Source organism: Eretmochelys imbricata, chromosome 3, assembly GCF_965152235.1.
Source record: "Eretmochelys imbricata isolate rEreImb1 chromosome 3, rEreImb1.hap1, whole genome shotgun sequence".
Classification (NCBI taxonomy): domain Eukaryota; kingdom Metazoa; phylum Chordata; order Testudines; family Cheloniidae; genus Eretmochelys; species Eretmochelys imbricata.
Window position 1 is genome coordinate 82,717,784 of NC_135574.1, and position 72,089 is coordinate 82,789,872.

At 44.3% G+C, this 72,089-nt stretch overlaps 1 protein-coding gene across 1 annotated transcript; it reads right to left on the reverse strand.

Moving 5' to 3' along the window:
* Window positions 1-13,038: 13,038 nt before the first annotated feature.
* On the reverse strand, window positions 13,039-30,364 carry OSTM1 (osteoclastogenesis associated transmembrane protein 1). Its single transcript, XM_077812899.1, has 6 exons — window positions 29,980-30,364; window positions 23,294-23,405; window positions 21,304-21,401; window positions 17,497-17,661; window positions 16,270-16,435; window positions 13,039-15,919 (listed from the first exon to the last, which is right to left on the reverse strand). The coding sequence occupies exons 1-6, from the start codon at window positions 30,349-30,351 to the stop codon at window positions 15,864-15,866; spliced, it is 969 nt and encodes a 322-aa protein (XP_077669025.1). The 5' UTR covers window positions 30,352-30,364; the 3' UTR covers window positions 13,039-15,863.
* Between the last annotated feature and the right edge of the window lie 41,725 nt (window positions 30,365-72,089).

Below are 72,089 nucleotides of genomic sequence, written 5' to 3' on the forward strand. Positions count from 1 at the left end.
ATAACTTTGTGCTCTAAAATGTCTATAGGTTGTGAAATGATTCGGCTGTAATATCATCATTGCTTGCCCTTTTGGCTAAGATGTTGCATAGTGTCATTTTAATTTCCAATATTCTCTCTTTCAGGTGAGTCCCTCCTGCCCTTGCAGGGGGATAGACTTCCTGATCACCTAGGTGCTTTCCATCCCAAACTACTGTGAACCTCTCCTATCCCGTTCAGGGCAGTTGAACTTAAACTCTCAGAAACTTAGTGCAATACTATAGAAACTCTTCTTCCACTGATGAAACAGTACAAAGCTGTTTCCTCCAATGACAGACCTAACAAGAAGATAGATGAGGCACCTGAAGCCAAGAGGTAAGAGCACAGTGGATCTGATAAATGTCTTTCATAGATTTTAAGGCCAGAAGGGATCATTATGATCATCCAGTCTGACCTCCTTTGTAACACAGGTCATAGAATTTAACCCCCGATTCCAGCACCATGCAGCATAGCTTGTGGTTGAGCTAGAGCATCTCTTGGATGACACTGTCAAACACACCTAAGTGATTTTGGCACCTAACTCGCACTTCAAAAGTGACATAGGCCCAGATCCTCAAAGGTATATAGTCGCCTAACTCCCACTGAAATAAATTTAGGCACATAAATACCTTTGAAGATCTGGGCCTTATGCACTGAAGTCTCAATGAAAGTCAATGGGATTTAGGCTCCCAAGTGCCTAAGCCACTTTTGAAAATGGTATTTGGGTTCATAAGACAGTTAGATCCAAATTCACAAAGGTATTTAGGCACCTAGACCCAAGACTTAAGTATCTAAGCCTGTAGTTTAGGAGCCTAAGCCCCAGTTTTATGCTCCACTGTGATCTACACACTGAACATTGTAGGTGCCTAAACTCACTTGGTACCTACATTTTCACTGTAAAAGTTCCCTCAGTGCCTAAGTTTCTGTCTCTGGCCATGCAAACTGCTGCCTTCCTCTAGGCATCTGGATAACTATCTCCCACCTAAGCTCCAGAACAATCCACAAACTCGGGGAAGACAGGCATTTACCTTCAGGGCCTATTTCAGAGGTCACCTCTTACAACTTTTAGTCCAGTGGTTAGAGCATTTACAAGGGACGTGTGAAACCCAGACTCAAGTTCCCCCTCTGCTTGAGGAGTACAAAGGATTTGAATAGGGGCTCACCCACCTCTCAGCAGTGCACTCTAACCTCAGACCTCCCAGAAATTTTCCTGTGGGCGCAGAGGACACAGGGACAGATCATCCTCTGAAGACAATTTTCTCCAAACAGATCTTCAAAAACCAGGTTGTAGGTTTAAGCCCAGCTGCTAGCATTTGCCTGGCACTCTGAGTCACTTTCCAACATCAAATAAACCATTTAAAAGCTGCACTGCCATAAAAGAGATTCTTAGCAAGAAGGAAAATGTCTGACATGGGGGACAAGCGAAAATGTTGCCACTTTAAAGCTGTGGTTGAAAAGCAGTTGATTTTTCCCCTCAGTTTAACTTTAGGAACAGATATAAAGTTCTCATCTCCTTATCGGCTTGTGAACAGCAGTGCATCATTGAATCAGTGATATTCACAAGCAGAAGTGGGTATTTCTGTAAGTAAACGAATGTCGTGAGTATCATTATTGAACCCCAAACCTCTGCTGGAGCCCAACTGGTGTCTTAGCCTAATTTTAGAATGAATTTAAATCATTGGGGGCTGAGTTTGCTTTGGTTGATGCTGCTGCTCCAGTTTTTGGTTTCTTTGCAACTTGTGCCCTCCCCCTTCTGCCCAAAAAGCTTGTGCTGACTAATACCGATGTGACAGATAATGCCACCTCTACTTGCTCAACTAATCATTATTATTATTTGTATTGTGGTAGTGCCTAGAACTACAGTTTTTGTTGCATTTTAACATCCTCGGAGCAGCTGCAGGTTAGGCTGAGGACACTGGATTCTTTTGGGGGTTTTTTTAAGAGTGAACAAGAATAGATTGGTTGCACTGCATATGGGGCCTCAGCGTGTTCCCACTGAGGAAAATGGAAGTTTTGCTATTGACTGTAGAGGAACAAGGATCAGCTGCGTGACGGGAGCATAATGTTATCATAGTTCTTGTGCCAATGCTAATTCCTGTGATGCAGGAAAAATTGTTCCCTTGACATTTGATGCTGTCAGGCCTATAGCAGGAGAACAAAGAGCATGAGCTAGTTTTTCATATGCTAAGGGGGAGGGGGAATGGTGTCCCTGTCATAGGGTTTATCTAGCTTAAGTTTTATATCACCTCCGATCAGTAGAGTTTCTGAAAACCATATAAAATCAATAGTGCTAGTGAAGGCTGCAGTGGACGCTGTAGTCTCTCGGGCACGTCTCCCTTTTTAGGGTAAAAACTTCACTTGGGGTATTTTGTTTTGATTGATTTGGTTCAGGTTTAATTTTATATGGGAGGGGTGCATAGAAGGCAGTGTTGTGAACATCCTTCATGCCTCTGCAGCATGAGGCACAGGTCATTTGCCGGGATTATCTGGGTATAGCTCGATCAATTCTCTGCCACTGCTAGGGCCTCAGGCATTGGTGCATTTTGGTTGCTTCTTTTCTGTGCCTGTGGCAGACAATAGTCTAGGTGCCTGGGGGGCTCTAATACTTCAGGTCTAATTTTGATTGTTGGGTTTAGTGGGTGGGTGGGGGTGGTGGTGGAAGCGGCGGTGGCCTGGCATGTACAGGAGATCAGACTGTGATGGGGTGGTCCCCTCTGGCCTTAATCTCTTCTCTATGACTGGAAATGATGGCGAATCATTAACACTATCAGTTATTCCTTTGGCATTAGACACACATGTACTCGAGCCCTCTCCTCCTATTACTCTTGGACTCTGTCAACCTAGGGAACTCAGACTTCAGTAGGCAGCACGCTTAGCACTGAACCAGTGTCCCATGTTCGTGCTAGGAGGCGATGTCCCAGAGTACTGGTGGCTATTAGATCCCATGAACTTCTTGTGAATTTATCCCAGCAGGCTGGTCAGATTTCCCTTGGGTTGATTACAGTTGCCTCCCTGAATTCCCCCTAAAGTGACGGATATTTTTGCTTCCTCTCTTGAGGAAACAGAATGGCTGTGGCCTAGAGAGGACTGTGTTTCAGCTCCAAGGGAGGTGATTTTTCTAGGTACTGAAGCACCCAGCTACTCCTGTGTTATTTGTATTACAGGAGCACCTAAGGACCTTGTTCAAGGATGAAATTGCACTCGGTGCTGCACAAACACTTAAATAAGACACATAGGGACTGCTCATGCTTCATGTCGACAGGCACTGCAGAAAGGTATCCAACAGCAGGGGACAACCGTAACTGAACTGATCACAATAGACTGTAAGGGACATGTGCTGAAAGCTAGATTGTACTAAGTACTTTGGAGAAACTGTTTAAGAAAAAAAAAAGTTAATCTTAGTAAAAATATAGCTCCACAAACACTGGCAGGGGCAGATGGGGTTATGTGTTGTGTAAGACCCAGTTGCACAAGCTAAAGCGGACCAAAGGCATTTCTAACTTTCACAGCCAAATTTTGGGGGTGGAAGAGGCGCTCAGTCCTGCAGCAGCATTGCCCTTGCTCAGTTTTGGTGCTGCTGTTGCTCCTTTATCCACATCCATTTGTATCCACACTCTGTGCTCACTGCTTACCAATAAACCTGTGCTCTACCTTCATTTAAGAGAAAGTGAACACACTTCCTGATCTTTACACAAAATGTGAACTCCAGCATTCACAAACAGGGCTACAATAATTCAACTGAATGACTAGTAACGTTGCCTTTTCTGATTTTGCATATCTATTTATCTAACATTCTAAGAAATGTGTGGTAGTTAACCAGCAATTCTTTTGCAGTGAGAAGCAGTTAAAATAGATATCTGGGTCATAATCTGTTGTCAGATACACCAATGCAAACCCATGAAAAAAAACCGAGACTCTGTATGTTCAATGGAACGTACTGTAACCGAGAAAAAGATTCCTTTGTTCATATTAACAATTCAATGTTATGATATCATAGAAGTTATTCATACACTGGATACAACTTTAGACTACTTGCTGAGGAATCTGTTTTCTCTTTATAGCAAAGAAATTGCATAAACACACATTCAATTTAATTTTTTTTTATTTTATATTGAGCAAGTGCTACATCACATCACTTTCTTGATAACATGTGGTACCCAACACCATGTCCTATCCCCTTCTACCACCAGAATGCTCATCTCTCACCGCAGACATCTTGCTCTAGACTGGTCCATTTAAAAAGAAGCAGTGTTCCTTCTTGCAACTCCTTAAAGTGGATCTTTTCCTTTACCCTTCAGCAATGGCTGATTTGAATCCCTCTATACTTCCTTTTGCTAAGAATGCTCCTATTTGGAGTTTTTGATACATTGCACGGGGAGCGGGGTGGGGGGCAGAAAGAGAAGGAAAAAAATAGATGTTGCTAGAAAGCATAATGCAAGTTCCTAAGGCAGAACCACCTTGAGCTTGTCATATTACATAGATGCATCTAAAGTATTGATTAAGGCAGAATGTAAGGGCCTTCAAGCCCAAGGCCTGTAAAACAATTAGTTTAACCAGACTAATCAAGGCCAAGGCCTACTTAGCTTGACATGAGTAGCTATCCTGTCAGTGACCCTAGCAAATAAGATAAAGTGCTACAGTAAAGTGCTGAGGCATGTGCAAATAGCAATCGCAAAACAGGAGTAATTGATATTTCAGGCAATTCTCGAGAAATGGGTCTGAGCAAGCTTTGCAGATGTTAATCCACAGAACGTGATGGTAACTAGCCGAAGTACATGCTAATGAACCTATTGGAGACAGGAACCATCATACCAGAAGGGTACAGAACTACAGATAAGGAAAAGGGGATGAACCCATCATGAATATGCAAAGACTACTGTGGGTGTCAGTGTAACCTATTATTATGTGTGGCCCTGCCTATAAACAGGGGGACACATCCAGATATGCAGGACTGATGACCAGGAGACATGAGTGATGCAAGTACTAGTGCTGGACATTTTGTTCTCTCTCTATTTTGTTATATTGCAGGGTTTGTTGGATTGTTTCTCAATTTAGCAAGATTGTTAATAAAGGAAAACGTTATTAGCTTAAGCTGATACTCATGTGCTCATCGGATCTTTCACTCTAATAATAATCAGGACAGTCTAGCTGATTAACAGGCCAAACCCTCTGAGACCACAACTATCTAAACAGTCAACCAGTTGATAATTCCCAAATTCCATTTAGGCTACACATCTCAGGCAAACCTGAAATGACACTCAACAGATCAAAGTGTCCGTTTCACCCAGTTCTCCATCTTTAAGAGAGTATCTACTCCTCAGCAGGATAAGTTAGAGCTCTCATTTAAGTGTTCTTAATATGCTAAGTTTGACTCCAGCATCTATAAATGCTACTGAAATAACATATGGAGCTAATTATGGTCTTTTGAAGCAAGGGAAATATAAATTGTACTGCAGACAGTTTCTCTGGAAAATTCACAGCAATTTTTAGAATTATGGAGACTGTACTGGTGTTTTAACCAAATGCGATTTGGCTTTTTAAATCAGCAAGCAGGGAATACAGCCTTGTAAAACAGTAATGTTGTGACTGATGAGGGAAGTATTAAAATATCCTAACTTACAGCTATTAAGTTTGGAGGGTCCCATGGAATTTGTCAACTTTCTATTCAGCAAAGTGCAGTTTTACACATTCACTAGATTGCCCACAGCCTTATGACCTCAGGCTTTGATGCAAATTAAGCAGGGTCAGGTATGCTCTGTACATGCATAGAAGATCAAGGAAAATTCACGTGCTGCAGGAAGTTGTAGAGATGGTTCAGTGGGTGGCATTCTGTCCTCCAAGCTCACTACTGAACTAAAGCTCCAGTGACGCAGTAGGAGAAACTGTACTGCTAGAGGTCCATAGGTCAGGTGAGATCCAAGCCCTTTGACCCGGCCATGTTTGGGGGTGGTGGGTTTTTTTGAAAGCACTTTTTGCAAAACTAGATATTAGCTCCACCATTCTGGACAAATTCCAGTTTGAAAAGTTACACTAATTTTACTGTCCTAAATCATTCCCTCTGTAAACTGTTGTGTCATTTTACTGTGTACATGGCAGCAGCTGCTCTCCACCACTCTAGAGGTAGGTGTAGCACAGGGGTGTCTCTCAGTTAAATAGTTTGAGAGCCCTCAGATTAAAAGGAACAGCTATATATTAAAATTTAAGATAAACTTAGAGCACCTATAAGGGTGTTAAATATAATGATCTTTTTTTAAAATTATTCTCCTAGAAACAAACTATTAAGTAAGATGCAACTTTAAAAAAAATTAAAACTGGATTAGGTGGTGGCAGCTAAAGTTTGCTTGGCGATGCTTCTGTTTCTCATATCTAGTAGACATTTTGATATGAGGTCAAGCTCTGCTGGCATTACTCACTTCAAATATAGTACACTGACTTCTGTGGATTTGGGCCACTCTATTGTGTTTTGTGAAATGAAGTCATTCTTCAGTTGATGGCATCATGGCATTGCAAAACATAACTTCACTGCATGTACAGTGCACAGTAATATTACATCTTGAAGGCATGTGTATCTGAAATGATCATTGTACCACTCTCTGAATAGATATATCTGCTCTGATTGTATCGCACACTTCCTGAAGCACAATAAATTGCAGACATTTTTAAATGACAGTTTCTCAATTTCTAAACAAAAGATTGTATAAAATCCAGGATAATATTCTGTGCACTATTAGCTGCCCCTTAGTGTTACCAGAGATCAGTTTGATGTAAACCATTTACATCACTGTTAACTCTTGAAAATTCTGCAGAGAATATAATAAATTGTATGCCAATTCTTCTCAGCAATTCAGTTCAACTAGGTTTGGATGGAGGGTTGCCTCATTTGAATGTATACGCAAATTTACTGCTTCATATGATCTAAAAAAATAACACGCTGGAGCAATTTGTAATCCTCAAACAAACTCTTTTTATTACAGAGGAAGGAAAGAGACAACACTCGTATAGTTTAACTGCTGAGCATTACAATGAAACATAAAGCAGCATTAAAGTTGCTCTGTGCTTAATACTGTGGTTTAAGAAGCTAATCTTGTTTCAGTTGAATGGCATGTTCATTATGGCAAATAAATCAGTAATGCGTGGGATTACTGGAGAGGAAAGACATATTAAAGCAGTTTAGGGAATCATATTGATTTTTTTCATGTCCGATTTAGCTTGGCGTTTTTCAACAGTCAGTTCTAATAAACGCCTGTATAGTGAAGATTAAGCAGGTGGGAATGCTGCCCAGAAAGAGTATTATGAATAACTTAAGGCCCTGGTTTTAATTGCAGCAATCCATGATACTTACTGTGCTGGCACCAGAGTGGAATTTTCAATATTTAAGGTAAAGCTTTACTGAGTTATTAGCAAGTGTGGTCTTTTCTTAAATAATTGAAATAACTTTCCGATATTTGCACTTCACACAAGGATAGGTGAAGATTTCAGAACACTCACTGAATCTGAAAAGACTTTTCCAGTCTGACTCATTAACTCAAAATTATTTAGGATTTTTTTAAACACGGATACTTGATGCAAATTTCTGTCACAGTCTGAATCAGCAAAGTTTACTCTGAAAACTGTGTGTGTTTGCCACTTTATGATTCAGATTTTGTTCATGCACATTTTCTAGGAAGCTGCATATTAGGAAAAAGCCCAAACCCAACTAATGGCAGGCCATTTCCACTGTGTTGTATTCTTAAATTCCTAAGGTTAATCCCCATTGCATATTGTTTAGAACACAGCAAGCCAAACTCAAAGGTTACTTTCTAAAAGACCATTTGCCAATTAAAACAAAAAAACTAAACAAAATTACCATTTGTTGTTACAAGCCAACTCCCCTCACCTTGCCCAACAGTATTAGAAAGTTAGGAAATTCATACTTAAGCTTCCACAAAGCCACCTTAACTCTGACCCCACTTAGTTCACATCTTCTGCCTATAGTTATATCTATATAGATCATACCCTTGCCACTTCAGAATACTGTTAGATACAGTTAAGAAACTAAGAGCAGCTTCCACTTAGACCATTTCTAGAGTGGAGTTACATAATTTCTGGTTCATACTGTGACACTACACCCCCATATTCTTCATAAGATATTGTTATGATGTGACTATGGTATATCTGAAATGTATTCTATGCAAATGGGTCATGAGAGATATCACTGGAAAGGTTATATTTACTGAATATGATTATCCTATTTGTATTCATGTATCATTTTTGTATCTGAAGTTGGGAATATTGTCTGTGCAGCGATTACAGATGTGTTTACACCTGGGGAACACCCACTAGACAGAATGCAATCAGTCTAGATTGCTGGCTGGAAAGGGCCTTTAGAAAGAATAGCTCTTTGGAGATGCTAATCTCCCACCTTTCTGGAAAGCCTTCCTGTAGACCCTGCAAATAGACTTTGAGTTATAGCTGCAGGATCACGTCACCTGATACTGGACTCCATGATAAAATTAGTACTTTTCCACTGACCGAGGGTGAGAATCACACTGGAAGGCAAAGGATTCCCACCGCATGTAAAAGCTATTTAAGGCAGGGGAGTGACATAATCGTGGTTCGTTCTTCACTGTCTCCCCACCCAAGATGACTGCTTTAAACACCTAAGACTGAACTGGGGAAGAAATGACTGAACTCAAGCTAGAGGGTGTCTGACCTGTGAAAGAAATACCTGGAGTTTTAAGCTGCAAGCAAGAGCAGCTTGTCTTCAAGAACCTCTCCAATCTGCCTAAAAACAATATTTAGGGTGAGAATTTACTAGTTAAAACCAGTTTCTTTAGTATATTAAGCTTAGCTTGCCTCTTTGTTTCATTTGGTAGGTAATCTGCTTTGATCTGTTTGCTATCCCTTACAATCACTTAAAATGTACCTTTCGTAGTTAATAAATTTGTTTTGTTTGGTCTTAACCCAGGGTGTAGCATTCATAACTGGTGGGCAAAAAGCTGTTACATATCGCTCACATTGAGGGAGGGAACGAATTGCATAAGCTTATGCTGTACAGCACAAAGCGGTGTAATTTTGGGTTTGCACTCGGGGGGGATTGTACTTGAGTATCTAGGCAGTTCCTTAACTGAAGCCTTCCCATGCAGGGGCTAGTCAGAAAGCCTGTTTGCATGTTACAACAGCTGGGTGTCCCCCTACCTGTATGTATGCTGGTGAAAGTGTGAGACCAGGAACGGGTCTGCAGCTTGTCATAGCAGAACAGTTAAAGGGAGCCCAAGCTGGTGAGTCAGGCAGGCTCAGTGGTACCCCAGTTTCAAGTGGCACCCTTGGGAAAATCTATCACACATACTAAAAATACCACAATTTCTGTCTTAATTTCCTCCCCAGGAAGTATATAAAGTGTAAAGTGTGCTATGTACTTTACGAATACAGAAACAAGGATCTCATCCCAATGATCTTTGAGACTAAAGAGACAAAACAGACAGGAGATGGAGGACTGGGATCTAGTAAGTGATGATGTTCACCATGTCATGTTTTTCCCCTCCCCACTACATCACTATATGGGTGGGGGGAAGCGAGGTATGTAGTTAATAGGCCTTGTAAGATGAAGCAAGGCAGCAATAGGGAAAAGCTTTGGCATATTTTGTGCTAGTAACAACAACAACAAAGTATGCAAGCAAAAGCTTGATTTACATATAAGCATACAATTCAATTCGTGAGATATTTGTAACTCACCTGAGACATGTATCTGCTTACTCAGGTGATAGTTAAGTGACTCTCCAAGCCCCCAGAGGAAGTCAGCTAGGATTAGATCACAGAAGGGGCTGACACTCAGGCCTGTGCATAGATCATGCCAGAAACTATGCTGAAGCTATAGGTTGGTCAGATGGCCTGTAAAGACTGCTGATGTCTACTTTACTAATAACCTGTACTCTGAAGAGAAACTAAAAACATTTGATTACCCAGGAAAGAATTTTCTGTAGTATCTGGCTGGTGAATCCTGCCCATATGCTCAGGGTTTAGCCGATCGCCACATTTGGGGTCGGGAAGGAATTTTCCTCCAGGGCAGACTGGAAGAGGCCCTGGAGGTTTTTCGCCTTCCTCTGTAGCCTGGGGAACAGGTCACTTGCTGGAGGATTCTCTGCACCTTGAAGTCTTTAAACCATGATTCGAGGACTTCAATAGCTCAGACATAGGTGAGGTTTTTCAGGAGTGGGTGGGTGAGATTCTGTGGCCTGCGTTGTGCAGGAGGTCAGACTAGATGATCATAATGGTCCCTTCTGACCTTAGTATCTATGAAAAGTTATGCCTTTACACAGTCTATATTCGCATACTCCTGTCACCATTATCCTCTTCATAGCACTATCATACCCTCCTGTCCGTTTCTTCCTCTTGTAGCACCTTGCCTTATATTAGACTAAACTGTCAGGCTACAGCCTGAGTCCCTATCCTGATCGGGTGTTGCAGTAATAAATTATTTTGGTTGTTGCTGCCAAAGAAAGTAGTTATAGGCACAGCTACAGAATGCTAGGAAAATTCAATGGCTCAACTCACATAATATCTGAACCCTTTACACAGGGCAGCGTGAAGCTAGGATACACTAAAATATATTACACAAATTGTTTTATACTTTGAGTTACCTGGTTACGGTTGCTGGAAATATCTAAGTGAGAAAGGGAAATTCACCATAAAAAGATGGGAGGGAAGTTATCCACAGATTCCGATTAGAAGTATCATAGCTTTGCTGATCATTCAGATCCCTTTTCCCAATGAACTTTGTATTCTTGGCATGATGCCTAATATACAGATTAGTAAAAGCACAAACAGGTTTGACAATGGCCAAGAAAATACCAGCTCAAAACCGGAAAAGACTCAATTATCACAAATTGGTTGACTCCGTACTTGAGCAACACGAACGATGAGGAATATTGGTCAAGATATTGAGAATAACGTTTGTCAAGTAACTCAAGCTAACAAATCCCTAACCAATAACAGAATACATGTCTAGACTGAACATTGGAAGCAATTATATTGAAAAAAGTGTTAAACGTAAAGCTTGTAACTTGTTAGAACTAGAATTCTGGCACCCAGGCTTGTGTGTGTCTCAGGCTATCACCAATGCCTCCACAACCTGGATCCCTTACATTGTCCTTGGTGCTGATAACACCATCAAGTTTTCTAAGCAGGAAGGCAGAACTCTGAATTTAGATCCTGGTAGCTAGCTAGGAGGAAACTGTTTTCTTTGGTCATTTTTAAGTATATATTCTGTTAAGGATTTGAGACCTTAAACAGTTCAGAGAGCATTTCTGTTCCCCTCTAAATACATAAAACAGGAATTGAAAAATTCACTTGCTGTATATACAACTTCTGCACATCTGTATGCACCACACCTGCTTATGAGGGTTAACCCTACCCCTGCTTGTCTTCACATACCTGCTGCATCTCATCCTTAATGGGACTACTCACATGACTCAAGTTAGCAGGTGCTTAAGCTTTTGCAGAAACAGGCATTGATTGTTAAGCTCTTTGGATAGGGACTATCCATTATAAACAGGCTCTTGCACAACAGGGCCCTGACTTGGCCAAGGCCTCTATTATTACCCAATATAAATAATGAGGGTAGAGAAAAAACGAGCTCTGAGAATACACACATTTTATTCCTGCTTAAATCCATAACAGCAAGATTTTGCCTTATCTAGCAATACTGTTATCCAGACCTTAGTATAGACACAATGTGGTTTTATGCCATTTACTTTAACCTTTATTTAGGAATCTGAGTACATCTAAAGATTTTGGAATTTGACACCTTACTGGGACAGCCAGGGAGATCAGTTCTCAGTGCAAAAAGAGAACAAAAAACTGATTGGTGGCAAGAGGCAGAAACAGTCTAAGATGATTCTTGGCCTGGGGCACTCTGTCAAAGACGCAAGGGCAGGCAGGTGCCCATTCCCAGGAGGTGATGCCAGGTGACTGTGATCACTTGAGGGCAAAGGGAACATAGTGATTAAAAAAAGTGGCAGGATCAAAGAATCTAAGACAATAAACTCCAATTTATATATACACACCTATAACATGATTATAAGATTACAGGCAAATGACTTCAAATTTCTTCTGAAACTACACGGAGGTACAACAGTCCCCTTGAAATACTGCTCCACTTAAAGTACATCATTGCTATGAAGTAAGAGCTACATTGTTTTTCAAAGACAGATCAGAGCACTTGATTCACTGGACAGTGAGTTCCAGACATAAAACGGCACCGTTCTAAAGTCATTTTGTAATAAAATAGGTGCCTAGTGACAATGTTAAAGAGTTCTGACCACACAAAAAGTTAGAAAAAAATTTTAAAAAAATTGTTTTTTTAATGAACTTGGAACCTCAGTACTAAATGGTTGCTCTGAAATCCCTGTTGTGCTGGAGGTTTCAGGGCTCTTGATCCAAAACAGGAATGCCAATTATAAACCTTTTTAAACAGGAGTAGCTTGACTGCTGCATTACTGGCCTATGGTACCAAAAGAAATCCTGACAAAATAAAACAATCACGGTTCATGTTCACTCCCACTCTCCTTGTCTCCACCAGCAGCAAGAACCTACATTTGTAAACCTATTCTCCAATAACAAATAGATCAATTTTTCCCAGTATCCCCTTTTTCCTCATGCAACAAGGGCCTGATTCAAAGCCCTTTGCAGCCAACAGAGCCGTCCTACAGACTTCACCCAAACTCTAAGGAAGTCCACCCTCTTGGTCAGAGTAGAACTAGGCACAGTCCTAAGTTATATAACTAAGTATAATAACTGGCTGCAGGTCTAGAACAAAGTACTAACAATAAATGTCAACATTGTGAAGTTGCATTTACTATCTATTTACCTGTATTCGGTTTCTATAGTAACCAAGTGCTTCAAACACAAGTCCATAATAGGAAAGTGTAGTAAATTGAGAATTTTATTACTTGGGCCATCCTGTCCCATCCTTTCCCCACCACTCATTAAAAACAGCATTGGCGAAGCATCTCAATACTGAAAATGGGACAATCAAGCGCAATCAATTCTATACATGTTTATTCAATACAATATTTGTTCATTTTCAGTGTATACAGGTTTTCTAATCCAAAAATAGATAATGCTACCCAAGAATAAAAACATTCACTTGTACCAAAAATACAAACTGGTATTTCAAAGAAAGATTTTAAGTATATCTTATACAGTCATAAAAATGGCAAACGAAGGTTAAAAATTACCAGCCAAATAAAGTTAAGATTTTTTCTGCATGTTTTCTGCACCACCACCATTTCCTTTAGGGACAGGAGGCTGTAAGCATTTACATAAACATCAGAATATGAACAAGACCCAATGCATTTTATATGAAAAATACTGTACTTTTAAAAACATGTAAGGAAAGCTAGCATTACAAGGGAACAAAAAGGAAAAACTGACATTTGAGAAGACGTAGGATATAAATTATTTCTAGAGTGTAAACTTTGCTGCTGCTTGAAAAAAAAAATCACGAGTACTTTCATTTGGCTTAGCAGCCAGGAAAAAACAAAAGCTGCTTTTTTTTTTTTATAAAGTGCTTAACCACCATATCCAAGTGTAATGACTTTCAGACCTACTTAATTTGAATGTGCTCAAAAAGCCACTGCTTACGGTATGAAAGCTATCATTCTATAACTCTGCACATACAAACTGGTTTTATCTGCATGAATGGAAGACTGAGGGCTGTTCAAAGCAATCATATGATGCCTCAAAATCAAAGGAATGCTATTAGGACAGCAGTTGAATAAGGCCCAGTAAGCTGAAATTTGAGCACAATAGATGTAAAAATAGCCATTTAAAAACAAAGGCAATTTTCCCCTCTGCCCTATGAAGATAACTTCATCTGATAAGCAACATAAATATATTCTTCTACTATTTTGACACCTTATCTATAGCAGACCAAAGTGTCAAAAATATATTTCCTCAGACAGGAAATCCAACCCTATTTAGGCTTTCAACACAAACCAAAACCAATCATTCAAGGCGATTCATGTGATTAATAGAGGGAGATACTTCCTACTCACAAAATACCAGGAAGCAGTTGTATGGATATCCAAATGTTAACACATTATGTTACTTAATATTGAGACACTATCAACTTGGTTCTCTTTTTAAACTGACAGTATGCCTTAATTTAAAATAAAAAAAAACAAAACAAAAAAAACCACACACACACAATTTAAAGTGCTTTAAGATTATTTTGCTCCCCTGCTGATGTTTGTTTGGGCAAGGGAAAAAAGTGATTAATTGGCTATGGAGGCAAAACAGTGAAACTAACTAAACACAAAAGTGCTGTCAAAAGACAAGCTAAATTAAAGAAACAAATTGCTAACTTATCAGTTGTTGAATAATCATAGGCATAACATTTTCAAAAAGAAATGTGATTTCCCAGTTGATGTGTCCCTTTAGTCTTAAAGTTGTAGTATTGGATGGGTTTAATATCAGAGTGAAGCCTCCAACCTCATTACAACCACACTGAAATTTTTCATTTTACTGTAGTAGAAAATTCAGAAAAATATAAGCCTAAGATTTATCAGCCTGGATATCCTGTATTAACGCATCTTTAGAATGGTGTCCTTTCGACAGTCCCATCAACTTTAGTAACAATGCTGTGACCTTTTGCTTCAGCTCTACAACTTCCTACAGAGGTTGAGTTTATTTTAATCTACTAAATGGACCTCATCTCCAGTAAATTTCTAGGAAGTACCGATTGCAAATTTGGATAGAGTAAGTCAAAGATCCAGGCACAGCACATTCACTTTATGCCAGTTCTGAAGTTATAGAACACCTGTGCCCTAGTCACTACTAAAATATATCTTTTTCATGTAAACCCATTTGTATCTTAAACCAGAGGAAGTTCTAATCCAAGCACAATTCAGCATCTCCAGTGACTTTTACCTCAGGTTACCATTTTAAAATATTTTTTATATATAAATAAAAGAAATTAAACACGTAAGTGAAGTAAGGGACATACACAAAGACATCTGCATACACATACAGATATGCATCATACCTAAAAATAAGCCTCTAACCATTTGAAAAGCAATGACTTAGTGGTTTAAGCGTGCAAGTGCCCAAATATGTGCTAATATGGTACATTTTCTGAAATTACTATTAATGTCTAGCACTGGCAGATCTTCTGTATTCATTGCCAGAAATTTATCATTTTCCTTGCATCTCTCACGTTTTTTTTTTTTTTAAATAATAAAGACACCACTAAAATGAACTAAGCAGCATGACTGTGTCTATCAAGAGATGCTATGTAAGGGGGCTAGTTTTTGAAACCTGTAGTACAAGTCTACCCAAAGGTGGTAAGATGGCATTTTTACTTTGAAATGTTCTAATTCTGATACTGAATTAAACCAAAACAAATTATATTAAGCTTTGCTAGTTCATAAGAACCACATCGGAAAGATGATCACATCTCAGACTGTACTAACATGCCTGGAAATAAACACAACTGTCATACTAGATTTTTATGAGTCAATATAGAAAATTAAATATAAAGGGAAAAACATACAGGAGAAGTACATATTCTGTTGATAAAAGGTACAAAAACCTGCAATCAAAGAATCAGAAAATAACCAGCTTCAGCACTAGTCTGGAAAGAATTAACTTATTTTTCAAATCAGAAGTCCATACTGCGTCTCATAGCCCTGCCTTGTCATGTTTGTTAATATACCCGTTTAGGAGTCAGACAGCATTTTGTTTAACTTGTATAATGATACAGAGCAACACTAAACCGTAATTAACTCCTCTTTTGTGCGGTCCTCTTTCCACCACAATTGTACCCAATATATACCCAGTTGTGGTTTTCTGGTTTTGTGTTGCAGCTCAGCTGTATTTTTCTTGGATGTTCACAAGACTGGCATTTGATTGGATACGCTTGGCTAGAAGGAAAAATAAAAATAAAAATAAAAAAAGACTCCCACCATCAGTTTCCCCACTCACTCAGTTTAACTGAGCACGTACTATTGAACAGTGTTCCGTTAACATCATGGTTTTCCTTTTCAATAGAGAAGCATGGCTAAGGACCTACTTTTCCCACCCTCTACGGCTCTTCAAGTGATAAAGGCAGTCCCCAAGAGGGCAAGTAGTCAACACCAGCTCCCACCCACTGCTGCAGGCTCAGTGACAGAATTGCCTGACCCCATACCAAGTACGTTGATCAAGTAGAGTGCCCAAGATGATTCCTTGTGCTCCCGCATTCTGTAAGTAAAGTTCTGACAACATTACTTACGCAGAATGAGTATACGTTTCTTCTGCTTTGAGTGAAGGAAGCTACTAAGGTAAAAAATGACTGGTAAAAAGAGAATGAATGAAGAAACTGCAATCACTGGGACCGTATCACTGCATGGGACAGAACAGTTGAAAGTTCTACTCCAAAGCCTTCGTGTAATGTTCATCTAAAAGGAAAACGACCATGGTGAGCAACACATTCCTTGGCTTGCATCACTGTTTTACTGAACATCGCAAAGTTCAGTATAGCAAGACCGCCTAATCCCTTAACCCATAATATCTACTTGAATAAGAGCCATTTAAAATATCTCCCCTCAAAAAATTAGACAGAGGTAAAATCCTAGCCCCACTGAAATCAACGGCAAACCTCCCATTGACTCCCACCCAATACATTTATTAGAGCAGTGATTCCCACACTGTGATTCTTAGAGCACTTACTGGTGGTTCATGGAAAGCTGGCTGATCACATGCTACTAACCCTCCTTCTTCCCAGTTGCTAAAAATCACATTGAGAGACAGCTAAATACATGAAAAACTTGCTAATATTCCCTGGCCCAATAATCAACTGCTGTAGTTAGGAAGCAACTAACTGGAAACATTAACTGGAATTTAGCAAGAAGTGTCAGATAAAAGCCAAAGATTAAAGGGATTTCCCAGCCCCCAAACCCCCATTTGAGATAGGGAGTGGAATATTCCCTTCACAAAATCTCTTAGACAAAAATAAAGTCCCAACTGCCCAAGCTGAAATATGTCAGGACATCAAGGTTAGACCCCTTCCTCTTCAGGAGTGGCACAAGGTCTTTAATGACCCGCAGCAGTCAGGACCTCTATTTTAGATCTCATCCAAATGAACAGCAACATCATGGAGTACCCTGGGGGCCCTGGTTCAGTATTAACTCAGAGTGCAACCTACTGGGTCACCAACACTGTTTCCTGAAGTATTTAAGTGTTCTTTAACCGTTTTCTCTCCACGTACTGACCAGAACCCAGCCTGACCCCTCCTTAGCTTGAGAGATGTGAGGAAGTCACAGCACAAAGCGGTAGGTGCAGTGTGACAATAGCTCACTAAAGAAATTGCTCATGAAAGCAGCTTCCACCGCTGAAAGGACAAGAGTGGTGCCAAGAGAAAACAGTTAAGGGACCACTGAAGATTGCTCTTCAGATTTATCTACCCACCCATTGGGTATTAGCTAGGCAAGAAGATCCAGAAGCAAATACGAATACTCACTGCATCTTCCACATCAATACACAAGTGTGTTCTGTGTTCTGAGTGGCTGCCCAGTCCAGTCATTTTCTGCATTTTGTTATACATGGTATTCAGGTTTCTGTAAGTTCCATTGCAGTTTCTGCATACTTCTGTGTGGTTGCTTGATACAAGACTGATGGATTGCCCCTAAAATTATAAGCAGCACGTATTTAGATTTTCAAACAATATAAAATTAACTTTAAAAAACTAGAGCTGAACTTGAACCAAAATCTACAATATTAACATCCTAAAGTGTTACACTGAAATTTAGGGATTTAGGTCCATTTTATATAAATAAAGCTCACAGTGAATTGAAAGTTGATCTTATTTTTCCCCGAAAAGATGTATTTTGAAACTATTGACTGTCTATAACAGGGGTGGGCAAACTACCGCCCGCGGGCCGGATCCGGCCCCTCGGGACTTTGGATCCGGCCTGCGGGATTGCCACCCCCGTGGTGCTGCGCCACTCTGGGAAGCGGCCACACCACATCCCTGGGGCCCATAGGGGTGAGGAGGGGTAGAGAGCTCCGCACACCACTCTTGCCTGTGGGTACCTCCCCCAAAGCTCCCACTGGCCAGGAACAAGTTACTGCAGCCAATGGGAGCCTCGGGGGAGGTACCCACAGGCGAGGGAAACACATGGAGCCCTGTGTCCGCCCCAGGGGCGGCGCAGGGCCATGGTGCCAGCCTCTTCCCAGAATGGCGCAGCACTGGGCCAGGCCAGGCCGGGGCAGGCAGGGAACCTGTCCTGGCCCCGGTGTGCACTGCTGCCACCCTGGAGCCGCTCTAGGTAAGCGGTGCCAGGCCGGAGCCTGAACCCCTCCTGCACCCCAACCCCCTGCCCTGAGCCCCCTCCCGCACCCCACACCCCAACCCCCTGCCCTGCAAGCAATTTCCCCACCCAGATGTGGCCCTCGGGCCAAAAAGTTTGCCCACCCCGGTCTAGAATAAAAACAAAACAAGGATTGTTAATACCAAGTTTGCCTTGGAAACACAGGTGTGCTTCTCCCGCACAGCTGGCTATTTTTCATTGGTCTATATGAATATGCCACACAGGAAGGAGGAGTGAATAGGTATTTTAATTTGGCCTAATTATTTTGAGTTTCAATAGCCACTGCTCCTGTCCTGCATTTACAATCTATGTAGTAAATAATAGCAAGAATCCGGATCATATTTTAAAACACAGTCCCTTAAAAACACTATTGGGATTTTCAAAAGAGGCTAAAGGAGTTGGGCACCCAAATACAATGGAACTGTATATCCCAGCCTATGCTGAGAGAATACAAGATCATCTCTCCTCCTACTAGGAAACCCAATGGAAGTTTGCTTCACTGTGAATTTCATCCTTTATGGATTTCAGATAAAAAACACAGGAAAGTCACGTAGTTTTACTGTAGTAGCGGTTTCACCTCCCTGAAAATTCTGATGACCTGGGTGGGTTGTGGGGGAGGATGGGGGAAGATAATTATAAGATCTCTAGATTCTTCTGTATTTTTTTAAGCCTCGTCACGGAGGCATAATGACAGAACCCACAATAGCCAGAGTTTACAGAAGAGACCTGGCTACTATCCACCTTAAAACATCACTTTTCATCCAGCACTCAAAAAGCAAACTCTTGTATGATCAACTTCACAGGCTACCTCCAATTTCCCATTTCTGAGCCAGGGAGCTGGGAAGCTAGTGAAGGACCATCACCAACTACACCCAACCTTTGTCAGCATCCTAGATCCTTCCCAACTGGGCTTTACTCCCAGCTCTGGCTCAGCAATGGTCATGGTCACAACAGTAGATTATCTCCTCTTAGCCACAGAAAATAGGCAACCTCCACACATTTGTCTCGATCACTTCAGCCCTTGACAGTGTGGAGGGCTCACCACAGAGACCTACGAGGAACAAACAGTAATGTGCAGAGATAGCTGTGAGGAAGCACTGGGACAAATTCCACACAGCTTCAGTTTCTCCCACATCCTATTCAATTATTTACAACAAGCTGTTGGGAGAGACTATAAGACACCTTGACCTTAAACATCAGCAGGATGCAAATTACACCCAGCTGTTCGTCTCCTTTTCATCTACCATGAAAGCCCCATATGCAGCTGTACTATTGGCAAATCAGATCAACACCTGGACGAAAGGCAACTCTCTGAAGCTAAACCTAGGCAAGATAATGGTGAGGTTGGAGGGCAGAAGGCAACATTTCCATGATTTAGACAACTCCTTAAGATCACCCCATGGTGAAGATTGTAAAGGGGCCTTCTAGTTTTGGTCCTCCTCAATGTCTCAGCAATATTCAATACTCAAACAGCAACAGTTTTTAGGAACACCGTCAGCTAGCCAGGAGATGATGCCCCATCCTAACAGATACAGACTTGACCACGGTAATCCTTGAAATTACGATCTCCATAAAGTAGGAATGAAATTGCAGGCACTGAAGAAACTCCAGGCTACCTGCGGACCAGCACAGATCATTAAGAACACATCAATGCTGCAATCACTCCACTGGCTACCCAAGTATTACTAGATTAAGTTCATGGTCCAGGTCTTGCCTTTAAAGTGCTCTGTTGACCAGGCCCAAGCTCTCTCCCCTTGCCAAGACCTACTATAAAGGCTGCACATCTCAGGAACCATCAACAGCAAGAACAACAGGAGACCAGTCTCTCTCAGCAACTGTTCCTTCCACAACAGTTAAGCATGAGCATAGACCATACACCCCACCCCCCAGACTGAAATGCTAAAAACATCTTTGGCGCAGCTTCCCCACCTGTCTGTGAAGCGGGGCTAGAGGACAGAACCAAAGTGAATCTTTACTACCTGCTTGGATTTATACAAAATTGTAAGACACTCAGAAACAACATAGGAGAGTGTGTTATGCTGGTGTACAACCAACTACCTTATTAAAGGAGCACAAGTCTTATTTCTAGAAGTCTATGGATTTGATCATGGCACTACATAAGTTTAAAAAATGCCCTATAAATCACTACAGTGGGGGGCAAGATCTGCCTGGCAAGCAAAAAAGCAGGGAAAGCTAGCCCACCAGTAAGGGGGGCTGCAAAGCATATTGTAACCACAGATCCTCTTCTAGATCCACATGTTTATTCTGCACCAAGAACTTTAGTTTGAATGTTATCCTTTTGGACAGTTTTTATTGATTAACTGCTTTAATCAAATTTATGAATATTTTTGCATAATCTGATTTAGTTATAGGATTAAATTTAGCATAATTTACAAAATTTTGATGCATAATTATTTGGATACACTTTTCTTGGGAGATAATTACCACATTTATTTTACAAAGAGGGATATTTAATTGCAAAAGTTTTAATTGTTCATAACCTTAATGGACAGGAGTCTTAAGAAGTGTTTTCAGGTAGCTGGCCCTTTTGGACTAATCTACAATACAACCAAATAATGATATAAGGAGCCACATTGTTAAGTCACGCAATGATAACTCCAGAAGGAACTAGGAAAAGTGACTTACTGTATGCAGAGACTACGTGACTCTTACTATATAATTATCAGCTATTGTGAATCCAGAAATCCCAATATGAAATGGCACTGTAATTGCATACAAGACAGAGTCAAGGTGAGCATCAATTAAAATACATTTTGTGCTCTCAATTGTGAACATCTGCATTTTATAGATAATTGTTCTATCTGCCTAAACTGCTTCAGAATTTGTCAATTGCAGTTGCTCAATATGTATCCACTGCAGTTTGTTCTGTGAAAAGAAGATATTTTACTATACAAGAAGAAGGCTCAGTGCTGCCCTCAGATACACAGCAAAGATACCTGGAAGTTATGTTCGAAGCACATCAGTGTTGTATTGAATAAGTCCAGGAACTCTGCTGTACTATTTGATAGCCCTTCACTGTTGTTCTTCAAACAATCTGTCAAAAAGAAAAAAAAAAATACGTGAATCAAGATATCCTTATTTCTAACCTATATCTACAGCCAACAAGTCCCTTGGTGGCCCTACAGCTTTACAGCAAGAGCTCTCAATTATAAAAACCAATTCAGTCAGCTTTGCATTTCCTATTTGGTTGCTGTTATGCAGATGTCTCAGATTTGCTATCCTAACTCACTCGGGCTTCTCTCTTCATTTAGGATACATTTCAGAATTAATTGGCCTTGATTAAATAAAAAATAAAGACCATTATCAAGAGCATTTTGAAGAAAGGATTTGAGCTCTCACTGGGCTTTCAGATAACACAAGACGCTGCTTTTACTTTTCACCCTGCAAGTCTGACTTTGCCCATCAGAACTAGTGTGCACTGTTTGAAAGTATAAGCGTCAGACATGTAGCTGAAACAAGGGACAGCTAGGAAATAGAGGGAATCTTTATGCTTATGAAAAAAAAGGAAATGCTTTTGAAAAATGCACTAAGCAGTGTCACAGAACGTGCACCAATTTTGTCAGGAAGTGGAAGCCAATTTTACCTGCCTTGCAGGGCGCTCCTGAAACACTCCTTGTCAGATACTGCTCTAGTCCCTGCAGGTATTTCTTTCCTTCCATCTACTCCACTTTTTCTATTCTGATCCATTAGACCCTTGGAAACTAGGACTGCTAGTTTTACGTAGCATTCCATTAAAAAGGACACTGTGAAGGTTGGCAGACTCCAAACGTGACCTTCCCTGAAGGATGGAAGTGAGAGAACATCTTAAGCATTACGGGATAGAGTCTATGCTCCCCTCCTGGGAGACATACCACAGAAGGCAGAGCCTGAGGATGGGAGGACAGTTGGAGGTTGTTTTACCTCTCCTTCACACACTTTGGTGGCAACCAGTAACATATGTTGGGGACTACTGGCCTCTGGAGCTAGCCCGAACCCAATCTCCCTGGGGCTACCTATGGGCTCTGTAGCAGCCCAACATCCTTTGCAGCACTCAGCTCTACATTACCACCCCTCCAACCTCTGGCGCCCTCCCATGCAAGGGTGCTGGAACAATTTGTATAGTGGGGGTGCTGGTCATTGAACCAAACTGTAAACCCTGGATATGATAGAAACCATTTCAAGCCAGAGGCCAGCACCCCCCACACCCTTAGTTCAAGTACCTATGTTCCCCTGGTCGGGGTACAGCTCCTGTGCCAAGGGAATTTTTCCTGTTTCCTGTGGTGGCGTTTAAGGGCCATAAAGAAGCCGCATGCAACATATTACAGCCAGAACCAGTCCATAGAATTTCAGAGCCAGAGTCTGATACCCCACCTCACAATGAGTGACTACTTGTGGAGTACAATGCTATTCAACATGAGTAAGGGTATCAGAATCTGACCCTTACTGATTTTTATTAAACAGTTCAAGTTACATTTTCTACTTAAGTAGGAAAAAGGGGGCATGGGGAAAATAAGAGATCTATAAATACAGCAGAGCTGTAGCAGATCTCCAGCATGGTTTATTCAGAGTAAGTAAAAACCATCAGTTTTTACAGCTCTGCTGTATTTATAGATCTCTTATTTTCCCCATGCCCCCTTGAGTAAAGCAGCTGTCATTTTGGCAGGGGCTTTAGTGCAAGGTGAATATTAGTATGGGGACTCTAGTGTGTTTAGATAAGCAAGGGAAGAAGAAATTGATTTTTTGAATCTGTCAACTTTGAACAGTATCCCCTGTACAATAAAAGTACCCAGGATGTATCAATAAAGAGCTCTTTGTTTCTGTCAATTTAAATAACTTAATCTTATCAATGCTGTTCAGTTCTGATCAACTGAGAAATTTTAAAGGCAAGGCTAAATCTGTCGTCTGAATCATAATGGTAGCATGAAAAGGACAGAACAAATCACGTACTTGCACAGTTGGCCTTCTCCCAAGTACTGTTAAAGAACTGCGAAAGGATCACAACTAGTTGTACCCTATCAGACATCAAGAGGCTTTTTGCACAGTTGCTCTCAGAAGAATTCTGGAAGAAAAAAACCCCACAGTATTATGAATTCATATGGCAACAATTTTGGAACTATTTCAGATAACGGGTGACATGGAGGCCAAGTCTGCCATTTTAAGCGTGTTAGTTTCACCCATCAGGAGTAGTGTGGCCAGTTTTACATCCCTTGTCAGAATTCCGAGAATTTCAGAGACGAGAAAGGCCGAGAACTAGTCCGACAGAGCAAAGCCAGTGTCTTTCCAAACAACGGACTAAGAAAAAACGTTAAATATGATGAGAGGTATAACCACGTTGGGGATTTAGGTAAGTTCTTAAAAGGTTTAATACGAGAACAGCAGGAGCTTCAGTCAAGATAGAAAAGGAGTACTTGTGGCACCGATAGCACCATGCACACCAACAGCTTTCCAGAGCAGGGGCACTTTTCAGTACGCATGTGTACGACTAGCATAATAGACCCTGATCCCACAATGGGCCCTCTGAGTGTTCCCATAATACAGCTACAGAGTTAGATTCCATCCTGGGTTATACTGATGGAAGCTGGCATAACCCAGCATTCAGAGCTCCACAAATCCGATTGGTGCAAGGAGCCTACAACTCCTGCTTGGCTGATTTAGCACACCTGCAAGCACGACTCCTCTGGAGTCCTAAAGTTGCTCTCCCCTGGCCCTGTGTCACCCCAACCTGCCTTCTGCCAGGAGTCAATCCCTCCTAGCATGCATCTGAGCCTTCTGATACAGAGGTTGCTAACTGCAAACCCAGAGGAGCGTCAAGCCTCCAAATAGTATTTTAAAGTGTGCAAATATCTGGTTTCATGCCATTTAAAAGGAGACTCAAAATAGTGACTGGGAACATCATTTCTTGTCTCCAGCCCCCACCCCCAAACCACAGACTGACAGAATCAGCCAGGCACCCCCAGGCTGATTTTCCAGCCGCAACAGAACAGATCTCACCCCGAGCGGCTTTTGTCCAAAACCAGATTAAGCACAAAGACTGGTCTGGCATATAGAGTACAAGCTCTGGTGAGGGTCAGTAAGACTACCAAACATTTGCTGATGAAAATAAGGTTTTTAATTAGCTATACTGAGGTTGGGGTAGAAGATCAATAATTTATCACTCACCCAACCCTAGCCAAGACACCATTTCCATGTAACTAACAGCTGGATACACAGAGATACAGGTTGATTAAAGTACTAAAACACACTGACAATGGAAGATCCATGTTTAACGAGTGAAACACGTTCTTTTGTTCTGAGTGACAACTACCCTCCCCACTAGCCTCCGTACCCCATAGACCTTGGGCTGTGCGTACATCTACACAGCATTCTGGAGCCTGTGTCAACAGACCTGGGCTTGTGCTAGTGCTCTAAAAACAGCTGCGGAGACAGCACTTTGAAGTCACGGCTCAGGCTGGAGCTTGGGCTCTGAAGCCCACCCCCATCCCGAGGCTTCAAAGCCAGAGTTGCAACTTCAAAGTGCTGTCAACACAGCTATGATCTCAGCACCAGCCCCTCTAGCTGAAGTCTGTCAATCTAGACTGGGAGGCTTGGTCCCGCAGGCTCCAAAAGGCTGGGTAGACATACCCAGAGAGACGGATTGCTTCTCTCGGCCCTAGAGGATATTCTGTGGCGCTAGGAGTTCCCAAGCAACTCCAGCTAAGAATTATGGAACTTCTCAGCCCTGGTTCAGCACAGCCAGCTAGCAGCGGGAGCATGGACATGTCTGCTACCCTGTTTTGGGGGTAGGGAGCCTTGCAGAATTTGGGATGTAAAAGCCTCTACCAAGCAGGCCCCTGAAGAGGGAGGGAGAAGAGGAGCAGCCACCTGGGACCCTCTAGTAGCCTAGGAGAAAGAGGGGAGCACCTTCCCCAACCCCACCAGGAGATGTTTAAGGATTAGAGACCCTGCAGTTTCCCTTGCTGTGCTATCAAACTATGTCCACAAAAGCTCAAACAAAGCCCTGTTTAAGAGAGTCTGAGGTTCAGTGGGACTATTTCACTCAGCTCTAGCAGGTACAATGTCAGCCACAAGAGCACAAGTTACTGTCTCATCACAGCCTGTCTGCCTCAACCCTGAACTGGATAAGCCACCTGCAGGAGAGGTTAGCTCACCTGCAGCCCAGCAAGAGACGAAACATCCCTACACGAACTAGCTTTCATGCAGGCCAAACAGACATCTGATGGCAGTTGCTTTCACACACTACTAACCTGAAACTGAGACGAACCCATAACCAAGGAATCCTCTCTTTGCCTTTCCCATCAAATTCTCCCAAACACATACAAGCTAGTTAGCTACGAATGCCATGAGAAGACAGCCCCTGGAAGGACAACCTCATGATATCTGCAATAAGAGATGCCAATCCTATTATTATTTGTTTAAGGCCCACCACCTGCTTAGGTCTGTGCAAGTCACAAAGACTGCCCCTGCCCAGGTATTTACACTCAAGCTTTTCTGGGTAGCTGGTTCACGAATCAGTTCAGAGCCACACACAACCATATAGATACATGGTGTGGAAAGGTTATTTGGGAAAAGTTAGAACAGGGATAATCAATTATTTTTTGTCAAGGTCCAAATTTCGTGGTCAGGGTATAGTCAAGGTCCAGGCTCTAGGGAAGAAAATAAAATGGAAAAAAAAATTGATACTAAATAAGAAAATAAAGATTTTGGGGTCTGTTCCAAAGCATCTGGCGGTCCAGAGTCCCCTTATTGACTGCCCCCTGAGCTAGAACAACATAAACAGTATCAGGAAAAGGCTTTAGCCTTAAATTGACTAACTCTGAGAGAAAAAGGCAAAGCTCTACACAGCTGAGCACAGAGCGATGAGGTATCCCTTGTAATCCGACACTAAGTTTAAACATAGTTAGTCACTGGCCTTTGGCTAATGAGTTGGGTTTTTTTTCCACCCTTTCATACAAGAACAGATTTTCCACCTGAAAAAAAACATGTACACTACGTACTTCCTCTTCTCTTTTCCTCGTTGTTTTATTTCCAGAATATGAACAAGAGTTGACTTTTTGGCCTAGAAAAGCTACAACGTGCCTCTTGTGATATAGTGGATCCATCTACCACCCAGGCTCATATCACAGACAGCTGACGTCCTTTTTGTGAGTCATGACAAACTATCTATGGCTACAGCAAGCAAAGATTTTATTGCTATTAATAGCAAATTCCTTTTCTTCCTCTCTACCATGATTTGATACCTAAGTATCCAATATATTCAGGGATCACAGTGGAAAGAGATAGTGGCGGAATTCCTGTGACAATGCAGTCTGGGTGTGAGCTTAGTACCAAAGAAGTAGGGTGAAGTGAATGGGAAAGAAGTGTAGGAATAACTGTTAAGTTAGGAGTCTTTACTGCAAAAGAAGTCTAGTCAGATTCTTTAGTATTTTTTCCCTTTTTCAAAACCAGTTTTCTTTCAACCCCATGGTTCTCAAACTGTGATCTCTGGAGAGCTAACTGGACACATGGCTCTGGCTCCTGCTTCCCAGCTGTTAAGTTGATTTAGATACTGCCATAAAGTTGTTGTTCATGGCAAGCAATTGTTGTAGTTGACAGAGACATGTCAAGTGGTCATGAATGGAATGGGACATGTAACACAAGAGTCTCTATTGAAATGAGGTGTTCCATACAAAAGTTTGGGAGAGATCTATTTCCCTATGTATTCTATTTTTTTCCCTGTTAAAATGGAAGATTTGTTAAATGGTTAAGGATCATCAGAACTTCCATTACTGCTACTTCTGGTAACTTCTACGGGGAACTGTCATATGCACACACACACACAAACCTACCAAGCTAGTGGCTCTCAACCTTTCCAGATTACTGTACCCCTTTCAGCCTGATTTGTCTTGTGTACCCCAAGTTTCACCTCACTTAAAAACTATCTGCTTACAAAATCAGACATAAAAAACACAAGTGTGTCAAAGCACACTATTACTGAAAAACAAGTCACCATCCCTATGAAATTTTAGTTTGTACTGACTTCACTAGTGCTTTTTATGTAGCCTGTTGTAAAAGTAGGCAAATATCTAAACGAGTTGATGTACCCCCAGCAGAACTCAGAGATAAGTGTACGCCTGGTTGAGAACCACTGTACTAGGTGATGTACATACCTGGACGAAAGCAGAAAAGACCTAGCAAATGCTGAGGAAGTGTAAACAGCAGGGGCCTACTACCTTCCGGGAGGGTTCCTTAAAAGTTGAACTTCCAAATCCATGGGAGACTTAGCTTTGGGGAAAAGGTTTAAAATCACTGATACTAACAAAAATTAAGTTACCTAGATTCACAGAATTAAACTGGGCTTCTTTTTCCCCCTGACTTCTCACATCAGTTGATGACAACTGATTGAAGGGATGACAAAGTTCTAAACATCAGATTTAAAATATTTTGAATTTCTGCAGCCACTGGTTCAAATTTCAGCAGGATCATCTCACTCCTTTAATTCTTCTTAAAGAGCGAAACTGAGTACCATGCAGTTCGTTACATTTGGATCTTTCAGAGGACACTCAATTAGCCCCAAATAGTCTGCAGATAGATAAAAACATGATCCTAGCTGGTGTACCTGTACTGTCGGAGTTAGGGCTTATCCTGGCACCCCACCTTTACCCAGAAGAGTTGTGCAGCTGGTTGACTGACTAATGGCTAGGGAGCAGTGACTTAGTGGAGTTGCATGTATAGAATCTGTAAGGCATTTGAGGCCCTCCACTATCAGCATTCCCATATAAAAATGATAGTATTGGTCATTAGATTTCCCATCTTTAAACTCCACATTTTCAGAGATGTGTCAAATTTGTACAAGTTGATACACTATCGGAGTTAAAGAACGCTTTGCAAGATGCAGGACTATTAACATCCTTTGGTTGTGAACAAATGTCCAGCTTTAAGAAACCAGACACACAACATTAGTAAGATGGCGAATGCAACTGGAAGAACTGGCCTAAGTTACATCAACACCACGGATGGTGTGCAGCCATTATTGACAAGTGAGGTTTGCTATTGGATATTTTTCCATTGGCAAGCAAGATCTTTTGCTTCAGATGCAGACCATGCTACATGCCTTCACACCCTGAGATAAGACTCCTGCACTTTACTTGGGCTACACCACAAGATGACTATTTTAGAAGCTGAAGCCAATCCACAATATGGCAGCTTGCTTATTAAGAGGAGCCTTACAGTGCTCCACCAAGCTGCAGTTGCGTATGCACTTCTTGGTGGAATTAAAGGTGTAGGTAATGACTTTGAGAGCCAAAGAAGTGGTTTGAGTCCAGGTTACCGGAGACCCACTGCTTTGTTCATGCCATATTGCCACTAGTGGCAACATTCAGAGCCCAGATCGGTTAACTTCCAAACATACCGCAATACACATCTTTTTTCTTGCCCTTCTGTAAGGGGAAGACAGGAGAGTTTAGTAGAATTATTGAGTTTGGGAGCTAGATCAGATTGTAAATTTTACGTATAGTAAGGGAAAGGGAGGGCACATACTATCTCTTGTACAAAATCAAAATAAGTAAGCTTTAATACACAACCTAATATTGAAAGCAAAAGTATTCACAGTCAGGAAAGACACACAAACAAGCAATACAACCCCACAATATGATGCACAGAGAAGAAACAGGCATCTCCTTTCAGACACGAGAACTCAGTCCTACATAGAAGGAGAGCAATGGGCATAAAGCTTACAAGAGCAAAACACTTTAAGCAGCAATGACTTATGTCTAAGAGAACTCCTAGGCATTTGTGAGAAGCCGATGGCCCAGCTAGTTATGAATCCCTAAATTCTAGAACACCCTGATCTTTAAGGATCAAATATTTTCTAAATATGTGACAGGGCAAATAAGTAGTGGATGTTGTTTTGCTATTTTATTGTGTGCATGTGGCCTGAAGTCATTAATCATATACAGCAGATTGGGCATTTCCCGAGAACGGTCAATATCAATGAGTAATCAGGCAGTGCAAGTTAGTGCTCCAAGTGCTATTTCCCTGCATAGAATACAAGTCTGATAACACTAAAAGGTCTGGTTTCAGAGTAACAGCCGTGTTAGTCTGTATTCGCAAAAAGAAAAGGAGTACTTGTGGCACCTTAGAGACTAACCAATTTATTTGAGCATGAGCTTTCGTGAGCTACAGCTCACTTCATCAGATTATTCATCAGATTATTATCATCAAATTGGTTAGTCTCTAAGGTGCCACAAGTACTCCTTTTCTTTTTACTAAAAGGTCTGTGCCTCCATTTTGCTCGACACCACGAGTTCCTCTTTTCAGTCACACGCGATTCCATTAATAAGTCTGCCAGGAACACTCACTCCGATGGGAAGGAGCATCCACTCGACACCTCTTCTGCTGGGGAGTCATTTGCAAAGGGATACCCAGGAAGCCCCTTTATCCTCCCTCCCTTATTTCCACACAGCCACAGGCCGGCCGGTCTCCCAGCTGGCCTGGCGAAGGCGGCAAGGGACTGCCTCACCCTGCCTCTCTCCAACAGCTTGGGGGAGGCCACCTCCAGCTGGGGCTTGGCTAAGCCGCACCCCAAGGCGGCTTGTGGGTCAGACCCCCCCCCACGCGCACGCGCGCCCTCCTGCGAGACCCTTCCCCGCACGCACCCCCACGGCCCGGGTGATGTTCTCCAGCTGCTCCGTGACGCTCTGGAAGTGGCGGTAGCAGCTCTGGCAGAGGCGCACGGGCCGGGCGCTCCGCACCAGGCAGCCGGCGAGCCGCACGCTGCTGTTGGCGAAGCCCACCAGGAGCTCCCGGCACTCGGGCGGCAGCTGCCCGGGGAGCCCCGTCTCTAGCAGGGCCAGCGACAGGTCCTCGGCCTCCTCCAGCAGCTCCAGGGACAGCAGCCGGCGCCCGCCCCCGCGCGCCCACCCCTTCGGGCCGCTCTGCGGCGGGGGGCGGCGGCCGGACCCCAGGCTCTGCCCCGCGCTCAGGCCGGGCACCAGCAGCAGACACAGCAGGCGCGCGGCCGGGCCCATGGCTGCCGACAGCCGCGGCGCCTGGGAGCGATTTGGCGAACCAGGGTCACGTGGAGCCCGGAGAGATGTCAACGTTCGGAGCTGGCTCAGACGAGCCACCTTATTGGCTGGTGGGGGTTCGACTCCGGGTGGAGGGGCGGGGCTGCCGGGCCGGGGGTGTGGCCTGGCGGGGTGGGACGCGCTGTGTTCAGGCCAGGCCCGGGCGGGCACTTACGCTGGCTGGTGGGGAAGCGGGCCGGGCTTCCCGTCCTGGAGAGCGGGGCCTTGCCTGCTAATGCACAGCACAGAGGAAAAGGGTCTCCAGGGAAAGGTGCCTGGCACTCTGTCCCGGAGCTAATTATCACAGACCTCTGGCCAATTTCAGAACTAATGTGAATCTCACTTCTTCAGCATAACTTTCCATCAATAAGTATTAAGTACCACATATCAACCAGTCCAACTCTCCCCTCTAGGCCAGGCAGGACGAGAGAGAGATATCGTCATTTCTCTTTTTGTTAAAACATGGTGGGAGGCATTCGCCGACCATGGTGCTAGGGACCAGAGAAAAACACTTGGGCCTTGCCCACATTAGGATTTTGCTGTTTTTCCTGTAATCAATGGCCAGGCGCTGATTAGCTAAAGCATTGCAAAGCCATGTCTACACTACAAACTTTGGTCCACACAAGTTATGGCAGCATAAAGCTGCCAAAGTTAGTCTATTACTCGTGCACATGCATACTTTGCAGCTTGCATGCACACAGCCTTTTGGCAAATTTTCACAATGTGTGCATTGTGGGATAAAAACAAAAAGAACAGGAGTACTTGTGGCACCTTAGAGACTAGGTAACAAGTGGTCACAAGGCCATCATACACCTTTCTCCATTGCATAATGCCATCCATATCCTATCATTTTCCTGTTTTTTTTGAATCACACAAACCCACATGGCACTTGTCGCTTCCCACCATCTCCCACAGAAGCACAGAGCCTGCACAGCTCTCTACTAGTGTCATAAACGTTGCAAACACAAGATGAACTATCCTTCAGCATTTGCGGAGCCACAGGAAGAAACACAACAATGGGGGACCTGATGAGTTCTTCTAAGACAGATTGCTAAAGGACATAGCCCAGGGGCGGGCAAACTTTTTGGCCTAAGGGCCGTATCAGGTTTCCAAAATTGTATGGAGGGCCGGTTAGGGGAGGTTGTGTCTCCCCAAACAGCCAGGCATGGCCCGGCCCCCGCCTCCTATCTGACCCCCCCCCCGCTTCTTGCTCCCTGACAGCCCCCCGGGGAGTCCTGCCCTATCCAACCCCCCCGTTCCCTGACGGCCCCCTTGGGACTCCTGCCCCATCCACTACCCCCTGCTCCCTGCCCCCTGACCACCCCCAGACCCCACACCCCTGACTGCCCCCTGCTGCCCCATCCAACCCCCCCCCATTTCTGGCTGCCCCCCCAGACTCCTGCACCATCAAACCCCTCTGTTCCCTGCCCTCTGACCGCCCCGACCCCTATCCATACCCCCACCCCCTGATCACCACCCCAAACTCCCCTGCCCCCTATCCAACCCCCACTGCTCCTTGCCCCCTTACCGTGCTGCCTGGAGCACCGGTGGCAGGTGGCTACAGCGGGTCAGACCGCGGCTCTGCAACTGCGCTGCCCAGCCACCAGGGCGTTGCGCCGGCGGCGCCATGAGCTGAGCCTGCAGGGGAGGGGGAAGAGCGGGGGCGGGGCCGGGGACTAGCCTCCCGGGACAGGAGCTCAGGGGCCGGGCAGGAGGGTCCCGCGGGCCGGATGTGGCCTGCAGGCCATAGTTTGCCCACCCCTGACATAGCAAAAAATAATTCGAGGTTGGTGGTAGTGTTCACTGAGCAGCAGCAGACAGTGGAGCACCGCCCTTCGGCCCAAGAAACAAGCACGGACTGGTGGGATCGCATCATAATGCAAGTTTGGGTTGATGAGCAGTGGCTGCAGAACTTTCGCATGCAAAAGGCAACATTCCTGGATCTGTGTGCGGAGCTTGCCCCAGCCCTCCAGCGCAGATACACCAGAATGAAAGCTGCACTGACAGAGCGTGGCAATTGCACTGTGGAAGGTTGCAATGCTGGATTGCTACCGGTCAATGGGAAATCATTTGGGAGTTGGAAAATCCACAGTGGGGGGCTAATGTCATGCAAGTGTGTAGGGCCATTAATCATCTCCAGCTAAACAGGACTCTGATTCTTGGCAACGTGCAGGACAGAGTGGATGGATTTGCTGCAGTGGGATTCCAGAACTATGGTGGGGTGAAAGACGGCACACACATCCCATATTGGCACTAGCCCGCCTTCCCACAGAATACATCAACAAAACGGACTACCTTTCTTTGGTTATGCAAGCACTGATGGATCACCGGGGACTCTTCACTGACATCAGTGTGGGCTGGGCAGGGAAGGCTCATGCATGCTCATCTTTAAGAACACAGGACTATTCAGAAAGCTGCGAACAGGGTCATTCTTTCCTGACTGGCGGATTACCATTGGTAATATGGAAACACCACTCATGATCCTGGGGGACCTAGCCTATCCGTTCCTCCTCTGGTTCATGAAGCCGTATACTGGCCACCTTGGTGAAAAATCAGTAAAAAATCAATATACAACACCAACAAAAGATTCAACCACTGGCTAAGCAAGTACAGAAAGACAGTTGAATGTGCTTTCAGTAGATTGAAGGGACACTGATGGTCTTTACTCACAAGACTGGATCTCAGTGATAAAATATATCACACTGGTTATAACAGCCTGTTGTGTCCTTCACAATATCTTTGAGGCAATGGAACAGGTAGAGCATCTGTCTGCTGATTTTGAACAGCCAGACACAAGGACCATTACAAGACCTCAGCACAAACCTGTGCAGCAGAGGGCAGCCATGAAGGTGCATTTTAATGGTCAGCCACCTTAATGTGGTGTGATGTACTGTGCTCTAGCTGGCTCTGAAGTTCTGGGGGCTGTTAGGAATTGTGTAGTGCTTGGTATGGTACATGTATGAGTAGCACACTGTCCTTTAATGAACCAATGAATTATGCAACACTTGCTGTACATTTATAATGATTACACAGTGTGGTTCACTGAACCTCTGAGTTCTGCAGTCCTGTACAATTACCAGTAGTGGGTGTTTTGAGTAGCTCTGCGCATTCTGCAGTATATATTGTGAAGTAATGGAGATGAATTTGTTTTCAAAAAATAGAAATGTATCATGTCGCAAAAATTGTGCAAAAAAAAATCAATATGCAATTAAAAAAAACAGTATAGTACAAACTTCTAAAATAAGTTAATGGAACAGAAGTTTAAAATTAGAAAGGTAGAAAACATTCCTGTCCATTTCGGTCCATTTTAGCTACACATACAGCGACCATGACTCTCACACGTCAAGAGTATGTGACGCTGTGGTTGTCCTTACTGTCCCCCAGCATGGAGCGGTAATATAGGGAAATACTAAACGAGAGTTCTCCAGTGACTGCAAAGGCATGATTGTTGGAGCTGTAGGTAACAAGAATCTGCAGCATTTATGTTTGATGTGTGAGAAACCTCATTATGTCCTGGTGCAAGTCTCTCTCCTTGTCCTGCTCAGACTCCTGGGCCTTTCTTCATGCTGTCTGCCATATTTAGCCTCCAGGCCCTTTGTTCACGGTCCAATGCAGCACTGGCTTGTTGGATATCACAGAACATGTCCTTCCCAGTCCACTTCTTTCTCCTCCTCCTCAGCGTCAGGCATACCACACGTGTGGAAGGGGGCACCCCTCCAGATCACAAACAGACAGTTGTATGATTGGATTTACCCTGTTAGGGTCAACATAGGTCACACAGTGTCTACGCTCATACTTTGTCAACCTCTGTAGGTCAACCATAATTCAACACCGTTTGGGGAGGTGGTTTTATTTTGTTGCCGCAATGGGACACTTATGTTGGCTGGAGACAAATTTGAATGTAGACACATACGCAAATAGGTTTATGCCAAGGCAATTTACACCAATCTAACTTTGCAGTGTAGACCAGGCCTGAACTGCAAGTTGCAGCTTTCCTTGTCTACATTTGCAGCCTTTGTAGTGATGCAGCTACACCAGTGGTTGGCCATTAATTGCTGGAAGCAAGGCAAATTCCCCATGTAGACCTGGTCTTATACAGCTCCTTGAACATGCCTTTCTTCCCTCCTTGCTTAATGGCAGCCCTGACTGGGGACAGTTCACACATATGGGAGATTGCAGGCTCTGCTGGCAACCTTCTTCCTCTCTCGTTAATCCAAAAATTTCCCTTCTCTTGCAGCACTCAGCTCAGCCTCAGATGGAATCTCTTGGTGTCTCTTCCTAGGTAGCATGTAGCTTTTGAGTGGTTGGGGAATGGAAGCCAAAAATAAATAATAAAGAAAAAAGAAAGAACAAATGAAAGAGAAAATAAACAGGAAAGAAGGAGAGAATGTACACAAGGGGCTAGCTGCCTGTCCATCCTAAGTGAGCAAAAATGGTTAGGAACCACTGCTGCCAGACCTTCCATTTCTTCCTGGGGACTGGATGGTCCATTTGGTGTCTCCCAAATATAATTTCTAATTTCTAATATCTAGGAAGTAGCCAGTGTGTATATGCTTCAGTGGGTGGGCCAGGTCGGTGGCTGCACTCTTCCCCTACTCCCATACCCACAGTCCTTGCTAGGGTGATGTTGACAGAGCCCTACAGAGCTGTGCATCTTAGGGTTAACACCTCATTGAGGGAAATGCATGAACAGCTCACTCCCTCAAAACTATTGTTCCAAATTGTCTGCAGACTCAAGCAGAGAGCGGCAACACTCAGTTCATGTTTTCAAGCTTTTCTTCACAATCATGAAGGCTAGGATCTTCCCTTACTTCTTAGAAAATGAAAACTGAGATTCTGCTGTAATCACATGACTCCAGGAGCTGGGGCCCTATGACCTGATGTTCCTATACCTTAATCCAGCCCTGGATCTCAGACATGATGGTGATGAGTGCCATCGAACATATAAAGAAGTGACAAAATATACTCTGTCAGTGAGCTAGCTATTGTTGTAGGAGCAGCAGTGATCTGTATTCTCTGTATAACCTGTATGTTCAAAAGGTCTGTTACACCTTCCCCCCCCGCCCCCGCACTTCCCCTCCGCCGCCTTTTGTCTCCTCTCCCTCTTTGAGTATCTGTGAAGTGGCTTTCCCCCTTCCCCTCCCTCCTGGAATGCTTGTGGGATGAATGGGCTGGTTGAACAGCTGGAAGATCAGAAGAGCTCCCAGGTAGACAAGGTGTCTGGGACTCTAATTGGGCAGCGCTCACACACCCAGTGCATGGACACTGCATGGACACTGCCCGAGGTGGAGTGTGAACAACCAGACGCAGCCAAGTCATCTCTAGTCGCAGGCCATGAGGAGCAGGTCCTTAAAAGTGGCCACGTGCTCAGGAGTGCACTCACAAGCTTGTACCTCCCGTGAAGGCCCTTCGCCAGGCCCGCCTGGCCAGTGGTTCGCCGCATTGCATTCCATCGTGCCTCGGGAAGACTTACCTTCATCACACTGTCCATCTCTGTGCTGTGGGACACTTACCTTGAAGGATCCTGATATCTCCAGTGCCGTGCCTGTCCTGGGAGGGTCAGTATGCGAATGTGAGTGTGATGCCCCCACACCCCTTCTTTTGAGCTTAGCTATCAGTATAATAAACGTGCTGCTTTCTGCCAAACTCTGGTGGGTCATCAGTCCTCCCTAAGCTTACTAGCTGGCCCATTTTCAGGTAATAACATATGATATATTCTGCAGCTAAATGCAGCTGCTATTTCAATCAATGTTTTATTTCAATTTATAATGAATAGTTAAAAAGTACCTCTCGGCTTCTAAGTGTCTTTAACACACACTAAAAATACAGCAATATGAAAAATAAATCTCCCCAACCCCAAAGCAAAACAATAACCAACCAAAGAGAAAATCAACCGCAAACAAAATCCTTCATATCACAAATACGGACCCTTACTGTGTCTGTCCCATGGTGGGCTCTTCCATGCCCACCTTCTGGCCCACACTCTCAGCCTCTCCTCTCAAGACCAAATACAGTCCCCAAAATAAAGTACTTTCCTTCTGGGACAGAAACACAGTCTCCGAATAAATGTAGACCTTCTTGATCTGAGCTTCTAATGCACAATGTCCTCCTGACTCCTTCCCCCAGCTCCCTCTCACAGCCCCTAAACAACATCCCCCCTCACTAAGGCCTGATCCAAAGCCTTCTGAGGTCAATAGGACTCTTTCCATTGATTTCAAGGGGATTTTGACCAAGCCCTATTTTCTTAATATCCTAGTCATATACGCACTGAACAGGAGGAGAGACAAGATGGAACTCTGAACGCCGTAGAACAGGAATGTCTTTAGGGATGATGAGCCATTGCCAGGCTCCTCCCTCAGCAGAAGAGGAAGAGAGCCAGCTAAGAGCAGCGTCATCCACTGCTGCTATCATCAGGTGAGTCAATAACACCTCATGACCCATTAATAGTAAAGGTTACAGATAGCGCTAATAATATCAGAAGGGTCACCTAATCACCTACAGCCAGCAAGAGATCATCTACCCCTGCCACTAGGGCAATCTCTATGCTGTATCCAGGTTCATTCCCAGACTTGCAAGGTTCAAGATTACCTGAGGCATCTAGAATAGTCTTGCTGCCACCTTGTAGTAAGTGTTATAGACTGGAAATATCGTCATTAGTAATAAGTTAATAAGTTCTTGGCATGTATTGAGGACAACTTTTTGTTTCAGAAAGTGAAGGAATTAACCAGGGGGACAGCCATTTTAGACTTGATTCTGACCAACAGCCATTCGTTATCGGTTGCAATTCTAAAGGTAGACAGGAATTTGGATGAAAGTGATCATGATATAATAGATTTCATGATTCTAAGAAAAGGAAGGCGTAAGAGCAGCACAATAAGGACAATGGACTTAAAAAACAGACTTTAACAAACTCAGAGAAGTGGTAGGGTCCCATGGGAAGAAAATCTAAGAGAGAACTGATGGTTTCTCAAGGTGACAATATTAAAGGCACAAATGCAAACAATCCCAATGTGAAAGAAAGATAGGAAGAATAGTAAAAGACTAATATGTCTCTATCAGGAAATCTTGCAGGTTTTTAAGACTAGGTTGGACAAACACCTGACAGGGATGATCTAGATTTACTTGGTCCTGCCTCAGTACAGGGAGCTGGGCGTGATGACTTCTTGAGGTCCCTACCAGCCCTACATTTCTATGAGTCTTTGATTAACATCAAATCATTGAATTGCGTTATCAGATTAAGAGCCAAGGACAGACTTATTGTATAGGGATAAAAACGCAACTGCATGGAAGATTGTATGTGAGCATGGATACAGACAACACAATGGATAACAGCTAATTTCATACATTCAGCTTTGTGACTACCTAGTTATCCTGTTTGAAAAACCAGGTTCCAAGGCAATGAGCAGAAACAAACAGAAACCACACCAGGAGCAGTAAACAAAAGAGGAGTGGAGTACAGTCCTTAGAACAGAAATTTCCTACATAATTCTGTTGGTGTCCAAATGCTACAGTGACGGGTTCACTAGAAATGTATTGCATAAATCAGATTCAAATAGCTCTGAAGTCCAGTAGATATGGCATTGGACTGGGAGTCAAGAGATCTTGGCTCCATTACTGTCTGTACTATGTCTGCTGTATACATTGGCCTAGTCGCTTCATCTCTGTCCCCCCTTACCCTTTTATCTTGTCTACAAAGCATTTTAGACAGTGACTGTCTTCCTCTGTATTTGTACAGTGCCTACCACGCTGGAGCCCCAGTCTTGGTTGTGACTCTATATATTACCATAATACAAATTATAATAGATTAGGGAACAAATCAATTAATTTGGATAGTAAAAAGAACTGATAAAAAAATGAGGGGGTCTGAAAAATGCCATCCAGTAGAGGGCAGCAGTATGCATACACACAACCCAGTGCATAACAACTGTCATCACAACTGGTGTGACATTTTGCCCCAAAGAATCATGATTTTGCTTTAAGAAAATTCAGTATACCCAGTCTTGACTCTGTCTCATTCTTCTCACCAATTTGCTGTTCTAAGGAACACCATTCTCTTTAGCTGTTAAACTGAGGTCTAGAAATTTACTGTTAATTACCCTACTTACAAACTAGATAAGCAGCACCAGGAATCCAACAAGCCACTTTGTTCACAGAAAGAAGCAAGAGTAACCATTCATTTCATTGTGATTGTCTTGCTCACTAATGTTTTCCCTTCTAATGAATTACATGCTTGCTAGGAAGGAACTAGTTTTTATGGCATCCATATCTGTAGCTAGATTAAAGGCTACAGGTCAGAGACAGGTTTTCCCATGTCCACTAAGGCTAACTGAAAACTAATGGATATTTTTATCAAAATTTAAAATTCTCTTTAGAAATATTGCCACATTATCCTCTCTGAGGAGAGACTGTTCAGATTAGGAAAAACTGTAAAAAAATTCAAGACATAATGCTGGAATCACACAGAATACAAAGCAGTCTAACAGTTTCTGAGGTTGAAGAAAGTGTTGCTATTGAACTGCTAAACAGTTTCTTATTTTTCTTAACATCAGAAATGGAATAAATTATGAAGCAAAACTAAAAATGATCTCGCTTCTCCAACTTAGAGTCATGGCAGTGACTGGAAGACAGGTTTGAAAGAAAGCATGGGCCAAATTCTCCAGGATAGGCCTATCCATTATGGACAGACTTTCTGCTGAAGACTGCAGTGTGTTGAGTTTCCAAGGACACTCTGGCAGCTCCTTCTCAATTGGTCTCCCACCAAAAGCCACAGGAACCTGCTAAGATACCTCCAAATCTTCTGCATCCCCTTTGGAATGGTGGTTGGGTATCCTCAGTGTTTGTCCTCCCCATTCTCTCATTGAATGGGTGCACCAGTTCTTGATGCACTATAAAGGGGTAAGCTCTTGCTTTTTTATATCAGCAAGGCTAAGTTGTTAAGTTTAATTACCTTGTAAGGTCCTCTCCAAAGAGAAATACATTTGGGATTCTTTCCAGGCTGCTTTTTCCAGTTGCACAGCCACACCTTCCCTTCTTCCTGGATAGGCATGCAATTCTTTTTCCTGGCCTCTCGAGCCTGGCATACTTGCTTCTGACTCATCTGTTCCTTCACCTTCTTGAATGCTGTCCGGTGGTCACTGATATGAGTAGGGCCGGATTAACTCTCCTGTGGGCCTGGGGCTATTAGATTTTGTGGGGCCCCTGGGGATTTGGAGTGGGGGAGGGGGCTCAGGGCTGGGACAGGGGGTTGGGGTCTGGGAGGGAGTTTGGGTGCAGGAGGGGGCTCTGGACTGGGGTAAGGGGTTGCCATGCAGGAGGGGGTGCAGGGTGCAGGCTCCAGCTGGGAGACGCTTACCTCGGGCGGCTCCTGGTCCGTGGCGCAACAGGGCTAAGGCAGGATCCCTGCCTGCCCTGCCTCCGCGCTGCTCTGCTCCCCGAGGTGGCCGACATATCCAGCCCCTAGGCAGGGCCAGGATGCTCTGCACGGTGCACGCTGCCCGTGCTTGCAAGCGTCACCCCCGCAGCTCCCATTGGCTGTGATACCTGGCCAATGGGAGCTGCGGAGCCAGTGCTGGCAGCGGGGGCAGCGCGCAGCGTTTCTCTGAACGCCCCTCACCTAGGGGCCGCAGGGGCACATCAGCGAGCCGGCGCTTGTGGCTCTACCCCAGAGGGGGCACCAAGGCTCGGGAAACAGTGTCCAGCCCCCGGCGCGGAGACTTGCCGTGGGCCAGATGAAAAGAAGCAGCGGGCTGCATCCGGCCTACGGGGCCCCGCTTAGCCCAAGGCCCTGGGCTGCAGCCCCTAAAGCCCCTGCCTTAATCTGGCCCTGGATATGAGACTCAACCTTGTCTCTCACCTGTGTAGATGCAGGGCGCCTTGCCAGTTCTTGCTGCCTGAACATCAAGTTTCAGGGAAGCATGGGTTTGCAGAGTCCAAAAATAATCTTATAAGGAGAGTAATGGATAGCTAAATGCTGGCTGGTGTTATATCCAAAGATGACAAAAGGTGTCTTCATATTCCCGTCTCGTTGGTCTTCATTGACCAAGACTCTAAGCCTAGAACCAATGGGGCAGTTTGCTTGCTCCATTCCCTCATTATTCACGGGGTGGGTGACACTGGGCCTTGGTTATTTGGTTATTTGGAACTATTCAGATTCCTTCCTCTGATCACTGCAGACGCAGCTTGATGGGCCAATCAACACGACATGTTTCATCAATGCATCTGTAACTGTCTCAGTCCTTTTATCCTTCAGTGGCTTCACCACCTTCCTTGAGAAGGTTTCACACACTACCAGCACACACTGAATTCCAGTTTGCATGAACTCAAGTCAATCTGTCTGAACTCCCAGGGCTTACTAAGTTGGGGCATTTCTCCTAAAGGAGTTCTGCCTCTCCGTGCTGGTGCTTTCCTTTATTGACAGGTAAAGGAGGAAAAGAGGCTTTGAGACATCAGCTACACTGGACACTGTCCCCAGGAGCTGATTTTTCACTAACTGCACTTCCTGGTCAGTCACATAAATTGCTCTTACTCAGAACTCATACTTTGGTCCAGCTTGAAACAGTTCTACTAAACAGCAATCCGGACTGGATATCAGTAGCGTCAACCAGTCTTCCAGGTTCCCCGAGACAGTCCTTTACCCTGAGGAGTATTATTGCATGATGACCTGCCTTCACCACTTTATGCTGAGCCACCTCAGGGGGAAGGAAATTCCTCTCCATCATCCTGCAGAGGCACTTCTAAGCCTCCAAAACTTGCTGACCAGGATCCACATTTCCTCCTGCCTGCACACAGCAAAGTATCTGAATATTGTCCAGGGGCAGGTGTGTTCTATTAACACTCAGTCTAAGCGCTCTTGTGATGCCCTCGGATGAAATCCACTTCCGATACAACAGCACTAGAAATATTGGTCATGACAGCAGAAGTCCATTTAGTATGCAGAGACCCCAAGTTCAGTGGGAGCTGGATTTCTCCAGTTATCTCCAGTGGCTGATGATTAGTAGTCACCAATTTAACTCCTGCAGTACAAATTTACTTCCCCTTCCACGCTGGGTGTTCTCCATTGACCAGACTTATTTCAGTTCCTGAGTCCAACACCGTTATGGTTTTCCAGCCATAGATGTCTCCAGACACATAGTAACAGGTACTGGGGAGCTCTTCACATGAGCCGTTCTAATAGTTGCTGATGGTGGCCCTATTGCTCAGCAACTTCTAGTTTCCATTGATATGGTTTCCCTCTGCTTGGGTAATTCCATTTTGAATGGTCTTTGCCTCCTCATCACCTGCAAATGTCACCTGGGATCTACTTGGGAAATAGTCTCTCTCATCTGACACACAGGCTGCCTGTGAATAGCTTGCACCTGGGCATCCTCCAATTTTTAGCCACTTTCCTAGCAATCTTTTCTCAGAGAGCTGCCTCTGGTATAAAGGAGTCACTGTGGGGCTGGCTGATACCTTTAAAGAAACACCAATTTTTTTCAATATCTTCAACTCTGTGTAAGCCAGTCCATAGGTCTATGCAGCATGTTATCTTCCTTCACCAACAGGTTATGAAGTTCCCCTCTTAAACTGTTTATAAAGTGACTTTTCACACAGGATTCTCTCATGACTTCCCACTGGGCATAGGCCCCAATCTGCATTGCCAGCTCCAGATCCAGTGCAACAAGTTCTGCTTCATTTGAATCATCTTCCAGCCAGGGTAGCACAGGGAAAGCCCTATTGAGCAGTCTCTGCAGTGCACACAAATAATTATGCAGGGGCTCCCTCCCTGCCACCTCCTGGTTTGCCATTCCTGCCTCTATTTCAGAAGGGCCAACCCTCCTCGTAGCAGTCATATGTGTTTTTGTTATTATCTCTAAGACTCACGAGCCACACTGGAAGCTGCTGGTAAAAGGCTTTGGCATCACCATCCAAGAACACTGCTAAGCACTGTGCTTTTCTCTCATGAGTCCACTCATTCACAGGGCCAACAACTCAAAGTCCATCAAGTACTCACAAGCTCCAGTCTCATCTGCACATCCAGTAGATGTCTCCTCAAGCAAAAGTGGTTTTGCCATCTTGAAGGCACTGCCACCAATTGTAATACTCCCTCACAGAATCACAGAGATTTATTGGAACACTGTAAGTACCAACTCCAGCACACATAGGCAGGATTGAACTTCTGCTAACACCCACCCCCACTCAAGATCAGGCACAACACCATACTAACGTAAAACAACAATTTAACACCGATAAAGCTATAGCACCATCTATTGGTGGAGGTGTCATGTGCACTAATCATTGCAATTCCTTTTTTCCCTTATGTTTTCTTGTAATTTTCAATGGGGTTATCGAAGCTCTGACAAAAGGATTTAGCAGCAGGGATAGAAAGGAAAGGAAAGAGTTTAGCTATGTTGTACAGGAAGATGCAAGAGGATCTAGCACTAGCCTGAATGTGAAGGGTAAAAGAGGGAGGAATCAAGAATGAGGGCACTGGGGTTACAGCCCTGGAGAATGGGAAGGATTATGAAATTGTCTATCATGATGGAGAAAGGGGAAAGGAGAGGGTTGGAGGGACTAGTAGGAAAATGAAAGAGTTCTGGTTGGTTTTGCCATCTAGAATGTAAGTTGAAGGCAGAACATCCAGGAGAGGTGTCTCAGAAGCATTGGCAGATCTGAGTCTGAAAAAAAGGCAGATATTAGGATGGAGAGATAAATTTGAGAAATGTCTACATAGAGATGATCACTGAAGCTATATGGATGAGCTTTTTCTTATCGACTTGTTGGAGAAGGAGAGCATATAGTAAATAAAATAATTTCCTTACAAGTTTGCATACATGGTGAAGTTGGAATGAACCCAGGGTCTAGTGTGGTATAGTTAAATATGTAATGCCTCCTCTTTTGGAGGTCTGTATCCTGTATTTATAAAACATGGATTTAATCTAATAAATCTTTTCTATCTCTAACTACTATGATCCTATATGTCTCTATTACTTTAATTCAAAGGACCAAAGTTGGCACCCTCTTGTGGCTAATTTAATCCATGTAAACCTAAGCAATTTACAACCAAAACCACTATGTCATCTAGTTAACATATCTAACAAGGCTGGCTTATGGAGTCTATAGGCAAAAATCCAGTTGGGAGTGGTTATTGTTGTTTTTCTGTAAATGTGACAAAGAAAACTAAATTGTTTTCACTAAATTAACATGCTTCATACAAGAAACTGAAGTCATATGTAATCCAAAACATTAAACATGAGCAAAAACATCCAAGTTAGAAAGCAGGTAAGGTACATGAATGCTAATGAGCTCAGATTTATACAATGACTTTCATCCAGAAGGATCCTAAAACAAACTTTACACCCAATACTTTTCTCGGATACTTCTTTGTTAATCTAGCAACTGAGTGTGATTTGGCTATATGGGAATCACTAACTCTACATGAAGGTGCAGACACCTGAGTGGTGAAACACAGCCATTGCTGAACAGTGCACACAGCACTACACAACAGTGCAGGGCACGTCATGAAAAGTACCATCACCAATGGAAAATGCAGAGCCGTGTTAGGTTGGCAGGAGGGAGTTATGCTGCCCTAACTGGCATTTAGTTGGGAGTTCCTGGGACACTATGCTTAACACTTCTGCTCTTGAGAAAAGTGCCAGGGGAACTTTAATGGCTACACAAGTGATCAGGAGGTGGACTTTTGCCTCATCCTAAAGATGGCTCCACCAAGTGACACAATGTGCCCTACCACCCTCTCGGGGTATTGGTTCAACCCTGGCTTAGATGAAAAAGAGCCCCCTACTGAAACACCAGCATCACTTCCTGCAGCACCTTGGGATTTCTTTGAAGGTTTCCTGTTCATATTTTGAGGTAGCCTGCTTAATATGAGATCTGGAAAGCCACACCCTGAAATGAACTAGTTGCACATAAAAGGAGATGCGTACTAAAAGCAGCCAGGTTACAAAAGGGTTAGTCATGTAAATGACCAAATAAAACAAGGTACAATTGTAATAACTTGGTTTTCCAAGGATCTTTAATCTGAGTTCATGATGCCTCAATGGCCAAGTTAACCTGAACTGTATCTTGTTTAACTTGGTCACTGAAATGGCAAACATTTTGTGAGTGGGTGATTTTCCCACCCTGATTCAAAACATAATGCACCCACCCCCAGAGACTCTGAACTGACCTTCTCTTGGTGTGTGGATTCATTAACAGTAAAATAACACAGATTCCCGCAGACGCCTCTCTGCAGTGCTAACTGCTCCCAGAGTACTTCCCTCAAGACTATGCAGCTCACACCTTAAATCCTTTCTCCTCAAAGCCATTCACGTTTCCCTTGGATCCAATTGGGTTCACAAATCACTGGCCTCTGTGAGTCATCAGAACCCACTAATCCCTTTCCCAGCAGGAACACCCTGCTAACAATGCTAACAATGTGCGGGTGTTCCAGGCAAACCCTGCCAACCCCTTACAAGATTTAACATCTCTACTCTAGTTTATGCCATACACATGCTTTTTTCTGCCATATCTATCCTGTCCACTGCCACAGAAATCAAGGAGCCCAAGCCCTCACCACTGATTTCAGTATCCCCCAGACCTTTACTTCCCTTATACAGCTTCTCTGCCACTCTCCAACTGGCCATCATAGGGCCACAAATGCTGCAGCTGAGATGGGTTCCAGGATAAGGGCTTTCCAGGGCAGGCTACAAAGGCTCAAGCTGTCTTTCACGCTCCCAACACGCCACCACCCTTCCAACATACGCTGCCAGCTCCCTCATAAAAAATAAAATACCCCCCATCCCCATAACTCGCAGGCATAATTCCCCCAAACTCTCCTGCAAGATACTAATCTTTCCCACCCCATTGCCACAAGCCCCCATAGTGAACTCTTCCTTGATGAATAAGTCACCCACCTTCAATCAAAACAGGGGGAAACTACCCAAAGCATTCCCGCCTCGCTGCCACTGAGGGTGGACCATAGGGGTGATCTAAAGTGAGGCAGGCAGAAAAGCCATGATTAACTCTCACACACACCGCGTGCACCCACAATTGTATACAATAAACCTTCAGGGAGGCAGAAAATTCCCCAATTAGCCGCTCTCCTATGTAGCACACCCACAATTCCAGAAAAAATAATAACTCTCTGCTTCAGATTCGCTTCTTTGTAAAACTATTGGGATTGTTATGGATAGAGAAGGCAGAGATGGGACCATCTAATCCTCTTCTCACCCTTAAATGTTTGCACATAGCATTCTTTGTGAATCAAATGCAATAAAAATGCTATTTTAATGCACCTGTCAGGTTATTTTCTTTAGAAACAAAATAAGAGGGTTTTTTTTTAAGCATGACTAGAAATGGTTCATTGTTAATAAGCAATCATGTTATGCTGAAAAGATCCATCCTGAAATAAGTTTACATTTTTTCTTTTTAGGTGTTCTTTTAGGGGAATTCTACATCTGAACAATTTAATGGTGCAACATTTTGTTTAGGGGTCCTGGGTAGCTCTCAATTTCTTTTACTCGTACGTTTCTAATTAAATCTTAATTGTGCCATATGAAGTGAAAAAAGAGCTGTTAGACTGGGTACCTTTCATGAGAGGAAAACAGGATGATCCTTGTAAAAGAGCTAACGTATTGAAAAAGAAAAAAAATGCAAACAAGCCTCTTAAAAGTAAGAACACTGAAAAAACGACACAAACATTAAAAAACTGCATATTAGTAAAATTATTATAAGTAACACTAGTTCTCGATCGACATCAGTGATGTTAAAGGTACATGGTTATTAACAATCATAAAAATATCCACTTGGGGTGGATGGCTATCTACGTTCAGATGGCTGTACTGGGCCAAATTATGCTGTAAGTTTCTCTGGGGTCGGTTTAGAGTAACTCCATTTTCATCTCCATATCTCCATATATTTAACTAATGTATTGCCACCTCTAAAAGGCATATTTGTTAATATAAGAAACTGTCCACTTATATTTGTTGTTGAGATGCACTAACTAGGATATAAAAATAAATAGATATCTTTTCTTGAATAGCTAGACTCGGAAGGATTTGATTTTTATCAGTAAATGTCAGTCAACATTGATTTCACCATATGCACACAAACCAACAAAAAATACTTCCAAGAGTAATAATCTAAATGTACAGGTAGGCAAAGTAAGAAACTGTTGCTTGAGAACATATTAGACTTGATTTGAGGGTATTTACTTTGTATATTTTGACATGTGATGTTGACAATTTGTGTTTTAACAGTTATAAAGCTTTTACCTTTTGAATCTCAGCATCTACCATCATTAACTAATTATTTTCTGATCCCCTATTGTTTGCCCCCCATAATTTCCTGAAACAGTGAACATTTAAATTGATAAAAATAGAAAAAAAATTCTTAAAAATAACCACTGATAGTATCCCTCAGAAATATCAAAAATAAAGATTGAATTCTGCAAATCCTATGTATAGTTCATTCAGAGCCAGATTCTACTCTCATATCCATATAACCCCATTGAACTTCAGTGGGATTTCATAAGTATACAGGCCTGATCCATAGCCTGTTGAAGTCAATGGAAGTCTTCCCTGCTGACTTCAATAGACTTTGGATCAGGTTCTCAGGAAGAGCAGAATCTCATCTTATATTTTATATTTGTCCTGGTGTAGCTGCAATATGATTTTATGTATTGCACTTTTCATAACAGACAATCCCTATTTATCGTTATTAGAAGTGCTGCTCAGGGGCTGGCTATTCTCCAGAAATGCAGAAGAATATTCCCTAATGATCACCCCATGGATAACACAGGATGTATGTCAGGGCAGAATTAGGGCCTTCATTTGGGAAGTGGTAACAAGTTCACATGAATACTACAGACATCGGTGCAGATGGCACCTGCACTTTTAGCTGGCTATAAGCTACTGTAACCTCATCTATGAAAGAGAAATGGAGATGGTGAAGGGAAAAAATAACAATGTCTTCCTATCTTTAATCCCCAGAATGGGTCTAATCCAGATGACCTTCCTTGTACAAAGAGTCCCACAGAAGCAAATTAGCATCCTTTTCTCCTTATTTCCCTCCCCGTTCCATTTTACACTGCAGTCATCAGGCAGTTTACATGCATAGCAGAAGTCTACTCATATGAGCAAAGTGAGAAGAATTTGGCAAATGTCTCCAGTTTGCTAGTTATTTCTCTAGAGATACCTGTTCTGGTCAGTCCTCTAACATACCAGCTTCTGCCTCTTCTTTTCTTTGCTTAGCTTTTAGGGCTTCTGTTTATGCTACCTCAAGAACACAAAGTGGTCTTTTTGCTAACACTGCTCCTGGCTGACAGCTTTCTGCCACCCTCCTGCTAATTAGGAGATGTACTCTCCTAACAAGGAAAACAGTAACAGAAGAGCTTCCTTTAAAGAACACTGGATTATTTCAGTGAAGGCCTACTCAGAGCCTGAGGATCCATTGTTCTAGTAGTCTGAAACTGCACTGAGGAACTCAGTCTCTACACTGATCCAAAAACTTGAGGTCTCCAGTATGAAAAAAAATGGTTTCCATAGGCGTGAGTTTCCTTCAGTGAAATTATGGGAGGAAGTGCAGCATGGTGCTTAGATCACTGGATAGGGAGCGGGGCTTTTGTTGTCCCATTCCTGGGTCTGTTACTGTCTCACTGCGTGAATCTGAACAAGTCCCTTATCTCTACCACTAACTGCTGTGTAGCCCCATTACATGATCTGTGAAATGGGGTTAATAATACTTCCCTACTCACAGGAGTGTTGTGCGGCGTGATTAATTCATATTTGTTCAGTGCCTTGAGATACTTGAATGAAAGGTGCTAAGTATTATTCAACATTACAGCAAATTTTACAAACATTGTTCTAGAGTCGTTTGCCACTAAGGGCCAAATCTGCTTATCTTATTCATGTAAGTACATCTGTTGACTTTAATGGAACTACTTGTGTAAATTAAGGTAATCAGAATTTGATTCAGAGGAGTATAAATATCATATTGGATATCAGATGACTTTCCTTGTGCTTTGCGTGAGCCAAAAAAGGAGCCTTCTAGAGACTACAAATGGTTGAATGTGGTGAATGAAAAATTAAAAATAATCGCAGTGGCATGATTTTGATCCCATACTGTTTGTTAAAGTCTTAAATTCACTCAGCACTTTTCAAGGATTCACAATTATTAGGCAACACAACCAGTGAATCAAAGCTGTGTTTTCCTGCTGGGATAGACTTTTGGGCACTACATATTTTTAATTCTCTCTCTCTCTCTCGCTCTCTTTTTTTCACCTTCAGGATATTTTTCAACACTGCACTAGATCTTTAAAAAAACCCAAATCATTCCCAATTTTAAATTCAGAACAGAAAATCTTTGTTTAATCTTTTCTATGCACAGATGAATTGTAAAACAACACCTTTTCAAATGAGCAACTATCTAGACTACTCCGGCAATATTTCCATTCCAATCAATGGGCAAACCCTTACTCACAGGAGTAATCCTTACTCAAATGAGCAGTCCCATTGGCTAGTTCCATGGGACTACTCATGTGAGCAAATATTCCTCTTGTGAAGAAAGCATTTCAGGATCCAATCCAATGGGAGTTTCGCCTGGGTATAGAATGCAGAATTAGGCCTGAAGGATAAATTAGTTAACTGTGCTATTCTAGAGAAAGATGACATTCCATTTTAATACTCTTACTTGATTTTGTGTGTTCGTATCTTCTGATCTGCACAGCAATTGCCAATTCATATAGCATTTAACTAAAATTTTTGAGGAAGGCTATTTATTGAGAATGCACACTCAATACAAATAGATATCAAAACTTGGTATCTTCTTGGACAGTAAACTAATATGACGTGACTTGATCTCACATCATATCAGAGGTGCACAATACTGAGGATCTGGATGTGCTCCATAAAATCTGTCTTCAAAATGATAAAACTGAAGGCTGCAGTAACGCTGAGAGTCAATGGGATGTCAGTGGGAGTGGGGGGGTACTCAGCACCTCACAGGAGAAAGCCCACATTTAAATAAATAAATATTTCTTCTTTTATTTTAAAACAACATTCATTGGTACCCAGGTGTTTGATATGATGAGACAGCTATGCAGGTCTGGTCAAAATTAATCGAGAGCCCACCTGAGCCCAGGTAGTGAGAGATTTGGGCAGATGGCGAATCCTTCCACTCAGCCTTTGGGGCAAACTGAATATCTATCAAAATGAATGCGCTCCCCAGAATGCTGTATATCCTGAGAGGTCTCCCAGTTATTGTTCCTCCATTTTATATTAGGAAAGTTAATGACATTTTAAAAATAGTTCTCTGAGTGGGTGGCCACGACTGGCTTTGTGTAAACTCCACCTCCCAGTCAAATCTGGAGGCTTCCATTTCCCCAAATGGCTGCATTATCAAACCGCCCTTATCCTTAGCCAGGCAGCTCTGTGGCTCCAGAACAGACTCCTACACTGCTGCACACTCCTACCCAGCTGTGAGTGGAACAGGGGTTCGTCCATCCCCTCCCGTTGGCAGGAATACTGGGCTCAGCCTTTCGATCATAAAACGTCCCCTGCAATATTACCTACCAGGCAAACATGGGTCAGTTTGGCTAGCAATTTTGAGCTGCATCCCTTCTCACACATTGATTCTGTACTTTAAGGCATCCCATTATGAAAAGTCAACAAAGAGAGTGGATGGATAAAGGGATAATTTGAGTCTCTCAGTTGATCTCAAAGGATCAGTTTCTGCCATCCCAAGCTCTTCAACAGCAATACAACCTACCTGGTCCAGCATGCATGTCATTATCTGCAGCTTAAGCATCTCTTGAAGGACATATGCACTGGGTGCACCAGAGACTCCAGAAATTTTTTGGAAGTGGAAAGAGCTCCATAGGTTCATCCAGCCAGCTGGAGTCTGTTATGACTTCCTTCCTAATTTAGCATAGACACCCTGAGTACATGTCCCAGGGCCCAGGAAGGGTTGTATTCGGGGCATCTAGTTCATGCCACCACTTGTCTCTGCCATGCTATCATGGCCGTACTACCATTTTTAGCATGCTAGCTCCATGAGAGTTAGCGTGCATATGCCTACGTGAGCTTGGCATCAACCCTGTAGCTCCAAGTGTAGACATAGCCTTAGATTGCCTGAGCCAGGCCTGGAACAAAAAGTTTTGTAATCCTTGAACCCTAGCCAATGGGGAAGTGCCTTGAAAAGCATTGAAAACTCTACTACTGATCTACATTTAAGACTAATCCAACTGAACATTACATTTCGTTCACACTGGTCCCCACATAGGTTACAGTTAGGGCTTCTGCTTCTCAGGGTTTATTCATTTCAATTTTCAGGGTTTATTTTTTAGCATTTTTTGAGTTTTATATAGATTTCCAAAAATCAGGGTTTGTCAGCGCTTTCTGTTTGCATATACCATAATGAGTAATGTGTATGACATACATTACTCCTTACAGTAATATATACTATAATGAGTAATCTCTTTGTAGTGCTTTAAGGAGTACTGTTTCAAACAGTACTACATTAAAGCACACTAGGAAATCTTTAGTGCACACCAGCAGGGTCTACATGGACCAATTAGTACTCGACACTTTAGTGCACTTTAGAAATCACAACCCCATAGTCTTTATTACTGCTCCATGTAAGTAAACTCATCGATACAAGTAACCATTGCTGGTGTTTTTCCTGTATTTGTTGGATAAACACTGATTTCATTTTTTTCTTCTTCTTCTTTGTTTGCATTGAGGGTATTTTATCAGTGTCAAGCAGTTAAAATCTAAAATCAGAAGCCCTCATTACAGTGCACAGGCCAGATTATGTGGGGCTCCCAGAGCCACACTGGCTCACATGTTTTGGGACTGTCCCAGGATACAATGCCTCTGGCTGGAAGTAGGTAGGAGGATTAATATGACAGTGGATACCTCCTTAAAATTACTTCCCAGCACTGTTTGGGGATCTATCCCATCAACTTGTAAACGCTCCATCTCATGGAAAGCACAGTTCTCTGAAGCAGTGCTTGTCGCCAAATGACTCATAGTGTTTTGGTGGAAGAGCAAACTGCCTCCATGAGCAGAAGTTTGGCACAGTGACTTGGCTGACCTGGCAGCTAAAGAGTGGATAACGTTTTGAAGAAGAGAGACCTCGGACAAATTTGAGACGATTTGGTCTAATTTTTTAGAACCCTTTGATTAATCTCTATGAGATGGAAAGCAAGATGTTGCTCTCCTTCCTTCTCCTGCCCCTCTTTCTTCCTTTCCTTTCCCTCCTTTCCCATTCCTTTTGTTCTTTTGTCTTTTTCTCTGTTTTCCCTTATTTTGGGGAGGGAAGGAAAATTCAATGAGAAAGAAAGAAAGAAAGAAAGAAAGAAAGAAAGAAAGAAAGAAAGAAAGAAAGAAAGAAAGAAAGAAAGAAAGAAAGATCTTCCTCCCTGCTGTGCTTAATTTCAGAATTAATGACTATCACTGGTCCCAAACCTGGATTTCTTAAAATGACAAAACTTCCATTGTGTTCAAGTGGGAGTTTTGCATGCAGTCTTTTAGTCTAGTTTTGCTTTAACACTAGCAAGCAAACAAACAAACAAACAAACAAAACCCTCCAACCCTCTTACATCTGTGCCCCACATTAATCCAATTCTCAACCAAACTTTTTTCAAGTACTGTCCCTTCTGACCTCTACAGAATTTCTGCTCCTTTAGTCCCTACTGTAAATTGATCTTGCCTTTCTGACACAGAACCATAAAAAAATCTTTGGGGAAGGGATTTTTTAAAGCTTTGCTGTGTCCTATCACTCTTGCATGAATGAACACAAATATTTTGACTTATACTTGATTAATGCACCTCACCTTCTGGGCCCAGTCTAAAGTGGATTGAAAAAGAACTGCAGTGAACTTTTAAGCAAAGCTGTGAAATCTGGAGAACAACAAGCCCACCGAAGCTGTGAGCCTTGGTTTGTTACTGCCATTCACCCAGGGAGCCCTGTCTTCATCACAAGCCTCGAACGTGCCGGAGAAGCTTTCAGTGAAGAGCGAGGGTTTTACAAAGAAATGCTGCAAATCACACCACCATGCTGGTGGGAAATTCAACCTGTTGTCAGCACAGGAGGCGGTGGAGGTGCTGAACTGTTCAAGACGAGGTTACTGTGTCATGATCTCCTGGTGAATGTTGAGAGAAGGCAGGGAGGAGGGGCGAGGGGTCTGAGCTGGTATGTGTTAATGAGAGAAGGAACAGAAGAGGAAAGGGAGCATGGCTTGAGCAATACAATAAAAATAAAACAGGCGATAAATGTAAAGGATTGAGCTCAGTGGAACTTCCATACAGTGGAGATTTCCTCCCTGAACTGCACCATGGAAGTTCAGCATTTCGCCGTGATCTCTGTCTACATGGAGTTCACTGTGTATCATACTTGGACTTGAATGTTGAACCACAGCTCCGCATTTTAAGCGTCTGCTGCGTTGCACTGCACGGATTAAACCTGCAACCCGGGATAACATTTTAAAAGGCCCTGTTTCCAAACCACAGGAGCCCTAGACTGAAACCCCACCTTTTGGGTAGGGGTATGGCAGGTCCTGAAACGGAGCCTTTATTGTAAATGGGTAACAAATGGGATGGCGATATATATTCAAAACACCGAGGCTCGAATGATCCTGAATGCCCAAATCCCTTTGCTGTTGCTGCCCCAGTTACTCTGCCCCCTTCATTTTGGGGTGGCGCGGTTAAGCCCAGAACTGCCGCTGGCATGAAGGGGATGGGAGCGGAGTTTGTGATGCCCAGTGGTCTTTCCCACAAGAGTCTGACTCCTTTCCGCCAATAAACAGGACTGAGAGGGCCCCAGCATTTCGTTGGCGGACTCGGCTGCCTCTTCCGGATGCAGGACCGAGCTTTTGCTCCGAAAGTGACTCCGCCATCTCTCACGGGCCGGGGCAGACAGCTACGCTCCCGGGGGAGTTTTACTAGCTGACTTCTTTAGTTTTGGTCCGTAGCAGATTCCGATTTCCAGGTTCTTCCACCAGGGGTCGACTTTGCTTCTTTTTTCCTCCCGGCCGACGTGACTCCCTCCTTCAGATAAGCCCTTTGGAGCAGTTTGATGTGGCCCCGCACGGGGGGGGAGGGATCGCTCAGTGGTTTGAGCCTTGGCCTGCTAAACCCAGGGTTGGGAGTTCAATCCCTGAGGGGGCCATTTAGGGATCTGGGGCAACTATGGGGGATTGGCCCTGCGTTGAGCAGGGGGTTGGACTAGATGGCCTCCTGAGGTTCCTTGACATTCTAGGACTCTGTTTCAAGCCCTAACACATCCCGTCTGAACGGCAGGCCGGGCCAGGTTGCTCCCAAGCAGCAAGAATTAAAACAACACAAGGCGGCGGAGTTTATCCGGGAGGGTGCGGGGCCGGAGGGATCTAGCTGGCGGCTGAGGAGCCGCGGAAAGTAGCTTTCGGAGCGAGTCCCGGGGAAGGGGAGTGTCATGGGGCAGGTAGAGTTGCGAGGCAAGAGCCCAGCCGCTTCCTCCCGCTGCGTGCAACAGCCGCTGGCCCGCCCCGCGGCCCCCTCCCGGGAAGGGTCTGAGGCTGCCGGGGAGGCAGCGGGTTGTTGAGAGCTCGCTGGGGTGTCTCTCCACGGGCCTCGCGCCCGCCGCTGGGCTCGGGGGGGACTTTGTCTCCGTGGACAAAACCCCTCCTGGGGCTCGGGCTGTATCCCTGCCGGGGGCAGCGGGCGAGCGGAACCGCTCCCGGGTCTCAGTATCGGCAGTGATTGGCGTGCAGGGGAAAGCCCGGGAGCTCCCCTGCTGCCCCCGGGGGGCGTCCCGAGCCCCCTGCACCGGGCTGAGGAGTTCTCCTGCGCTCAGAGCCTGAGGTGACCTAAGCAACTCCTTTGCTAAGGGGAAATCGGAAGGTGAGCTCTCTATGGCCCACACACACAATCTCTCTCTCTCTCACACACACAAACTCTCTCTCACACACACACACACACAAAGAGAGAGAGAGGAATTCAACGCGTTTTGAAATCGGTTGCGTTTCAAAACAAGATTGTGACTTTGGAGGACCAGTGTTTGTGTGGCTCCCGCTCCCCCCTCCTCTCGCCCCCCCCCCCCCCCAGCCCCAGTCTGACTCCGGATCCCATTTGTCATGCTGCGGTGAAATGTTTACTTGTCACTTTCACTTGCCCCGCACTGCCCGGACAGGCTCTCCGACTCCGATTGCAGTTATTTTCCCAGAGAAGATATTAATTGAAAGAAATACATGATTAAAAAGTAATGAGTTGAATAAAAATTATCTCCGCTCATTTTCTGATTATGTTAATTGTTAAAAACCCTTCAATCACGCGCTTGCAGTCAATGGGTTTTAATGTGAAATTAGTGGGCTCTTGATAACTTACAGTCCAGAATAATACTGGAGGTTTAGTCATCATTCCTAATAACGAGCATGTTACTAAGAACAGCGATTTGACATGATTTGGCTACATGCAGCCCTTCCCCCATAAAAGAGTTTGTCTTTGTGGTACACAACTTCTGTCTTCATGCCTACGACTACTTTGTTAATCATGCCCTGCAGACTACTCTCTTATATGCCAAAATTACAATAGATAGATAGATAGATAGATAGATAGATAGATAGATCTGGCATACCACTGGACAAACAGTACGTTATTGGGCGTGTAATTGTATTTTTTATTTTTCTATAAAACTCTTTTTAGCCTTTTAACTGTTTAAAATCTTTTATTAATTATATGCATAAGAAAATACCCTTGTATTTAACACACAATGATATAAAGACATGCATGAAAGGTAATTGAAATTATTTGCTGCACGAGTTTATTTAACATAGGGAGTTAAAATACCATGAAATGATATAAATGCGTAGTGCTTTTCCTATTCGTGATTACAAATGGCGATACATGCAGAGTCATACAAATACAGTCCTTGTTTTAAATATCTTCAGCCCTGTGTTTTGGAAATACCATGGAATCCCCTAAGATGGGACCTCAATCCCTTTCCCCAAAGTGTTTATCTACCAGAAATTCGTTTCAGAGGAATTCCACTTGTGTTCAGCTAATTAAATCTGCAAAAAGAAAAGGAGTACTTGTGGCACCTTAGAGACTAACCAATTTATTTGAGCATAAGCTTTCGTGAGCTGCAGCTACATCGATGAAGTGAGCTGTAGCTCACGAAAGCTCATGCTCAAATAAATTGGTTAGTCTGTAAGGTGCCACAAGTACTCCTTTTCTTTTCGCGAATACAGACTAACACGGCTGTTACTCTGAAACCTGTAATTAAATCTGATAATTTCTATTTGTCCTCGCTGAGAATTTTCATGTAAAATAATCTACTTTTAACCAGCTAACAATGTAGATACATTTCAAGTATTAATATAAAACACACTCCTAAATGCAAGCAAAGAGTACGCCAGAAGAGACTGGAATGCTTTTAGGGGGATGCCAGTGGGTTATTGGGACCGGATGTTTCCGTATTCCATCCATTGCACACATTTTCTCATGAGACCACAAATTCATAGTTACGCCAGCACTTATGTTTGCCTGGGAATCAGACATTCGGTGTAAATGAAATTCGCTCCACCCTGTGCCTCACTTGTCGATTTCCAGCAGGAACGCGCTGCTGGACGCTCTCTGCGGGTCTGTAATAAAAGACACGGTGACATTTGCTGGCTATATATATTTTTTTGGATTAGATTCCTCGCCCCCCACCCCCGCCAACAAGTTCCTTGAAACAAAGTAGCCGGTGCTGTGGATCTGTGTGTCAAGAGGGAGGGGCCACTAATTACTAGTGCCAGATCAGAAAAGACGTTTTCATCTGCCCCAGGAGGCGGTGGGACAGGAGGAGCAGAGGGAGGGAGGCGCTCCCTGCCCTCCGAGCCACCAGACTCAACTCCCGGGAAAGTCAAGAGGGAAGCCTGAGTAAGGACTGCGGGATCCGGCCCGTTATGTGGGTTCGGCCCCATCATTACAGAGCACGTGGCTGTTCCAAATGCCATTGCTTTCGCGAGACTCCACAGTGGTAAGAATCATACATCGGGGCCCGATCCCGCTCGGGGAGGCAAAATCGCCCCCTGCTTCCCAGCGGTTTCGCCGGAGAAAGAAGGCGAGGATCGGGCCCCTGAAATGAAACCGACAAGTTGCAGAGGCCCGTCTGCCTTCCCCCCCCCCACCACGCCTCCCCAAGGAGGCGGGCTGGCGCTGATCGCCGTTCCCACCGCTGCCCTGTGCCTCCGTTGTACCTCGCCTTGCACATCGGGCACGACTGAGCGTGTTCCTCAGTTACACACCCACCAAATGGAGCTGGTGCCCGGGCGCTCGCTGGGCTGGGGTCGGATGGCCTTGAGGGGGGAGCCTGTTCTGCCCTAATTTGTTGTTTTGTTTTTCTTGCACCTTATAAAAGAGCAATTGGTTTTCAAAGCGCTCCCGTCTCACACCTACCCAGCCCTAAACTAACAACCAGCGGGGATCTCGGCAAGGGGGGGGCGGGAGCCCCCCGGGTAATTTCCCCTGGTTCATTTTCCTATTTGCATCCGCTGTTAACTGAAGATCATTTTAATAAATAACAATGACGGGGACGTGCACCTCGAGGGCTTGTCGGCAACATTTAAAAGCCAATAGAGTTTATAATTCTACTCTATCATTTCTTATTGATTAGAGTAATCAAGATAAAAAGCTAGCCGGGCTCCGAGGAGTTCGGCGGCATATCATTAAAGATAAGAGTCAGTTAATTCTGGAGCTGGGGTAATGGTGCCTGAGCTGAAGAGCTCATTTGCATGAGCTGCTGAGCCCAGCAACAAGAGGACAAAAATCACTAATTAGGATTGCGGAGTGTCTCCAGCTCTTCAAGCACCCTTTGGAGATGAGAGATGATGCGAAGATCGCACTTTTATGGAAATCTGGGTCAGGACATCGCAGTGGAAATGTTGCTTATAAGCAGCGATTATCTGAGTACTCCTGACAGCCCCAAGGGACAGCGGTTTTATAGCCCTGTGGGGAGTGAGAGCGAGAGAGAGAGAGAGATGCCCAGTTCTAGCGTTATGGACCAGATCTGCGTTGCAAAAGGGACCCGGAAAGAGCTGGGAAGGTCTGGAGAGAGCATTTCGTTGTGTTAAAAATTGCGAGTGGTCTGTCTCACTCGCTGCCCCGTTTGAAAAGTCCTCCGTCTTCTGCATGCGTCTGTCAATTACCAAACCGTTTCTTTGGCGCAGGCCTGATCAAGGGGCAGGGCACTCTGCTAGAGAGATTCCAGGACGCTCTCAGGCAGCAAAACGAATGAGGAGGAGACAGCGAGGAGAGCGGGGGCTTACTCATGTCGGATACACTTGAAGGCTTCCCATTCTACAGTTTGGTGCATTCCCTCTATACCCTGAACCAAACACTGCCCTGTCAGCGAGGATTCCCAGGGCAGCTATTTTCATTAACAATTTCATTTCGATCCGGCTTTAAAAAGAATTATATTCCTCGGGGTTGTTGAGAGAAAAGACTAGTAAAGGTAGTAAAAAAAAAAAAAAGTGAATCTATGGTTAGCAGATAGCTTTTGGAAACTAGACCTAAGTGATTATGTTGACAGCATTTCAAAACTAGATAGATAGATAGATAGATAGATAGATAGATAGATAGATAGATAGATAGATAGATAGATAGATATGCGCCCTTTTAGATGCATAGCTATGTATGCGAATAGGAGTGTGTGAGAGTCTGTGTGCGTATCCACGTGGGTGTCTCTGGGTCTATATAACACATCGGGGGTGTATACACACGTATAGACGCGTATAATGACTTAGACAAAAGATTCTGGTCCTAGAAACTCACAGGGAGATGCCAATACAAAGCAGGGCTAGCAGACTCTGATTCTTTGATTAGTTAAATAGCCAGGTCTAACAAGTTGCTACATTTACCGTAGCTGTTTTCCAGGCAGGAGATTTCCCCCTCCAGGTCCTTAACACTATAAAAACCGTCCAGCGCACGCCAATATTAATGATCACAATATTAATGATCAATAGACGGCATGCAAAAAATCGCTAGTGAAGGGGGCTGAACTTGGCGTTTCCCCGTGTTAGTTTGTTTGGGGGGACAGGGTTGCTTTTGCTGGGAAATGTTCCGGGCTGCTGAAGGAAAACGGGCTAGCAGGTTTTGTGTCCACCCTCCAGAGATCGTTGTGCTAACCAGGGGCGCGAAATGGGGCTGCATTTCAGCAACTGTCCCTCCTGAAGGCGGGAGGAGAAGGCGAGGAGGGTGCACCACGGTTTGCCTGTTCCCAGCGGAGTCCCCAGGGCTGCTACTGGTTTGCACTCGCCCTCGTGGGCGAGGTGGGGAAAGAGCCCCTGTGTCCATCGCACGGTTCCTGGCTGTGTGTTACATTCCCGCCGACCTGGCACCAGCGAGGAGGAAATGTCCTGGAACAGCAGGCTGGCCTCACAAGTCTGGTTTTCTCTCCACCAAATTAGAGTCCTGTTCGTCGGCTTCCGTTACATAGGAGCCCAGTCTTCTAGCAGCTCCGGCTCCAAACAGCCGGATCACAACCCATGTGCCCGCTCTCCCTGGTTTCCCGAAGGGTTGGTTAAAACGATCAATCTATTCTGGAGGTTCAAAGGAAATCAATCGTGCGGGTTCCGCGCAAACCACAAGCAAACACTGAGGTGACCTAAGGGGGGGAATCAGTAGCGGGTAAGGAAACCTGAACGCGTGCAACAGTGATTTCCAGATCTGTCAAGTTGTTTTCTTGCCTAAAGCCAATCATTCCCGTGAGCGCTTGGCACCGGCAGCCAGGTCTCTGGGGCCGACTTTGCCCCTCACTTGGCTGCGGAGGAAAGGAAGCCTGGCCTCATTTGGGGCAATTGCGGGTGTCAGCGTGGAAAGGGGCTCGCAAAAGTCTCCCTGTCTCTCTTCCCCTTAACAGCTCCCGCCACTAGCGGTGCTGCGCCCCTTCCTCGTCTAGATGCACTGCTTGGGGGGGGGGGGGTTTGAAAAAGATCAGATCAGGTTGAGATTACAGGCGGAAAGAGGAGCGCTCAGACCACAGACTTTCTCACTCTGACTCATATACACACTGTTACCCATATACACACTCCCTCCTTCCACACCCACAGCCTCAGTCCCTCTCATTTTCTTCCTCTGGGGCCCGTGAGAACACAGCCAGGCATGTCACACACACTGTCTCGCACACACATACGCACCTCCTTACACACACCCCCGATTCCCTTTCTCACGCTCACACTTATTCTTTGATGCACACTCACACACATATTTCCTCTCCCAGACAGTTTCTCTCTGAAGCACATGCATCACGCATTCTCTCTGTCACACACACACCCCCCCTCTGTGCGGAGGCTACCGACTTGCCTATTTCTTCTGCCTCGCCTCCCTCGCCCTCGCTCTTTGGACTTTTTGTCTAGATCTGTGGCTGAGGGCTCCTTTCCTCCTTGTTCTTCCCATACAGAATAAAGTCAGTCTGTATTTAATGGTTATGGCGGATGTGAGGAGGATTTGGCACATGAAGAGGCCCTTTTGCTCTAAAATATTGCTCCTTACGTCGTGTGAGTCTACCAACCCACCACGACCCCATATTCTTCTCCGGGTGTCTGACTCGAATGACAAACGAGCTGATTTTTTCAGTACATCGCTGGGAAATGTAGTGAGTGATAATAGAGATTTCTCTTTCATTTTTTACGCTTGACTTGGTTATTGTTGCTTTTCTTTTCCCGTGATTCCTTCTGCGGATTAGCTCTGACTTCCCCACTATTGGCGGTCAAAGTGGCCCAAACGCTGGATGACAATTGATGGGGATCAAGGGATTGCCCATTCTGTGCCTGTAAGAACTGATTTGTGCCAGAGAAACTCATCAAGTATAGGCGAAGAATAAAAAGCATTTGGGGGTAAATGTATTCATTGAGAAGGGTTCTCCCAAATTGCTTCTAAGTTTTCTTAATGAAAAGTAACGCTTGCAGCAATCAACGGCTTTTTGACGGATTACAAACCTTGACAGAACTATGGAGCTGCATTTAAAAGTGCCCCAGCCTTAGCATGGGGGCAGCTTACTCACAAAAGTATAGGAACGAGGGTCAGTCCCGAAAACACAAAGCTGAGGTTTGATGCATGTAGGAGTAATGAAAGGTGCATTAATTTATTAACATGGTGCACACAGGCAAAGTGAAAGAACAGTCCAGTGTAAGAAGAATCATTAACTCCCTACCCCAGGCACCCACCCAAAGCCTGCCATTTACATCAAAATAGTTATTGTAGCTTTAGACAGAAAAATCCCACAGCAGCAAAACTCCGTGTAAAAGCTCGGAGAAAAGAAAAGGAAGAAAGAAAACCAGCAATCTGAGCTCTGGACAGGGATTTAGATGCATTGAGTGGAGCTGTGCAAGTTTCTGGGAAGGTTCATTAAGGCTGGGGAGAAAGGGAAGTTGACTTCGTCCCCAGTAAGGACAGAGTTTCACAAGAAGACACTGATTACCCCCACCTGCTCCTCACACCCTGAACTGCCTTACAGATCTCTCTCTCTCTCTCTCTCTCTCTCTCTCTCCTTCTCCCCCTCCCAGCTGTAGATCCCATTCTGCAGTCCTCACTCAGGCCAGACTCCTCAGTGACTTCAGGGAGTTTGCAATTCACCCACGCTGGTAAACAAAATACTGCTACTAATGAATACAGCAGGCTTAGATGTATCGGGGGCAGAGCTGTAACTCGGCTGTCGCTGCAGAACCCCGAAAGCCAAGAGCCCCCAAAGGCCAAGAGTGTGTGTGTGTGTTTAAGGAAAATCAGGGACACCCAGTGAAAAATTAGGAACAGATGAGCAGAATGTAGGAATTTGACTTTTTTTCAGCTCTGTTGCACCGAAGGCTAAAAGCAAGGGGTTCTCTCTCCCCCCCCCCACCCCCCGCCGCCTCACTGACAGCAGCTAACCCAAAGCGCTGGCTGGGAGCTCGCAGAAGGGAAAGTCTTGCCCCAGAACGTTGTGACACAGACGATATGTTGTAATTATTCCACGCAGATCACACTAATCAAACTTGTCAGAGAAAGGACTCGACTTTCTCCCGCTCCCCTCTCCCTCCCTCCGCCCCCAGCCTCTGCTATTTCTTTGCCTTCCTCGGATCACGTCCAGGTTAGCTTTCCTAGCGTGAAAGGTGCAGGAGAGAGCCCTTCGCTCTGGCCCCTGGCATTCGGCTTGCACCGGACTCCCCTCCACCCACCGCATGAGTATGGTTTGAGATGTTTAAACCTCGATGTTGTTGAATTAGTCGAATCATTAAGGACCAGGGAAAGCGGTCTGGGGAGAGGCGAGGAAGAGAAAGGGAGATTATATTCCGAGGGGGATGAAACATACAAGCAGCTTTAGGTGGCTTTGTTCATCTGAGCCATTTTTAATGCTTTACAGGCTCAGGGTGGGTTTTTTCCCCTTATGCACGGTGGAAGTGTACAATGAAAATGAAGAGATCGGGGTCGGGGGGATAGAGGGATCCTCGATCCCTTATACTAACCCCCCACCCTCCCAAACCGGGAATATTAACCTTTCCCCCCTTGCATCTTGTCAATGCTATCATGGCTTTGATGGGAGGGTCTTCAAGGTGGCACATTTCTGAACTTAACCCCTTTTCAAGCTAACTCTCTACCTCCTTGTTAGTGCCCAGCTCTGAACTTCTGAAGAGTATTTTTGTGTGAGTCAGGGTTCATTCACTCCGGCTCTTTTGTGGGACTTTCTTCCTTTCAGCCCTCAGTGTGTTACACCAATTAAAGGACGACGTGCTGTAAATGTAATGGGCCGAGGAGTGATTGTTTTTGACAAGCAACAAAACACATAGATCCACCCCTTAGATTAGGCCGTTGAAGGGGAGGTTCACGCCGGTCAGTTTACTGAATAGTTCATGAACTGTAATTCTGAGGGCTCGTGTGAAAGAAAATGTCTCTCTCTCTCAACCCCTCCTTCCCCCTACCCCCCCCCCCCAAAAGAAGAAACAAGCAGCATGCCTGAAGAGGGGGGTGACTGGGAGGGTGAAGGGAGGAGGAGGCGAACGCCGATGGCCCTGTCTTGTTATTTAGAAAAAAGATAACAATCAAGCCACTTCATGATATTAAACATGCCAGCCTCCTTTACAGAGCTGCCCATCCATCATCTTTACTCATAAGCTGGTGTCAGGCTTTGATTTAATAATCACCTAGCTGGAGCAGTGTTTATACCCTCTGATTATTTCTATTGTGGCGGCACCCAGGAACTCCACTAAAGGACCCAGGGTCCCATTATACTAGGCACACTGCAGACAGGAAACAGGAAAGGCATTCCCCGCCCCAGAGAGCTTGCAGTCTAGGCGTTTCTGACTTTATTTCCTATGGTACAAACGCTAATCAGATCTGTACACACTGCCTCCCTCAAAGGCGCTGAAAGCATCAGCAAGAGCCTAAAAGGATCCTTCACCCCCTGCCTTCCTATGGGTCTGATCCTGTTCCTATGGTCTCAATGGTAAAACTCCCCCTGAGCTCAAGAGAAGCAGGCCAAAGCATTTCCAAACTCTGAGGGCGGATTCTGCACTCTGAGTCACTTGGAATGGGTCAGGTGTTCCCCAAACTGGTGCGGGGAGATGGGGGGCAAAAAGAATCTGGCCCTGCCTCAACCAAGTGGGAGTGTTCTTGTCTTGCTCTAAAACGGCCCTTCCTGGACGGGTCAGGGTGTCCATGAAACTTACTGAACTGTGAGTTGGATTTTTACAGGAATCTGTGTGTGATACAAAATTGCAACAGATGTCTGCTGAGCAAGCCTGGGCAATGAAAAGCAGGAAGAGAAGACGGCTTTCCTCGTGAACATGGGAGAATTCCTTTAGCTGTTTCCACTGCTAAAGTCATGAAGAATGTATTCTGATAGCATTGCGTACAGTATGTTACAGGGATCTTACTACACTGTAATTAAGTAAAGTGGAGCCATGCCTGTGTTGTAAGTTTTCTGCAGTTCTGTAGCTTCACAATAAACACAGGGCACAGGTCAGGTAAGGGAATTGTGACAGTACAATCTGTTTCGGGTAACGGAACAGCAAACACCTCCTATAGCTCCCTTCTAGAATGGCTCTAGAGTCACTGAGAGGGATTTGGCCCTCCATTACTGCCCAGTCAAAGCCTCTTAGTTGGCTGGGGAAGAAACCCCACAGTGCAGGAACTACCTTAGACAGCCACAGGTTGTTCTGTGCGGGGCCCCTCCAAGGGTGTGCCAGGGAAGGGGGCATAGACCAGGCCACTGCAGCCATTCTGGGTATCTCTGGGTTGTAGAGATGGCTATAGGCAGCCCAGGCAAGTGCTGCTGCAACTTAGAGCAGCAACTTGAGCTGCTTAAGTTGCACTGGGGACAATTTCAGAGGGGCAGCTGGGTGAAATCTCAGCGGCATTGCGACCAGCAGCTGCCCTACTGATGGGATCACTGCTTAAACGTGGTCAGGCCCAGGCCCCCATCCCCTGGCTCTGCAGCCTATGGAACTTTGAGCAAGTGTTCAAACATTTGGGAGGGGGGTAGTTCACTCCCCCTCCAGCCCTTCCTAATTGGAGGCACTGTCATGGAAGGAGGGTTCAACCACTTCCCCTGCACCATCTTCGCTTCCCTTGAGGACCTGGAAAGCCTCTCAGATCAGTGAGTTCTGTGCGGGGGAGACCTGGCACACTGGGCAAAGGAGAGGGATGGGATGGGAGAAGCACACTAGCTCCAATAACCAGTCTCAGGGAGCCAGGAGCCAGGCAGAGGCAAAGGGCTTTGGTGCAAATAGCCCTGTCCTCTCTCAAGTCCCAAGGGATCTACTGTATGGGGGCTGTTCTCTGGCCTCTTCCACAAATAGACAAACCCCACCAATTGGCCTTGAGGGGATCCCCAAGAGCATGTGCTTGTGACAATTTCCTCCAGAAGAAACCCTCCCAAGGCCATGGCCCACTCTCTCTTCACTGACTAACATTTCAATTAGCGTTGCCCTTGAATCAGTATATTATTTTGTATTCCTACAGATGCCCTATCTATTTCCATAGGAATTTCGCAGAAAGTCAAGGACTTCTTCAAGTCTCTGCTAACAGATGCTAAATGCATGCTGAGCTGCAATGAACTGCGGCACTGCAGAAATCCTTCGGCTCGCCAGGTGGAGAACATCCAAGATTACTTCGTGTAATGATATTGTCGCTCTGAGGGCACAGCTTGCTTTGCAAAGGAAATATTTCCTAACTCATTCCCCTCAGCTCAGTACAATGGGACCTAATTTCTGCAACAGCTTTGTGATGCAGAAAGTTGTTTACATTATTAATAAGACTACTCTATGCTCTAAACTCTGTATGTCACTGCTGCAAATTAATGAATATGTGAATCCCAGCTGAACCGTTTAACTCCCATTGACTTTGAAGATATCAGCAAACAAAAAAACGTGTGTGCTAACTTAAAAGTATATGACACAAATTCTGCAGGGCCTCAGCCGAGCAGCTCTTACATCTGCATTCGGTGCAGGCCTGTATGTTGTCCACCCTGGACCTTGGCCCAGTGTCATTTTGCGGTGCAAATGGAAGGAACCACTGTGGAGGAAGGTTGTTTTAAAAAGGTGTCTGTTTGAGGCTGCCCAGAAGGACTAATTAGGTAAGGCAATCAAAGGGGAACAATAAGTGCTGTTAATCACATGACCCTGCAGGTGATGGCTATCATCACCAGATTTGCACCTGTGTAATATCCATGCAATACATTGCAAAATCATGTGATAAACATACAAAGGGGCAAAGGAGCACAGGGGCTCCAGTCCTGTGTTCTACACCAGGAGGCGTAAACCTGACTTCCACTGGTGGCATGATGTGAGGAATCTCTTTGAGGGAGTTCTTGGCAAGTTTCCTTCTTTTAGCCCCCCCTCCTATGGGTATTGACAAGGAAGAGGATGATCTGGCCCATGATAACTAAGGCACTTCACTTTAAGGCTGGAGGGATACAAGAAATAATCCTAATGAAAGGTCTTTAAATTCTGAAACATATCTCAGTTAGCATTTCTATAATGTATGTGGCATGTGCAAAGTACATAAGGATATGGTGCGGTAGACAGATTTTAGTGAGTCTCATCTGAGAGGAGCTGCGTAACCCACGCATGGTTTTGCCAGTTGTGAGTAATGTGTCCATCCTAAACGCATGCCAAAAAAATTTATATCACCAGCTATTTGGTTGAAGTTTATTTACATCAACCACACAGCAGCTGTTTAGCTGCACACAACAATTTAGGACAGGAAGTGAAGAATTCTGCATGCCACTGATGCTGCAGTGTGTAATTCTGACTGGCAACTGGCCATCTAGAAAGACAATGGTGTAAGTGCCAAAGCCATTCAGTTCCTGTGTGTCTTGCTGCAGCATCACAAATGGCTAAAAAGTCCAGTTCTTCAGTGACAGCCCTTGCCGCAGATAATGCATGCATAAAGCACAGGGCCAGAAGATGACAATGGCTAAGCTACCAAAACCAATTTGTCTATGAAAAATAAAATGACACATACACACGCATTTGTATGTGTATATAAATATATTTGTATGTTAGTTGATGAAATTATTTACCCACAGTATTCTCCTGGCTTTAGCTGTATCGTAAGGGTCTTATAGGGCTTTATTAGTTAATGTTTGCACTATGCTCTGCGAGTCTTGGTTGAAGAGTACTATGTAAGTTCAAAAATGTATAGTAACACTTTTCCCATGGGTTAGAAAATATGTTATTCACCAGAACACAATGGGATCCCAAGATCTGAAAATTAAAATAATATTTACCGTGAAATCATCCCGCAAAAATACACTCTTGGACTGCAAGTGTTCACTGCAGAAATAGTGCACCCTCGTGGCTTATAAAATTAGTTGTGTGTTATATGAAATGCAGAGAAGATGGGAATTTTCATCCACTTTTAAAAGTAAAGTACTGGCTCTTTTTGTAAAAACGTAGCTTCTTTGGATTCTGAGAAAATAGAATTTGTATGACAATTTCATTTGTATGACAAAAATAAAAGTTCTAACAATTTCTGCAACTCTATTCTTTACCCAAGAAAAAGCATTGAGTAGAGACCTTTGTGTGTGTGTGTGTCCCCTCCCAGCCCCCTGAAAATACTTTAACCTGACTGAGAAGATGTAAAATTAATATTTAAAAACAACCTTGTGGAAAAATGCGTCAGATAAGGACATCTAGGTTGCCAACAAGCAACCCTGACCCAATGTGGTGGCAGTGTCCAGACTGGTTAGCGTAAATTTGATTGGCAAGTAATGTTATCTCCTGTGGAGATGGTTTTCAAGTATCTTCACTTTATAGATATCAGAAACACTGGCCAATTTATCAGGACTACCATCTTATGAATATTATGAATACTGGGTAGTTGCATGCAATAGGACTTTTGTTGCACTCTGCACTCTGATGTGTGTAAAGGATCGGTGACAAACAGAGATTTATTGATAAGCAGCGTATCCAAAGACATTTCCCAAGTAATCTGCTTCCTGAATGTTCAATATTTCCCCCTACCTCCTCCATATATCATTTCATGGTATGCGTAATCATTTGCCACCTATATCAGAACACTTTTTACCCAATCCCACAGCTTTGGGACCTTTGTGTGGTTTTCTTAGAATGTCTCAGAATGTCACAAACAACTCAGTGCAGAGGAAAAAACATACTAAACTAGCTAGAGATCACTTCAAATGATAAATTTTATGAAGGAAAGTTTTTTTTTACGCAAGGCTATTTTTTGGAGCTGCAGTAAAGGGCGGGCAGGGAGAGGCAGATTAAAGCTGTTTTACATTACCGGCTCTGTGAATGATCATTGGTAAAAGAGGAGGAGACTGACTGTTGTGCAGAGAGATTAGCAGAATTCACATTACCACTGAATGAAAAGGTGGGGGAAGGCAGAAAGCTAAGCAAGTGAATTCAATTACATCTGAAAAAGAATAGCCTAAATGAGGATTCTCTTCTCGGGCTTGTTCCAGGGAATATTGCTACAAAGTTGGTTGAAGAATACCAGTTATCTAAACCCTGATTTTGCTATTATGTCAAAACTCTTATTCCATGGTGGTTTCTGGTTAACAAATGTTTCCCTTGTTTTATTTATGCTGCTGGCAGGTGACCTCTTAATTTAATTTTGGTTTCTGATTACACCAGCTGATGTAAACTTGTTTGTAAAGATTTCAAAAGGAACACGGGGCCTGATCCACAGCCCACCCGAGTCAATGGAAGAGCCTCAGTGACCTCAGTAGACTTTGGATAGTACCTTAAGCAATCTCAGTATTCTATCAGTTTCTCCAGAGCACAATGTGATGGTGGAGTAGAGGAATATCTTAATGAATACAATTGGAATGACTGCTGTGTTTGGTGTTATGAAGTGTGTTGGTTCTATAGTGTTAAAGTAAATGACCTGGAAAGTTTGTATTTTAAATATATTTGCTGTGTTGTGTAGTAATTTTTTGTAGTAAGTAATTTTGTGGTGTAAGTATTATTATTAATTTTACAGTACACTGGAAAGAGAGCCTTTGATTAGGAAGTTTAGAATTCCCACCCTTTGTTGTCCTGTCTATTTGAACTGTAAGCTCCTTAGGGCAGGAACTGTCTCTCGTCCTGCGTTTGTACAGTGCCAGGCACAATGGCACTCCACTCTTGGCTGGGGCCTCTGGGCATTACTGTAATAATAAAAATGATAATGTTAATATAGGCTGAGATTGTAACTCTTCTGTGGGATGGATGTCAATGTTGGCAGACAATAGCCTCCCTGAGGCCGTTAGTCCCCATCCCACACAGGTGGGCAGCCAGGGGTGGGGAGTAGCTGAACTTTTGGCTCTGCCCACTCACCCCCATGCACCAGAACACACAGCTGGGCTGCTGGTGTGGAGCGGGAAGCAATCTGCACCAGATACAGGGCTGGCAAAGATCATTTCCCCTCTGGGACAAGGAGGGAACCAGGGACCAGAGCCTCTGGGTCACAATCAGGTCTTCACTGTAGATCTGCTGCTTCTTATTCAGCTCTTATGACAAAGGCACAGTTGAGCCCATAACATTTAGCTATTTGGACCATTGCATCTATTTTTACAAACCTGAGGAGGCAACTTTCAGGTTGGGCGGGGAGAGGAAATGAGATGGGGGATAGTGCATGACGAAGGCTTATATGGACCTTGGAACCTGGCTGGATCCCTTCACTGTTCATTTCCACCCTTTATAAAGGTGTAGAACTCGATACAGAGAAAATGAACATTGCTTTGGTGTGTTAGCTGGGCTTCCCTGACACGCACTCACAATCTTAACTCTTCTGAACGTAGTTTTTTTGTTTGTGAATTTGCCTGTTTTCTCCTGAACAGGAAAGGCTTAAATTAGCGTAGCATACACGTCTACAGTCTACCAGAAGGAAGCCTTGCCTGGCAGATCTCAGAATGCCCATCAAAGCAGGGCTTCTCTCCTGAAAATGTTACTGAGTCCTTAGAAGATAGGTGGGGACAGGCAGGTAAAACAGAAAGCAGGTGGACAGTGGAGGGAGGTGTGAACCACTTAAAATTTCTAGATCTAAAAATGTAAGTGTGTAAGCTTTAACATGGAAAGAAACTCTGCCTTCCCCTGTTCTATTCTCTACCTCTTCTGGTCCCTTTGTCCCCATCTCTGTGCTCTCCAATTCCCTGCAACCTTCTCCATCCCTCTGGCTTCTGCATCTCCTGCCATGTTGTCCATTTCCCCACTCCCTATCTCCTCTGCTTTCCATGTCCTTTCCCTATGATCCCCCAGCTCCCAGCACCCCCTTTATAGTCCCTGCATGCCAGCTTCCTACCATCCCTGGATCTCCTCATTCCAAGAATGGGGAACAGAACCCCGTATCTTCCCTCTGCATGCCCCCAGTACCCTACCTCTAGTTCATTATTAATAGTGCTTCTATTTATTTGTATTGTAGTAGCACCTAGGAGGGTATATCTGCACTGCAATTAAAAACCCACGACTGGCCTGTACCAGCTGACTTGGGCTCACGGGGCTCAGGCTAAGGGGCTCTTTAACTGAGGTATAGCCCTTTGGGCTTGAGCTGGAGCCCGGATTCTAGGACCCTGCGAGGTGGGAGGGTCCCACACCTTAATAGCAACACTACAATTAGACAGCCCCTTAGTCTGAGCCCCGTGAGCCCAAGTCAGCTGACATGGGTCAGTCGCAAGTGTCTAATTGCAGTGTAGTCATATCCCCAGTCATGGATCAGTCCCTCGTTGTGCTAGGAATTGTACAAACACAACACAAACAGACGGTCCCTGCCATCCCCTGCTCCTTCTTTATCCCCCTCATTCATATCCCCATCCTTACTCCAACCCCTCCAGATCTTCCCCTACTCTCCTCCCCTTCATCCATTTCCCATCCCCGCAACTGCAGAAGCATAGCATTGAGTCAGTCCGCAGCAGGTCAATTTACAGTTTTTAACATTATCAAATAATTGTATCCATTGCTCTGTGTCACTAAAGAGCAAGAGGGGGCTCCTTGATAGCAGAGGCAACCTTTGGGCCCCAGGAAAGAGAATCTCAGCTTTTGGTTTTAAAAAGCACATCAATGTAACTTCTAGCCCTTTCCTTTTGAAAGTAGCCTTCAAAAGATAAACTGATGTAAACCAATTGCAGTGGCTGAAGGATGCAAACATCTCGGCTCCCTTTCTGGATCAGCAAGCTGTTCGTGCACGCGTACACACACACACGCATGATTTACTGCACAAAAAGTGTATCCGAAGAATTATATTGGTAACCCACCCCTCGACTGTCTTTACAGAACACACTTGTCTGCTCAGAGCATTTCTCCCCACTTATGGGGAATCAGGACTGGGATCCTGACCAAAACCAGACAAAAAAGAAAAACTGCCAGGAAAGGGTGGCTTGCTTCAGCCAAATGAAAAGAGCAGCGAGGGCCAGATCTTCAGTTGAGGTAGATGAGCATAGTTCCATAGAAGTAGATGGAGCCATACTGATTTAGCCTGGCTGATGATTTGCCCTGCAGTCCTTACCTGTGCATAGCAAGATGGCCAATTTTCCTTGTTGCCTGGACCTGGGAACTCCCTGACTGTTTGTTACCTGGGCTTGGTGGAGGTGGGGTGGCAGAGTGAGAGAAAGAAGGTGCTTTAGCTGTGTCTCCTTTTTAGATCCCTGCTCTAATGTGCCCCAATAAACTCCTTTCTAGCCTACCGTAGCGTGGGATGCATACACTCCACCACAGCCACTCAAAACACTGCTTTTCCTCAGCAAGGTTAGCAAAACAGAAAGCAGGTGGTGGCTGTAGACCAACCCTTCTGGAGCTAGGATGAGCCAAAACCAACAAAAATGAGGACGTTTTTCAAAAAGTGAAAAACCAAGGAAATGGTTTAAACGTGAAGGGTGGGATTCTGGGACGCAGCCCCAAGAGGAGCAGCACAGAAAGGCACTGCCTTGGGCCACCTTTTTATCCTCCCTATTTTGGATTCCTCCTGGAGCTACCACAGCCTCCCAGTGTAAGTCAGAGCAGCCAGGAGTCAATCTAAATCACAGTACTCTGCCCAACCTCCTAGGCTAATTAGGGACTGCTCTACAGTCCACACAGAGGAGGAGCCACATAGCTGCACGAGCTACAGGGACTGTCCATCGCCCCTGGACACACCCCTTTCTGCCCTTTGCACATTCCCTACGCGGCCTGGATACAGCAGCCTTCACATGGATTACACCCCCAGGGAAACTCTCCCCAGCTAGCTAAGGGGCTATCACAGCCCATGTAGCCGGAAGAGGAATCCTTCCCCACCCCATAATCTTAAAACTGCTTTCCAATTTTTTTCCAGGCTTCCCAGAAAAAATTCTCCTTTCAGTTGGGAAGTGGCAGAGGAATTTGGTTCTTTCGGGAGAAGTTAAGGGTAGGGGTTGAAAATCCGGTTAGCAGACAAAGGCATAAACAAAATCCAGTGACTAGACAAGTTCACACTACAAATAAAGTGCTAATTTTTAAGTGGGAATAATTAACCATTGGAACAACCTACCCAGAGCTCCGGTCGATTTCCCATCACTTGAAGTCGTTAAATCAAGATTGGATGTCTTTCTAAAGAACAAGCTCAAGGTCCACCCAACGTTATGGCCATGATGCAGGAATCTCTGGGAAACATTCCTTGGCCTGTGTTATGCAGGAGGTCGGATTAGGTGATCATAATGGTCCCTTGTGGGTTTAAAATCTATAAATCTATTAATCTTCATTTACTGCTGTGGAACCTACTGCTGCTACATAATACAGTAATAATACTGAGCATTTATATAGCACTTTTCCTCTCTCAACGTGCTTTACGATGGTGGAGAGGTATCTGTTCCATTTTACAGGGTGAGAAACAAAGACACAAAACAATGAGGACCAAAACTGGAGTTGTGGATCCTCAGCCCCTCCAGAAGTCAGGGTCTACATATCCCAGTTGAGATGCTCAAAATCAGATGACACTTTTGAAAAGTTTGGCCTATGGTGAGTTATTGACAGAAACAGGAATAGAACCAAGATATTCCCCACCACCTGTGCTCTATCCACTGGCCTACATTACTCCCATATTCCCCTCTTGCCTCACAACATGTGGTCCATGAGCTCTATAATAATTTATGATCAGCTCTAGCCAGGACCCAAACAGAAGAGGTGTGTAACCACCCTTCAGATCACACTCCACAGGAGAGAAATACTGCTATAGAGCGAGGTGTGCTTAGGTCTGGGATCACATTTTAAAATGTCCATTCAGAGGCCCCGAGACTTACAGCCCTTACTCACCAAGTAATCCTTACTCACCAAGCGGTTCCTT

Coding starts and splice junctions, on each gene's coding strand:
- OSTM1 (XM_077812899.1), bottom strand. CDS start 30,351: ATGGGCCCGGCCGCGCGCCTGCTGTGTCTGCTGCTGGTGCCCGGCCTG. Junction 21,402..23,293: donor GGAGAAGGCCAACTGTGCAA/GTACGTGATTTG, acceptor TCTTTTTGACAG/ATTGTTTGAAGAACAACAGT. Junction 16,436..17,496: donor GTATTGATGTGGAAGATGCA/GTGAGTATTCGT, acceptor TTTTCCTTTTAG/ATGAACATTACACGAAGGCT.